The sequence below is a fragment of the Lytechinus pictus genome, chromosome 19 (genome assembly GCF_037042905.1).
Source record: "Lytechinus pictus isolate F3 Inbred chromosome 19, Lp3.0, whole genome shotgun sequence".
NCBI lineage: Eukaryota > Metazoa > Echinodermata > Echinoidea > Temnopleuroida > Toxopneustidae > Lytechinus > Lytechinus pictus.
Window position 1 is genome coordinate 15,167,667 of NC_087263.1, and position 72,089 is coordinate 15,239,755.

Genomic DNA, 72,089 nt, shown 5'->3' on the forward strand with positions numbered 1-72,089 from the left:
ACACAATGTTGTTTTATAGTCCTTCCTTGTACATGTGATTTAAAAACAAAATATCTGTATGATGTTTTCATCCTACAATCTTAATCGTTTTTCCTCAGTCCCTGCTATAATCATTTTTGTTAGTCAACTCCAAAGCCTTGATCCCTTCCATAACAATATCTGTAAGTAAACTTACAGCCGTAGTCCCTGCTATAATGATTGTTGTTAGTGAATTCAACATCCATCCTAAGAATGAATCACTCTCGTAAAAAAGTGCAGCGTCACAGAGACAGATAAATCACAAGTGCGTGCCCTAAAGGTGCGTCTTGCTACTGATTTTTAAATCCGCTGGCTATATCTCAAGATAACGTGCATACCGGATACAAGTTATAAGGGGTAGGTGCTGAATATATTTAGACTCTTGAGTGCATTTTTTATATTGTGTTTACAGTGTAGTTCTAAGCAGGAGTGCTTCTTGCGATTCTGCATTTCATAAAAGAATGAGCGACATAGAGTGGGCTGATTATATACTTCCGAATCTTTTTGACATGTACAAATCTATAGATTTTCTCCATCTAAAAAAAAATGTATTTTGTATTTGTCGACCAATAGGTGGCACAATCTAATCACTCTAAAGGGGGGGGGGGCTCTTCTCGTGAAATAAATTTCGACTTGTTACAAAAGGTATACATTCTGAATTTGAACAATTTTATATCAATCCCAAGTGGCTATAAGCAGTGACCAGTTAAACACTAATGTGTTTTAATCCTAAGGGCTCATTGATAAATCTCAAAGGATTTAAATTCAAACATTTTTAGCTTTGAATTCAAATCCATAAGGTTTACAACTTAATTTTGCTGGTTTCTCATCACAGACGCTCTGAATTTATTCTAAGATCTTTGAAATTCGGATTGCAGTTCCTTTAACGAAAAAAAAATGTTACAGTTGTGGCAAGAAAAGGCATTATGTTCTTTAATGGAAGGCATTTGAGCAAAATTGGTTATGGAAATGGAAACTAGTGAATTGTGAAATATTTCTGTTACATAAAATGTAGACTCATTAAAAGGCCAACTGTCAGTTACAAAAAAAGTAATTTCTTTCATTAATGGAAGACATTTGAGCAAATAGGTTATGTACAATGAAGCTAGTGATTGTGAAGAATGTCTGTTACATAAGTTGCAGTCCCTTTAAAAGACTGATTGTCAGTCGCAAGAGAAGAAATTTCTGTCTTTTAATGGAAGACATTTGAGCAAATGGGTTATGGTAAATGAACGCCTATGGGTTAGGGGAAAACTATGGAACGGAGGGTTCAAGTGAAAAGTGCTAGAGCCGCAGAGAATTTACCGTCAAGAATACTCGAGCCTTGCCCAACAAAATGACACTTTTTATGACAAGGAGGATGCGTTTGGCTCGGGGCGACGAGGGGAAACTGCGCAACACGAGCAGAGGACCGATGGAAATGACATTTCTGTTTTAGCTCAGCTATGAATCATATTTCATCCACACAAACAGATAAAAGGAGTGATATTGGGAATGGTTTTGAGAGGATTGATCTAAATCTGTCATTTTATTTTCCAGCGAAGATTTAAAGGAATAACATACCTCAAAGAAACACACACACGCTAAAAAGGTCTAATCATTATTGGCTTAAGAGAGTTGTGTAAAATAATGTCAAATGCTTTGTAAATTTTACGCAATGTTGTGTTGAAGTGTCAACCCATGAAACACGTTTTTGCAAAATATTTTACCCAACAAATATACCCTAAATTATTCAAATTGTTACACAATCTTTTTGAAGTTCACTTAGATTGTTTATCATGAAATTTAATCTGAAATGAATCATTGATAAATCTCAAATTACTCATTTTCAAATCTCAAAGGAGTTAAATTCATATATTTTGGTAATAAATAGAAGACCCACAAGGTTTAAAAGTAAGTCCAATGCTCATCTTGTCACCACTCAAAGCCAATCTGGATGTTTTTTCATATCCTTGAAATTTAAAAAGTATTAAAGCTAATCTTTACCACTATTCTGCCCGACTGTAACTAGGCTAGCTCATACATTTCTGTACACAGATGACTGTGACCTCAACTATTTGACATATCTTGGCTTGATCAATACAACGTAACACGAGCCCCTTGACGGCAAATTGACAGAAGGGCCCCCTCATTGCCTGATCAATACCGCTATATCAACAAATATTGATAAACACTGGGAGCTTGGAGACAGAGCGAAAAATCATTACGGGTGTGCATGATCTCGGCTCTCTGCGGTACACACAGATACACAAGTATATAGATCCTGTCGGTAGGAACGCAGTGGCACACAGTGTGATCACAGTGTGTTCACATAGTGGGCTATGTGAAAATAGTATCCACACTGTTACAATACTCAAATTCAACAGTGTGAAGATATTTTCACACTGTGGACACCTCGACAGGGTGGCTGTTCACAAAGGTGTGGTCACAGGGTCGACTATGTGAATAATGTGATTTCGCATTGTGTTCCACACTGTGAACATACTGTGGGACACTGTTCTTTCCAATAGGGTTTTTCATTTTGTTCTAAATACAAACATGGTCTGTTTTTCAGTAATTTCTGAGGGTTTTAATAATCATGGAGGTTAACTTTTCTAGGTTCTGAAATTCTCATACTTAGTCACCTTAAAAATCTTTATAACAACTTGTTATGAAGTGATAATAAAAGAGTCAGTAGCAAAATGAGTCAAAATTTAGAGAGGTTCAAATAGTTCATGGAATAAAATTGTGAAAAAGCTTTTTCACTCTTTTCCCTTGCCCTTTTATATTCTACTCCTGTTTTTACTTGGTGTTGAAACATGTGGGAGGGCATGCCCCCCACCCATCATTCTGTACTAGGTTTTAGAGTGCTAAATGGTCATGAAATTCTCAGAAAAGTGCAATAATGATTTTGGTGCTCTAAGAAGCAATCAATAAGTCTCATGTTGATGCAAATTCGAACCAAGGTATTTTTAAAACATCAACAAGTAAGGCTAGACCCTGAAGCTACAAACTAATGTATATAGTAAACCTAAACCTGAGACACAAACAAAAAAAGGGCAAAAATCTTCTGTAAAATGTCAATCCCATCTCCCCTAAATGCGTCTGACATCGATCTTGATCAAATCAAGCTTTTCAATCCAAGATTTCAGGATAAATCAGCGGTGCGAGTAACATCCGACCTTTTAAAACTGATAAGATAAAACCCTATGGGGAAATAAAAAGGAGAGTGTCGGTATTCTCGCCGACTAGAAACTATGCGCTAAAATGGCGACCTACTTAATATGTGGGTCAATCCACCATATATCAGGACCGAATATGGAAACATCTAGTCTGAGCATATCTCTTATGCTTCATTTGGCTCATAAAGACGGAAATACTGGTAGATGTCAATATCCCAGAGATATTTTCCCAATAGTAAAGCTATTCAAGATATTCATGAAGTGAATTATTTTTACATTTCAGATCATGCTTACATGAAAACTACATATTAAAATGAATGTTCGATATTTGAATGAAAATAAAAAATATAAACTTTAAGTTACAGACAAGTAAATCCTTAATGGAAATCTGCAGGGCACATAAATTTATTGTGGAGAACATTGCTTAAAGTGACAAAGAAAACAGTGATTTTTGTCTGTTAGCATGACTCTAGCTATATTCTTTTGTTCAAAATATCCACTTCTCCTCCCACCCCCCCCCCTTTCCTCTTCCTCCTTGCTCTGCATATTCTTTTTTGCCTCTTTGTTTTTCTGTTATTTTTTGTATATACGCCCTTCTCCCTCATCGTGCTGTATCAATCTTTCTCTGTATCTCCTCTTATAGTTTGTTCCATTGCACTTTCAGCAATTTTGCAGCATCCCTATGTTCGTCTTCCCCCTTCCATTTATTTCTTGTCCTCTTTACCCCTTCCCTTTCTTCCTTTCTTCCTTTTCCCCCCTTTTACTCACATCATCTTCTAATTCTTCTCCATCTTCTTTCTCTCTTTATCAGGGGTGTGAGTGGTCACAAATAAAAAGATCTGAAAAAAGCTGAAGAGTGTTGAAAAAGTCTGAAATAGAAAGAGCTCCAATACTTTTTGTACAGAGGAAGGCCAAAAATAAGCTGAAATTAAGCTGAAAATCAAAAAAAAAAATCTGAAATCAGATAAAAATCTGAACTCTCACCCTGCTTTATCTTCCCCTCTCTCCCTCTCCCTTGTTCTTCCTCTTTTCCCTTTCTTCATCTCTATCCTCTTCAGGATCTACTGTTTCTCCCTCTTTCTTTCCCTTTCTCTTATTTTTTTTTCTCTACCAATCTCCGTTTTCTTCATCCCTATCTTCTCTCTTTCTGTGTCTCCCTCCCTCTCTCTATATCACTCCCCTTAATTCCCTTCCTCCCATACGTAACACTTGCCTCCATCCCAGCCACATCTCCAATTCTCTACCCTACTGACAGCTGCTTTTCACGACTCCCTCGACACCTTCGGCCAAAATATTTATTGTCCTATGTAACTCAATTGCATTCTTATTGGAGCTGAATCTTTCATCACATATGTTCAGCTTTACAGAGTGATGAGTATTCATATTTTATAAGTATTCTCTTTTATTATAATGGAAGAATAACAGCTATTAAAGAGAATAAAGAATGCTATTCCAAATAAGATTGGCAAATACATAAGCATCCTTTCTTGTAAATGGAATTTCCTTCATTTAAATTACTAGGTACTCTAAAGTTGCTGAACATTTTTTTTTCTGTTGTTCATCTTAATTCACTCTTCCTTGAACACCCCCTCTCTCTCTCTCCCATTTTCTCTTCTCTTTTTCTCAATTTCCTTACCTCTTCCCCAAATTCCCTCTATACTTTAAGATAATATTGTTCTTTCACCAAACGATCCACCTAGTTTCCCCTTCTACCTTTGCGATGGGCCTATTTTGCTGCACTTTTTTTCATATACAGTTTTCCATTATTATGCATGTCTGAGAATGGCCAATATTCTTCTTTTACCTATTTCTCTCTGCCATTTTCTTTCTTAATAAATGTAAAGTACCAAATTATTCATTATTACCCTCACTTCCAAAAAGTCTACTTCCTTTTAAACCCATCGCAATCCTTCACACCGATATCCGCTCCCAAACTCTTCCGACCAACAGAAATTCATCTTCGATTTTTAATTGGGATAGGTGTGAGAACTAAATTGGAAGTTCCATATGCTCACAAATTTTCACTAAATTAACCAGAAATTCATGGACCGCCAAGCATGCTAATTGAAGCATGACAAATAGAGACACAGATGATAATTTACACTGAATAAATAATTCAAGGCTTTTCGAAATCAATAATTTGAAGTCCTCCAAAGTGCTACTTCGGCTACACAATTTAAGAAATAAATTTGAGTTCATATCATAATTTTAATTCCCCAGCTATTAAAATTGAAAAATAGAACCTTATTATTTTTTTTTTACAAAGTGTCACTCATTAATGGTATGCAATTATTGATAGAAGTCAACTGAAAACACAAGAGACAAAGTAGTTCAGGAATTGAGGAATTAAATGCATAGGGTATATCATTAATTACAAACTAAATACTCACGACGTCTATGAACGGTTCACATGACATTTGCAATAACTCGAATTGCCATCTCATAAAAGCTCTATTACATGATGACTATGAAGTCGCATGATCAGGGAGATTCGATTTGCATTCATTTGATTCTTCTGGCTTATCATAATGAGATGCTCATGATAATAGTCTTAATGGTAGTACTGAGCAGGGCAATCTAGCCTTCACAAATTGCCTTTAATGCAGATGAATGCTTCTATATTACAATAATAGTAGTGGAGAGTTTGCTCTGTACACGTTAAAACGATGTTTAAAATTTACACAACAATATTCATTATATGTACCTTACAATAGTTGTTTAACCGTTTAAACAACCATCCTTAAGTTATAGAGAATTAAATATCAAAACTTTAACTTTGTTGTTGAAGATTTTAAAAACTTGTTTAAACTGTTTAAACAACCACTGTAGGGTTCATATAGTTAACAGCTTGTATAAAAAAAAGTCAAACAGCGTTTTTACTGTGTAGCATACAAAAACAATATACACATTTACTTGATCAATGAAAAGGAACATTTTCTCTTTTCATCATGCAGCCCCCCCCCCCAAGAAAAAAATCAATCAGTTCAGAGATCAAAGAAAATATATGGCGGAATGAGATTGATATAAAGATAAGTATTTGATTAAAACACCACGCAAAACAAAGAAAGAGCATGAGAATAGCTGAATCAAGCAGAGATACAGTCAGCAAAATTGAACTCAATTCTTCTACATTCATCACCAACGATGCATGCCATTGTAGAAATAATACTCTGCGATACTAACTCCTTTTGATGACACTATTTCCTTTCCAATTATTACCCTATTCACCTAAAATAAAAATGCATTTTGTGGTCTGTATTATCTTTTTCTGCAGAGGTGACCACACTTTCCATTTCCCTTTTATTATTTTCGTGCCCCGGCAAACAGACAAGGGGCGAGACAAAAAAAATTGGGGATAACTTTTCTTGACTCATCCCGACCGACACAAAGGCAATCAAACTTTCGTGACTCGATTGATTAAATTATGAATAATTCTTCACGGTGACGTTTTAGCAAGGCATTTGCATTTGTTGAATTTCATTTGAGAAAAATCAATTCTTTTGTGCAGATCTGGGGGAATTTCTTACTTCAATTCTCATTTCCACTGCAACCAAGAGGATATTGCCAAAAGAAATACCAAAGTCTGGGCAAATCACTTGTTCATTTGTTTTTTCTCAATTTTTTTTCTTTCATTTTTGATCATTTTCCTGCATGAGCAAGTTCTGAGTCATTTGTAACAAATCTTAGCATTCTTTGTAGAAATTTTACTTTCAAACTTTTTTAATCAAAATATTTTTTTATCTTGAATCCAGCTTATGCAGTCAAGTTTGATAAAAATGTGCACATAAAATTAAAATATTCAACAAAATCATTGAAGTATGATTATCAAACACATATTTCTTTTTTATGCAGTGTAAAGAGAAAGGAAATTTCAATTTTTCTGAAATAACATTAACTGCACACAAAGAGCTAGATATTAATAATTATATTCTATGCTCTTGTTAAAAATATCATGAATGATCTGATTTTTATGATTCAATAAATACACTACATATATCACAACACAGGCAGTAGTAAAGAGGGTATTATCCGGATTTTCTATAATAATTAATTACAATTCTACCCATGTTTTTATGCCAATATTCTTTCTCAAAATATTCTCACACTATATCCATCCATATGATTTTGATTCAACCTTGATTCAACCTTAGTGTACTTTTCTCTTTCTCATTCTTGGTGATCATTCCTTTAAATGTGACAGATTTCTTGAAGAATGGCATCTAATCTCTCTCGTGATTGCATTTAAAAAGTCTCAAAGAGAAGTGGTCCAAGGATAAAAGGGGTGTCTGTGCAAGACGATTGCAACCAATTATGTAACAATAGAATGTCTGAATTGTGAATTACAATCTTCATAAAAGTAAAAATATCACGATGAACAAACTGAAAGACAGACAGACAGGAGAGAGGGTGAGAGAGAAAGAGAGAGATTGAAAGAGCAGAAATTTAAGATGCCCTGGTCCTCATGGGCAGACAAAAGGCTTTATGCAAACAGGTCTTCGAGCTCACATGGCAGCATTTATTCATTATTCAGCGTTATATTAGCCCATGGGGGGGGGGGAGACAGCGACCCAACAATAGGATGCAGTAATCACGAGGGTCGGCCCAATCCAAATTGGGAGGTGCACTTTTCGCTGACTTTCTCCCGACGCCACGTGCCGTGTCGCGGTCGAGCGATTCCACAAACGGGATTATTCAGTTAAGTCATTCCATCGCTTTGTGGCCTTGTTTGCGCTCTGCATCGCCCTCTATTGTGACTGATATTACTCTATGAGAATGTTATGAGATGACAGGTTTAAACAGAACAAAAGCTTAACCACAGAGGAATTATCCCAGATTTGGGAGAACTAACCACAAATTGATTTTTTCTCTCTCTCTCTCTCCCACAGTCTTAATTATTAAATGGGTGCATTAATGCCTAAAACCACTTACTCTTCACTAATGCTTGCGGTTTAAATAAGAATATAGCTCATATTATTGCATTAGCTTGTCAACATGATTACCAGAAGACTGTGAAATACATAAATCAAGTCGAGGGACAAATACTGACAAATATGCTTTCTATTAGTATCAAAATGGAATTAATTAAACTAGCGATAGAATCATAATAGCCAATTGTAATGAAGCTGCTCTTTAAGCAACAATTGATTAAACGTTACAAAAAGTATGGGCCATTTGGGATATTATAGAAATTTATAACATTCAATTGAAAAGATTTTTACACAAAATGGTATCTAAATAACTTTATCTTAGCTTGGGCCTCCATCAAATCACATGATGATTACATAGTGAAAATCCAATACGAATATCTACTTTTTGTAGGTGAGGTCATCATCAAAATCACATGTGAAAGTGCATACATTGAGGGTAGGCATGCAAGGGTCTGATGACCTGAATAATATTATATCTGTCAAGTGTTTAGTAGTAGTAGTAGTAGTAGTAGAAGTATAGTAGTAGTAGTAGTAGTAGTAGTAGTAGTAGTAGTAGTAGTAGTAGTAGTAGTAGTAGTAGTAGTAGTAGTAGTAGTAGTAGTAGTAGTAGTAGTAGTAGTAGTAGTAGTAGTAGTAGTAGTAGTAGTAGTAGTAGTAGTAGTAGTAGTAGTAGTAGTAGTAGTAGTAGTAGTAGTAGTAGTAGTAGTAGTAGTAGTAGTAGTAGTAGTAGTAGTAGTAGTAGTAGTAGTAGTAGTAGTAGTAGTAGTAGTAGTAGTAGTAGTAGTAGTAGTAGTAGTAGTAGTAGTAGTAGTAGTAGTAGTAGTAGTAGTAGTAGTAGTAGTAGTAGTAGTAGTAGTAGTAGTAGTAGTAGTAGTAGTAGTAGTAGTAGTAGTAGTAGTAGTAGTAGTAGTAGTAGTAGTAGTAGTAGTAGTAGTAGTAGTAGTAGTAGTAGTAGTAGTAGTAGTAGTAGTAGTAGTAGTAGTAGTAGTAGTAGTAGTAGTAGTAGTAGTAGTAGTAGTAGTAGTAGTAGTAGTAGTAGTAGTAGTAGTAGTAGTAGTAGTAGTAGTAGTAGTAGTAGTAGTAGTAGTAGTAGTAGTAGTAGTAGTAGTAGTAGTAGTAGTAGTAGTAGTAGTAGTAGTAGTAGTAGTAGTAGTAGTAGTAGTAGTAGTAGTAGTAGTAGTAGTAGTAGTAGTAGTAGTAGTAGTAGTAGTAGTAGTAGTAGTAGTAGTAGTAGTAGTAGTAGTAGTAGTAGTAGTAGTAGTAGTAGTAGTAGTAGTAGTAGTAGTAGTAGTAGTAGTAGTAGTAGTAGTAGTAGTAGTAGTAGTAGTAGTAGTAGTAGTAGTAGTAGTAGTAGTAGTAGTAGTAGTAGTAGTAGTAGTAGTAGTAGTAGTAGTAGTAGTAGTAGTAGTAGTAGTGGTAGTAGTAGTGTGAATTAACAGTGAAAAACGATAACATGGAATCTGAATAGATGACATTTCAGTTGAGGCTGTCATGAAAATAAAATGATTATTATCATGGCAAAGTACCACTTTATGCAAGCGGAGGCCTTCATCAAAATCACATGTCCATTATGACAATGGCAAAATGGAATCTGCATATATCCCAAGGTCTACATGAAATCAAACGTGCAACACACAACCCTCCTACACAACACACTTTAATTAAAAGCGGGCTGGTTTGTGCAACAGATTTGCATTAATTAACATTGTCAGTTTTCCCACTGCAATACACAAATTAATGAGAAAATGCAGGCACCTGCTATAGTGGAGAAGATTCTACCCAGCACTTGACAATACACTGTATGCTCACTTGCATTTAAATCAATTAATGTTTTCAATAATTCTTGGCAAATAAAAATGCATTAGTGTAAGTGACATCATCAGGTCTGCAAATTTGTTAATTTTAAAGGTGGATTTTGATTCATTTTTATTTTTAGAGGGATTCATGTTCATCAGTTTATGTTCGGACATATGCTTTCAACATTTGCTCTTTAGTCTTTTAAATAAGTGTTTGGTACCGCAAAATCGTAAAATAACCTTAAAAATACATACTGAAGTTTTTGGACATGCACTCATCGGAGTAAAATTGCATGAATGACTAGAATGCTAGAGCAATACAATATATAGTAGAACAGACGAAGGCAATGGACGCTAAACGGTGAGCTGTGATTGACTGTCTTTGGTCTTTACTGTATAAGAATAAACTCATATAATTGTATGCAACAACACATGTATTTCTGTACACATTAAAAATTGTGTGGTTGATTGGTGTCCAGAGATGACTACACCAGTCACTTTATTCCAGTGTTAATATTTGGTGTAGTTAAACACCCTTGGTGTTTAACAACATTTTTTATTACTTTTAAACTCTTTGTATCTTATGTTTTAACTCTAGGGTGTAATTTTAACACCTCAGTGTGTAGTTCTCTAGGGCACCCAACTGGTGTAAGCTTTAACACCCAGGTTTTCACACTGTACATTGAACCTGAAGAGAAAGTAATATTTACATTTTCTATACATGAGTGACTGTTTATCAATCAGTAGAAGTGCCGCGGTCAAGTGGTCTAACACACTTTAGATCGAGGACATGAAAGTCTGGCACCCTGGTTCAATCACCACCACAGTAATGATGTCCTTGAGCAAAATATTTCTATCGAAATTGCTATTTTTATTGTACACGAAACAATAATGCTACACTGGAAAAACAATAGTATTAATACTACACCTTGAGTGCTTACAGAAGATTACACTGAGCATTTTACACCAGTGTTAACTTCATGGTGTCAGTTCAACTCACATTGGGCTTACACCACATTGTGTTGTTCCTTGAACATCATTTGGTGTTATGTTCAAACTCCATGGGGTATGTTTAACACCTTACATGCATGGTGTTCTTAACATTTTTTTTTATAATGTAGGCATTATTTGAACCAATTTGTGATACAAAAAGAGTAAAACTGGGAAGTGTTTTGTTAAAACGATCTGTCAATTGGTCAAACTCTGTTTCATCCAACAGTTACCGTAGTAACAGTGCTTCTCAGCCAATCAAAATCAAAGAAATTTGTCAGATGACAAATATTGATGAATTTTACCATCAAGGACACCTTGAAAAAGATGCAGCTTAAGACTAAACTCAAGTCCAAGGATAAGCGCAGTATAATAATAGTCTCAGTTTTTAGGTAGGAGTATAAGATTTTAGCTTACCTTTTTAATTTTCTGGTTGTTCTTGTCCCATTTCCAAAGCATGACCGCCATTTTGAACTTGAGCTTGCGGGGCAAACGGAAGCGAATTCCACAAGGCATGAAGCTTACTAAATGAACACCGGCAAAATCCTCAGGAAATCACTGGCGTAGCAACAAGGATGTTAGGAAATACGACTGTGCTATTCGACATCGCAAGGATATTTCAGAATTCCAAACAAAAACTGTTCTTCTCACTGATTTGACCTTGTTGTGGTGTCAACGACCTCTTTGAAGAAGACTAGGTTTTGAATGTATAGGCAGTATTTCTGTCAGTGGTGCTAAGTGAAATGACCGGAAACTTCAGTTTCCACACATCCCTCGCAATATAGACTCCTCATATGATAAAATTTGGTTATTGACAATGCGAAGAAAGCTCCCTTGTCACATGTCATATAAGTGTCAGCGTAGATATTTGACTGTTTCCACTTTCTGGAACAACTTCACAATGTATAAATAACGCTCAAAATCATAAGTCAATTAGAAAATTCTTTTCTCACTGTACTTTTCATGGAAATCAGCAAGAAATGACCGGAAACTTAGGTCCACTAGTTCGTAACAAGAATGCTTTTTTACTGAAAGCTCCAATGTAAACTGGTATCACTGGTATCCAAATTCGAAAGATGTATTTCACAGGGAAAATATCCAAGATTAAATGGAATGGATAATTTTATCAAGGTGAATTAGTAATGTATTTGGTCATACTTTTGAAACAAATTCTGGCTTCGCAAATGTCCGAAAAATATCAAGTCCACTGAGGCAGACCCGTCTACTGACACCTTAAGGGTCTAATCACTGCGTATTACAGTAAATGCAAACGTTGATGGGTGATGTTAAGAGTTACATAATAATTAATGCAACCTTATCAAAGCAGTCGGACCATCCACTAGAGCCTCTGTCATTACAGCTCTGATGTGTAATTAACAAGCTTGTAAGTTGTAACTTGTAGATATCACTGGATAGTAGTTATCTTAGAATGTCAAGCAAGCTATCTCAGATGTGTATAATTGACAAGACTGTAATGTATGTAAATATCATTACAGATAAATATCTCAGCAATGACAACTCCAAGTGTTATCCTTGGGTTGCAGTGGACAAACTAACTTCTAGCAAGTAAATATCAGGTCAGATAGCTAACAGCTCATAACTATCAGTTAATATCATTAAAATCATTTAAACTGATCCTCAATTCTTGCTTTTTTTAAGTTAATAAAAAATGGCAAATTCATTCCACTTTATTTAGCTGTTAAGAATAGAATAAAGAATTTGCCAATAATTTTATTATTCTGTAAATGAAATATACTTATCTAATGGTCTATTGTTTGGTTAAATGTCAATTTTGATGTAAGTGCTTGGAAACTTTAGTCGACAGCACTTTATAAATATATATTATCATTATTATCATTAATATTAAGTTTTTATGATTCTACAGATCTATTTCTAAATTGGATGGTAAAAGTGGTGAAAATTTTGAAATCTGTCAGCTGTTCATCGGTGAAGCTGCTCAATACATAATTCATATAGCAGTGCTTTATGAGGTAGATATAAATTATGGATTAATGAATTAACTCTAGGTTATACCCTGCACTACAGGACAATATGTTGGAATTTCAGTTCTTAAGTCTACTGAAATCTATACTTTCTTTCAAAATCTTATAAAGAAATTTTTATGTTATAGTATAAAATGTTTTGACCTTAATATATTTTCCTTTCTTTTAAATAAAACTATAATATATCAATATGTTTCTACCGGTAGTCATGAGTTACATATGATTACTATAGTAATTTACCATCAAGTTTACTCAGATGGAATCTATATATTTTCTATGTTCTGTACAAGACTATAAATGTGATTTGGGCCACAGTTGTCATATTTTAATCAAATTCATCGGCAAGCGTCAACTGGTAGTGGAATTTTTTGGTCCGATCCTTTTACAGCCAGAGGAATGATTGGATGTACCAGTTTCATATTTTCAAGTGAATTCTACTCCACGGTATCAGGTGTCGGCAGTGAACGGGTACAGATGCGGCCGGAGGGCGAAATATTACAACGCTAGCCCCCCCTTTTCAGCTCGTCCGCTTCGCATTTGAATGAATCAAATTGGGTCTGAATATCATACATGTAGAATCATCTATGACATCCTTACTCGGCTTGGGCATAATGCGCTCATGCGAGTAAACGCTGGTGGAATAGCTCTGACAACCTGCATACAATCTTGTTATCTCCTACAGTCTAAGCTCCTGAGTCTCCCCAGGCTATGCAGACATATATATGGTTCTTCGGGATTAACATATATATGTTTCGTGGGAGGAATACATATATGGTTCTTCAGGATAATCATATATATGTTTCAGGCAAGAATATCAGTATGTAGTTCTTGAGCACAATCGAAATGATTACTGTCTTGGGAAGAAATGTATATCCAAAGTCCTTGAGGATAAACATATATGTTTCTTGGGAGGATTATATGTATAGTTTTCAAGGATGATCATATATTTGTTTCTTGTGTGGAATATATATAGTTGTCAAGAATAAAGATATGTTATATGTTTCATGAACAGAAACATATATATTGTTTTACAATATGATGATTACTGCAGCCAAAATATTGTCAGATGGGTCTTCTCAAACAACGTATAGATCAAAGAATATATATATATATATATCACTAATCATGCAGTAGATCAGGAAATATGTATCTCGTCACTCAAGCAAAAAAATATTTCTTGGGATAGTTTGGCTATTATCATAAGTGGATGAATGTTTCTCCAAATATATCCCTATTTGAAACAGTGCAGCAGCGATGAAGGTGACGTTCCGCTAATCATTTCACTACCGAATGCCGCAAATGCTGGAAAAATTATATCCAAAGTGATAACACAGCCTTGCGCTAAACCGCCATCAGGATATAATTTTGTTAGTTTACAGCACAACGGCCAAACACATGACAGTCACAATGCCGTTCCACCGCAGATATTATATTTTGATGCTGATGGAAATCACTCGTGCATTCGCTAATCAATCCATGGCCGTCATCGTGTGAAGCACCTGGAGAGAAAAAACAGAGCGAAGGCCTCCTCTCCAAATCTCATTGGCCTGTTGGCATTGCATCAAATTAATTTCCCCTTAGATATATATGCGAATATTCTCCCCTCAATTAATCCTCATGAAAGCGGCAAAATACAGGAGAATCGCTGACATTTGATGGGAGGACAAAGCGTTTTTAATCTTATGAGTGATGGTTTTGGTTGTAAATTTATGAATATCATTGCTTGCAGTCACTCAAACTGTAGGCTCCTAAATGATAAATACACGAGTTGTCAAAACAATGTATTTGAATGACATACAACTAATTGCATTACAATACATTGGTGTTGTATTTGATGATGCAGATTTCATTTGTAGATTTCTCTGCTGAGAAGTTGGTGGGAGTTATTCACACTTTCAATGAAAATCACAACATCTTGATGTATATCCCTGCATACTCAAATTGATGTCATTGCTCAATGTCACCGCTTGGGAAAGAGCCAATTTCCTGGCGATAAAATAATAAATTCTAGAGTAGATCCAGTCACTTTGTTTAAAACCCAGTAAAAAATGTAAGATAATTCATTTAAAATCAAGACAAATCCAAGGATGAATGGTGCCGGATAAGATGTTCCTTAACTATCGCCCTGGCAACGGAAATATCTGACATTCCGGTCAACGCTGATAACATTTCACTGGTATGGGTATCACGAGAAGCACAGCAGAGATGCAAGATAAATCACATTTTTCCTTGACTCCAAAAAATATTGACTGAACATCATACATCCAAGATAACAGTCTCCAACAACCACTTAATTTTTCCAGCGTCGGTTTCACGGCTTAACCATTCAAATCATCAACATTTCATCCAGTTCGCTTGCTAGAACGTGCTTCCCAGCTACAGTCGATACATGCTAAAAAACACAAACATACGTTCCCTCCCCCTCGAAAGCGGTAGATAGCGTCTGACTGAGGGGAAAATTTAAAAGCAGCGGGGATATATACAATTCAGCCCACACATCACTTGTAGCATATATACCAGTACCCCACTATACACATGAGTGTGTGCTCACTTCTGCAGTAGATAGAGATGTAGTGTTCGGCGTGTGTACATGCACAATACAGAGATGCATGCATCTGTGCTCAAATGCTATGAGTGAGTAAAATGCATTCAGTGAGCGGTAGTTTGGCGAGCTAAAAATTGCTCTCTCCCTCTTTATCTCTCTTGCGCATCTTGAAGAAGATCGTAGTGTCTTAATGAAAGGGATATTTACGACATGGCAAGGTTAAATTAAGGCATATTTGTTTATCTCATTTATAACTAAATGCTAGAGTGAAAGCAGGTCTATGAGGCAGGAGCAGCAGTGTTATTAATGTAGAAGCACTTTTGAATATATCATATGAAATGTTCATTATACCCTTACTTATTGCTTATGGGCATTTCTTTTATTGGTTTATCAAGCAGACTTGAAGAGGATAAGCACAAAAAAATGACAAGACTTCTTGTCTGTTTGCAACTGCATTAGGCCTACACTTTTATAAATTGCTTTTACTATTATAATTTAATATTCATTAGTAGTACTAAATAGTAGTAATAGTAGTAGTAATAGTAATAGTAGTAGTAGTAGTAGTAGTAGTAGTAGTAGTAGTAGTAGTAGTAGTAGTAGTAGTAGTGGTGGTGGTGGTGGTGGTGGTAGTGGTGGTGGTAGTGGTGGTGGTAGTAGTAGCATTAGCAGTAGAAGTAGTAGTACTACTACTACTACTAGTAGTAGTAGTAGTAGTAGTAGTAGTAGTAGCAGCAGCAGTTGTAGTAGTTGTTGTAGTAGGAACAGTGATGTGCACAGTAAAAATGATATGGTTCTTGGGCAAATAAGACATTCCTACGATTTACACACACACAAAATGTAGAGGTAAAAAAAAGTTACACCAGACGTTAAAGCATTGAATAGTTACTTTCAATACAACATTTAACAACAAACAAATTCATAATAGTCAGAAACTAAAATAGTTGAGTACAGATTTTTGTTAAATATCTTTACCCAGTTCCATCTCTATATTAAGAATTAACCTGCACTGTGAAACATACCAAGGCATTGTGAAATACACCAAGGCATTCCATTATAATGAAACCATATAAGCTTGGTTAGAATTACATCCATTTTACTTGTGCGGCTTATCGCATATACAATCAAATATGATAATGATCAAATTATGACAAGCAGGCCGTGTAATTAATCCCTTTTCTTCTTAATGTATTCATCAGGGAGCTAAGTCGGTGCCTCCTGGCAATTTTTTAACAGATACTGTCAGCGGTTTGACAGGATTTTTTGTGAAGCTGCGCAGGGATCATTACAAGGTGAATCCGTCAATTGAATTACTAAGTGTGACACCATTTTTGCAGTATAGAGGTTAGGGGAAATTAAAAAATATATATTTAAAGATGGGAAATATATAGAATATAGACAAAAACAAAAAGATTCCAGTATATTAAAAAGCTGCAGAGCCCTTTGAAATTTACTGCAGGTGATGATGATGAATACCACGGAAACCAGGATTTGAAGTAATCAATTAATAACTAGACTGAATACTCTATAACTAGACTAGACTGGACAAACACTGGTCCTCTATACACCAACACAAAGTCCACTCTCTGCACAATAATAGTCGGTTATTTCAGGGCGAGTAAAGCTCAACTCGAAGGAACAATCGGAAGTGCTATAGAACACCTACTTGTATTTGTTCTGTACAATGATGATGATGATAATCATGATTCATGAATTCATTTACATTATTTCTCAAGCGGAATAGAACTCACTAAATATCATTCTCAAAGGAAATAATAATAGTCAGTTCTTGTATAGCGCATAACACATTATGAATAACGTCTCTATTCGCTTCCAAAGGACTTGGATATATTATTACCCTGGCTGTAGCTCAAGCAGCTTTTACACGCTCGACATTTCAAGGAAAAATTTCCTGCCAATTTCCAGCACAATTTGGATTAATTTCTTGCTGAAGGAAACTACACCATGGCTGGGATTTGAACCCACGACCCTCTGTTTCAAAGTCAGGAGACTACTCCACTGGGCCACAACGCTCCACATTTGTATAAAGCACTATATAATCTTGCAAGGTTCTATGACATTTGCTCCGGCGACAATTGCTCCGATGAAAAATCTGCACATTAAGTCTAACATGAAACCTAACCTCAGAAACTAAATAAACCCTAATCCTTATCTACACATTATTCTGAGATAAAAACTATATTATAATCCTAATTCTAACCCTATATGCCTTCTGAGATATTAAGGCCGTAGCAAAAATTGATCATGTCACCATATTTACCATCATAATTAATATCATATTGTTGTCAATTCAGCTTTTCATTCAATATATAAATATATATGAATATGTTAGAACTCATTTCATCACCTTAATTGAACTTCAGAAATATCTATTCCTACAACATCTAATACATAAGCATTTGTTTTCACAAAATCATAGGTTGTATTTTATGGCTCAGGATTTCTGTGTACTGTGATTTAATTAATATTTAGCTGAGGCTAGGCTGACACAGCTTTAGTTTTAGAGGTCAAGTTTCTGATATCACTTTCAGCAGAAAGGGAATATGTGAGATAAAGACAGAGACAGAGCGAGAGGAGAAAGAGATAGAGAGAGACAGACAGAGATGGAGAGAGAGAGAGAGGCAGGCAGACAGGGGTGGATCGTGGATTTTTTCCAAAGGGTGGGGCACATTTTCCCTGAGGAAAATTTGACAAGCAAAAAAAAGAAGGGTTTCTCCCAAATTTTAAGGTAATTTCGTCCACACAAAAATTTGACAACCAAAAAATAAAAATAAAATGAAAGTCATTTTTTTAATCCATGCTTGCAAAAGGGGGGGGGTGCACACTTGTCTGTTATAGGCATATTTACATTACAAATTTGAATTGTGCCAGTGAGGACAGAGACAGATAGAATCATCAACAGAGAGAGAAAGACCAAGAAACATAGAAAAATAAAGAAAAGATGAAGAGAAATCAAACATGACAAAGAGAGAGCAAGAAAAAGAAATATAGCGGAAGGGGAGAGGGATACGATACTAGAGAGAGAGATAGGAAGACAAGTGGAGAGGAGAGAGAACGAAAAAGACGGAGAGAGAGAGAGACGGACAGAGACAGATAAAGAATCATCAAGAGAGAAAGAGGGAGAAACCAAGAAACATAGAAAAAGAGAAAAAAAAACACGAGAAAGAGAGAGCAAGAAAAAGAAATATTGTGGACAAGGTAGGAATAAGATAAAAGAGATGGGAAGAAAGGAGAGGGGAGAAAAAGAGAGGCGAATGCGGAAGAGAGAGAGAGGAGGGAGCAGAAGAAAGAGAAAAATTTGCATTAATGTATATATCCAAGGGTCTCTCTTCTACATCTGATTCCCCTAAGCGCACAGGGCACAGAGTAGTGTAAAATCAATATTCCAAACAGACGATTGACTTGCAGAGAGGAGGTGGGAGAGAGAGTGTTTCAGTGGGTTAGTGGGTGTACATGAGGGAGATAGGGAGAGAGAAATGATATGGTAAACATGAGAATGTGCAGAGGAGCTGGGTACAGGGGATGCAAGGGGAGAGGAGCGAAGACCGAAACAGAAGCGGAGAGCGAGAGAAAACGGTTAATAATAATAACAATACAGTAACTACTCTTATTTGCCCAGGTTAGCCACTCTCAGCTGTAAGCTGTTCTTCCAGCGGGCCTTGCATAACATAACATCTTATTACTACCCTTCTCCATTCTCAAACATCAAGCAGCTGACAAGAAGAGAGAAGGTCCCATTTTCAAAGTCTTTGGAATGACTCAGCCAGGGATCGAACCCACGACCTACCGTTCATGAGGCGGGCGCTCTACCACTGAGCCACCATGTCCGCATGGGGAGGGAGAATGGGGAGAGGAAATACAGATAGAAATAAAGATGGATGGACAGATATAGAAATATATAGATAGATCTAGATAGAGATATATTGATAGGTAGATGGATGGAAGGATGGGTGGATAGATAGGTAGATAGATAGGTAGGTAGATAGATGGACGGACAGACGGACGGACGGACAGACAGACAGACAGACAGACAGACAGACAGACAGACAGACAGACAGACAGACAGACAGACAGACAGACAGACAGACAGACAGACAGACAGACAGACAGACAGACAGACAGACAGACAGACAGACAGATAGATAGATAGATAGATAGATAGATAGATAGATAGTCAGAGAGTAAGATGAGTAATATTGATATAAAAATAGAGAGATGAATACACAGAGAAAGAAATAGAGAGTGCAAGAGAGCAAAGAAAGAACTGTGTTGACAAAGAGCAGCTCTCATTCAAAGCTAAATTATGGGCCCCGTCCTTAGTTGTGATTGATCCGATCAATCACAACTATGGACGGCCAGCCACATCAACATCTAAAATACATGTTTATTCAAAATCTTTTCTAGATATGTTTATGATGCATACATTCATCATTCTCTTGAAATTTCAGTGTACTTCTCTTTGTTTACAAAGTACATTGTGCAAAATTCCTGTAGAAAATATCATGACATTGATGGATTTCCATATAGTTGAGGTTGATCTGATCAATCGTAACTCTCTGTAAGATGGGACCCTGGGATCTCATTATCATGACAACCATGTTCACCAACTGGCAAAAAAATGTAAAGTGGGGTGTTCATCAAAATGCAGTTGAATTGTTAGAATGGGGGAGAATGCATGAAACTAGCAAGTTGCCATGGCAACTTACACAAGAGGAGGGGTTACTGACCGTCAAGATACAGGGAATGGAAATTGAAAACAAATAATCGGTGTCCAATGATTTTAAACGCTTCCCTTTTTCCATCTCACTCTCTCTCTCTTTTTCTCTCGCTCTAATTCTTTGTCACATCATCTTCTTCATCTCAATTTTCCATCTCACAAATATAATTTTTCACTCAATTCCTCTTTCTACCACTTATATCAACCTCAATCTATTCATAAATTATTCATTTTTCCACTGGTTTCTTTTTTCATCTATTTTTTTTACTTTTACGATCTCCATTTCCCCTCTATAATACAATTCAATATTTTGGGCTCACTCTCACTCCGCTAATCCAATCACTGCATCATTTAATCTATTCATTCATTTATATTTCAATGAATTCATCCAAAAAATCTGTTCGACTACCTCTCAGTCAAATATCGAGTAATAAATTTATCTGACTTATGTCTATCAAATATTTTATCTATTTATCTTATTGTGCACATACATTTGTAATAAAACATTCCCTCACTTTCTCTTTCACTCTATCTCCCCCCCCCCCTTGAGCACTCTATCTCTCTCTCTTCTCTGATTCTCATATCTTCAAAATTTATTGTCATGCTCAAAGTAAAAATCATAATCTGTCTCCTCTTTTTCTCCCCTCTCTCTCTCCCCCTCCCTCTCATCTTCCTTCCGTCTCCTTTTTTTTCTCTCTCTCTCTCTGAACACCTAAATATCTCACTCAATGTCCAATTTTACATTTCTACATTCATCTCCATCTTTCCATCTCTCTTTCTCCATCCCTCCATCTCTTATTCATCCGCTTGTCAGACTATCTCCACCCACCGGCGTCCAACTGACAGCTCGTATAGCTTGCGGTAACCCGACAAGATGAATTGTTCCCGGACACCGAAAGAGACGCAACGCCTCGCGCTCTTAACGGTAACGGACACCAGCGATAGCGACAAACAACCCTGAGAAATTGGAATACCGAAGTGCCCTTCATTCACAAGCGAGGGTTTCCTTGTAACACTGTCCTTCCAACACGGCACCTGTAAAAGACCATGGCCACAGTCCCACTAGCAAAATCGACTCCAGATCGCCCAAATTATTAATAATGATCATAATGAAGAGGTGTTGTGGCTCAGTGGATAAGTCTCCAGACATTGAACCAAAAGGTCTGGGGTTCAAATCCCATTGCAGCACTCGCATCCCTCTCCACCCAGGTGTAGTAAATTGGTACCAAGCAGGAAGGAATTCCTTGAATACTTGAGTGGTCAATCAGGATAGCCGTGTTAAAGCTGGGGTAATAGTACGCAGCACCGAGAAACATTCGTATTAAGCGCTATAAAACGTTATTATTATTACTTATACTACATAAAATTTATAAAGCACCCTATACAAAAGTTTCAAAGTGGCAAGAATTAAAAAGGAACAAAATAAGAATTTACAAGATATCTAGGGAAATGAACAACAAAGAATCCAAAAGTGAAAACATCATGACGAATATTAATTAGACTGACCGAGGCATTGTGCTGCAGCAACACTAGGGAAACAGAGTCCAGTCCGATAATAATAATAATAGGCATTTATATAGCGCCATCTATCTAGAAATATTCTATTCTGAGGTGCGTTGTTATTATTATCATTACCCCGGCTTTAGCTCAAGCTGCCTTTCAGCGCTCATGCATTCAAGGAATTAATCCTGCCAGGTACCCATTCACCTTACCTGAGTTAAGTGCAGCAAAATGTGGATAAATTTCTTGCTGAAGGAAATTACGCCATGGCTGGGATTCGAACCCACAACCCTCTGTTTCAAAGTCAGAAGACTAATCCACTGGGCCAAAACGCTCCACAATCAAAGCTATTACGTTATTACCAATGACATACCATCGATCAGATAGGAGTTTGTTTTGCCAGTGATGGCAGTAGCATAATTGATGAATGCAGTGGGGAAGAAATGAGTGAGCCAAAAAGTTTGAGGGGGCCAGACATGGAATATGGGTCAAAAGTTCCAAAAGGCTGTGACCGAGCCAAGCGAGCTAGCAAACACTTTTGACCTTTCTTATACAAAAGAGCATTTTTGTCATTATGTTTACATAATATTCAAAAAGTCATATCATATTTCATTTTTTCCTTTCCCTTTCTTTTTCTCTTTTTTCTTGGTCATGAAAATTTGGAGGTCTGTAGCCCTCCAAGCCCCTCTCCCAATCTGTAGTATGCCAGAAGACCATGCAATGTGAAAGGGACTAGCCGGGTCAAATACTTTTACTTATTGACAAGCAGTGAATTCAATGATGAAACCAATTAGAGACTAGCTTCGGAGACTGTAAATCAATTTTCACCAAATGAGAAAATAATCTTGTAGACAAAATTCTATGCATCTCTTTCAAAGAAGCATAGCATCAACTCAGAATGTTCGAAGATATGATGAATAGGATTGCTTCGCCTTGGTTGCTGGTAGAAAGGCTCATTTCCATGTGAAATAAAATGAATTAATCTAATAACCTTTGAGTCTAACAGAAACAGAGATAAATCAATACGCAAGATGAAGAGAAATGACTAACTTATTGGAATTTTTGCATCCACTAAATTTGTCGTCAGTTGTTAAGTAGATTATGAGGAGCCAGCAATGACACTACAGATATTAATAAGGGAACAATTCAATACATTTATAAGGGAACAATTCAATACATTTCACAATGACTTATTTACTGTAGTAATGTTTGACTTTATATATATATATAATTTTTAGTCGTACTTGTACATTGCCTTAGTTATAATATATAAAAAATAATATAAAGAGGCTAGCAGAATTTCCAGGAATAGAGTAATAAATAAAAAGTTGACTGTTGATATTATCTATAAGCGTATCTTCACAAATACTCATCATATCTTTGGTAACTTAAATGCATACTAGAATCAATTCTGATATTGCTCTATTAATATCCTTGTCTTTGTAAGACCGATTTTCAAATGAGTGCTCACAAAACTAGTTTCTTCCATTTAAATATTATTTTCCTTAATATGTCAAGGTTCATATTTCTAAAAGAGTTTTCTTTATAATCCTTTCTTCCTTATTTCACATTTTGCAGACATTACTGCTTTATTGATGTGCAAGAAAAATAAAATGTAGATTATCATAAAACTAAAGGTAGACAAACAGAATGCAAATGTTATCTATGTATATATTTCTTTGTAATACTTTTACCCATTTAACAACTTTTAAAACACTGATTAGTTCACTTATCTATCATTAATTTGTAATCTACATTACCAATTCATTCATTAATAACATGTATCTGCTAATAACATGTATCTTTTTCACATACAGTTCCATTTGATCACAATCTCTGTCTGCTATTAACACAATTTGTAGTTTAAATGCAAAACAGATACCAAAGTCTCCTCAATAACTTTTAAAACACACTGATTTGTTCACCTATCTATCATTAATTTGTTATCTATTCAATTTTACAAATTCATTCATTACTTTATTTTGGGATGAAAAGGCTTTGTTAGCTTATGTCATGCATTTTTTACACATACAGTTCCATCAGGGGCCCGTTGCAGAAAGAGTTGCAATCAATCGCAACTCTAAAAATCATGCGCAACTTGATTTTCAACCAATCAACAGCGCGCATTTGGGACTTACGATTGATTTTCTGACTTGCGTTTAAAAGCAACTCTTTCTGCAACGGACCCCTGATCATGATCTCTGTCTCCCATTAACCCAATTTCTAGTTTAAATGCACAACAGATATCAATGTAGTATTCATAAGTCTCTTCACTCTCAATCTAAACATCAAATTCAGTGACTTTTGGGGTTATGCAGTACTTATATGCTTTGTACATGTAATGCCTGGTTCTAGTGGGCAATGGGTTGCATATAAATGAATTCTCATTTTCTTTCCCACTAAACCTGATTGCGTTCAGAGCAATTAGTCAAATGGACAAAAGAGTAATTTGCTATTAACCATGAATGATTAATAGTGCCAGGAAGCCAATGAACTCGGTACAAATATGATGTATCACATTTGCTGCAGAATATTATTCTTTATTTAAGTTGTTTATCTAAAATTTTATTTGTCCTTACTTTGTAAATAAAAGTTCTATTTCTCAGTGCAATTACACCTGTAAACCTGCTGCCTTTCTTGATTTTGCAGTTTCCCTTTATTTCTTTCTCTGTCTCTGTTTCTCTCTCTCTCTCTCTCTCTTTCTCACTGTGTCTATCCTTCTGTCTCTCCCTCTCTCAAACACACTATATCTCTCTTTATATATCTGTATTAATTATTCAGGAAATTAAATCTACACCCACAGTTCAGCTAGGCACTATTCAAATCAACAACTGTAATTTAGAGTCTCCGCTCTTCAATATCTCACTGCACACCACAAAAACATTCCAACTTTAACCATTTTAAAGTAAGTTTCAAAATAATACAGTATCATCACTTTTCTTTTCTGACACAGCCGCTAAAGTTCAAGAGTATTAGTCAGACTTGGGAAGCTGTTTCCAAGCTGTTCCCGACATGTGTTAGGGCAATAAGCAAATGTTATGGCAATGGAGGTAAACTCCCTCCATCATTCAAACATGTGGTTTTTCTTTCGACAAAGGATAAAGATGACTTTGCAACTTGCCTTACCCCCCCCCCCCCTCCCCTTCCACAAACAAAAAAATACAAAAAAGACCTCTAAATAAAAGAATGATGGAAAACAAAAGCGGTCGAGCCCGATCACATGAATGCTCTAACAGATTGCCAAATACGAGGCACATGGATAGGCGATCCAATCGATGCGAAGGTCTCAAAAAGGTAAAGTGGCGTCGTTAATTGAATTGAGCGCGAGGTCATGTGATCCCGCTCACCCCGACTGTTGACGAGCCTCAAATTGGCAACACGCAAGTCATGTGAGCAATGTCCCGAAGTCGCGTTGTGTATCAGTGACTGATTAGAGAAAACAGAGTTAGGTTGGAGCGACATCATCGCTAACCTAATTGCCTACAGTAAACGGTAGAGTCAGTATCATCAACGATGAATTCAGTTGGGAGGTAGAAGGGTTAATTGATATCAATCGCACAAGGGCACAATTAGTCATCGAATTTGTCTCGATGTCTGTGATGTAACTAATATTACTTCTTTCAATGAACATTAATGCGCTGTTTTGCAATCATGATTGTCATTATACCTCCCTTCTGTTTTATCTTTATTCTCATCTGCTATACCAGAAAAATTATGTTCATCCATTCCCAACAAAGTTAGGCCATTCCATGATCAGAGCTGAAGTAAGGCGTGTTTATGCTTCTAAATTTTCAGGCCAGAACGAGGCGTTTTATATATTTAGTTTAAAAACAGGTGCTTCTTTTCTTGTTTTCATTCAAACGCTGCTCCTGAAAGCCGATCATGAACCGTAAACTGACAGTAAGGTGCATTAAGATCTCTGTTTCTCTAAAAAGACGGTTTTTCAAGGAAGATAAGTGGAACATTACTTCTAAAGATAGTTGCATCATAACATCTTGTGATAAGACCTTTGTGAATAGTGCAGTCAGGCAATAAAATATCTTCTGCATGAAGGAAAAAAGATATGCATAACCAATGGTTTGGCAGACAAGAGTGCTTTCACATCAATTTCTGGCTTGATGGGAGAAGCTTAGGGTATTACTGACAACATAGATTTATATTTCTTACCTTAAAAGTTTCAGATCAACCATATCATATTCAATTTGACAGACATATTGGTACATACCTGCATAAGAAAGAGAGCGAGAGAAGAGAGGGAGAGAAAAAAATAAAATTATCAAATTCAATGAATCAAAGAAAATCATAATAACATGTTCTACACTTGACAACTCATGTTCTAAGTATATGTGAACCTAAATACCTTGTATGAACTGTGTACATATACATCTATGCTGATGTTATTGTCCAAATGTTTGTGGACGGAAGCAATTACAATGTGAAGTAGCAATGTGCGGTGTGGAAGAGATAAAGATGTTCCTTTCCTTGATGTGGTAAAAAAAACTGTATTGCATCATCGAAGAAATCACAATCCTTCAAATCAATTCCAGTTACTTAAATTCGTCAGAAGGGGTCCTGTTAATGAATTAATTTCATTAATCATAACTTAATGAGGCTCATGAAAGGATAAGAAAAAAGGGAAAATATTTCAAACCAATATTGTAACAGAAATGTAATTATACAAAAGTAGCATTTATCAAAAGATAGATATACGTTAGTTCTATTGCATGAAACTCGTGTAAAAACTGCAAACGAATGTCAGCTCTGCAGTGAAACAAAACTGAATTTTGTTTAAAAATTATGTTGTTCGCGGTGACCCCAGGCACTGTAGTCATGCTTGGTTACCGAGCGTATCCCATTACAATCAAGCGGGAGATATACTGTTGAATTATTAATGTACCCCTCCCCTATTACCCATCCAATTTTAAAAGACGATGCGAAAAACACAAAGGATGACTAAATTCTGAAAAGACCATTTCTTGTTGAAAAATAATCATATCTCTAATGACATTTTGTTGTATTTAAGTACAATGTACCCTAACCACTGTCTGTCTTTGTTTAATTGTGAAAGTAAAATATCAAGGATGATATGATTCTGGAAAGTTTGTTCATTGTGGGGAAAATAAAGCCCCAATGTTAAATTTCTTTTCTCACTCTCTGTTAATTTCTCTCTCATTTTCTGTATCTCTTTTTATCTGTCTCTATATCTATATCTCTCTTCCTCTCTATTTATCTCTCTTTCTTCTCTCTAACAATGTCACACTTTTTTTAATTTACATCGCTTTATTCTCATATTTTATCTTCTTCTCCCTTTCATCGTGCTTCCACCCCCCCCTCCCCTACTTCTCTCTCTATCTGTCTCTTCAACTAATCTACTCATTCTGCAACCATATTCTTCATATAATATCTTACTCTATTCTTTTATTTGTTGCCATTCTCCTCCTCAATATTTCCGTCCAGTCTCTTTTAATACGATGTACTTTTCAAAGAAACAAACTATGAATTATCCCAGTGTCTCTACAGCAATTCTTACACCTGTAAGTTCTATCATCAAAGATCTTATGAGTAATGTTGATGGATAAAGGGAACAAAAACAGTCTCTTTTAATACGATGTACGTTTCAAAGAAACAAACTATAAATTCTCCCAGTGTCTCTACAGCAATTCTTACACCTGTAAGTTCTATCATCAAAGATCTTATGAGTAATGTTGATGGATAAAGGGAACAAAAACATAAGGGGTTGGCTACCAGCTCAGGAATTGGTCCTGAATTATAGATGAAGATGGAAGACGGTGGCGAAAGAAACGGGATGAATTAAGCATCTTAGCAACGCATCATTAAACCCAAACAAAGAGAGCGGTCCCGACTTGTTAGAACGACTACCCGACTCTAACTGGTATGTGAGACGAATTGACTAGGAGCTATGGAACTTTTGATACGTCATACCAACCAAGATGGATGTCATCTGAATGGGAAGGCGATTTATGATCAGAATCTTTAACTTGTGAAGCTCGAAGAAAGATTAAAGAAAATGCTTCAACAGCAAAGCTGTGAGACAACAGCAATGTTCATGTAGTATTCATGTCTGAAATATAAATCTTAAATGATTGGAAATGAAACCCCCCCAAAAAACACTTTGAATTTCAACAAAATCAGATTACATCCAAATCTTCCTTTGCATTTAATTATGTTAAATCTTCTTATAATTCTTTTTTTTATTATTCATTTTTTTAATGTAAGTAGATGAAAAAGGTCTCTTTTTGTAAGAAAATAGGTTACACATCTTCCATATATGGTCCCACATTCATAGAGCACAAATGGTAGAATGTTCACTTACTGTGACAAAACTATTTCCTAGTATTTACAACAAACATATACATGCTCTCCCTTCCCTGGGGAACCTTAATGAAATAACTGTGGTGCTAGCATTGATGAGGCATAAATCCTTCTGCACTATTAATTATCAGTAATAGATGCCCTGCCCACAACATATGCACATTCTCACTCCCTGGGGAGTTCCTACCATGTCACTATAGTGCTTGTAGTGCTAAGTTAACTACAATGAGGATCTGTCAACACATTTCCATTCCCTGGGGAACATTTCATTGTGTTACTGAAATGCTTATTGTGCTAACGGTACGTATCCTACTGTCTCTATATAGGATTACAGCTTTTTCTGCACAAGATGTATGCACTATCCCCATTCCCTGGGGAGTATACTGTTAATTTACTATGGTCTTCACAATTGCTAGGTACATTCCAATGATATCTGCACCCTACCTAACAGTTGTTAGTTTGTAAGTGACAGGTAGCAGTCATTATATAGAAGGTTTTAATCTATCTGACCTAGATGTGAAACAACTTTACACTGTAAAAACACCAGTGTTGATTTAACACCAGCCCAGTACCTATATCAGAAAACACCAGGAAAGGGTTGAAACAACACCAGTTAAGAATCAAACTGATATTGGATTAACACTGATTAGTGTTGTTTAAATGCCTATCTGGTGTTAACTCTAAAACCAAACTGGTGTTGTTTCAACACCTCTCTGGTGTTTTCTGATAGAGATACCGGGCTGGTGTTAAATCAACACCAGTGTTTTACCGATGTAATAATTAGGGGTCTGCTTCATAGTGACATGGTTATGAAGTGCTAGTGGTCTAGAAGACTGCATGCTAAAGGTCGTAAGGTTAGGGGTTCAAATCCCAGTATGGCACTTTTCAGATTTATTTTGCAATTTCGAGGAAAAAGATTCTTCAACGCCATTCTGTACAGTCCATAGCTTTAAAAATCGATTAATAAAAATAAATGACCCCTCCCCCCAAAAAAAAGAAAAAAGAAAATGCTATGCAACTCCATCTTGTGTGTAACAGTTATACTAAAGTAGCAAATTTCAAGGTAATATAGAACAATTATTCCACATGAACTGGCATGCAATATTAATGATACCCTGAATCATTTATGATAAATGAAACAACAGAATTACAGACTGCATTTGTCACAATACGATATTCAATTTGTTGAAGACGTATAAAGTGAACATACTTGGCTGATCCCCCAAGCTCAACTAAGCTACATGTAGATTACATTAGCGACAAAAACCCAGAGGTAATTAGCACTTATTTTCAATGACTCATTTAATTGGGCATTTTACAGATCCCCTAGGCATGATACACTCGTATGTTACCCAAGCAGGGTAAGAAAGGAAGTAAGTCACGATAAAATAATAATGACTTGTGTATAGCATTGAGGGAGAGGGGTTGTGGTCCAGTGGATTAGTCTCTGGACTTTGGAACAGAATGACACGGGTTCAAATCCCAGCCATGGCGTAAGTTACTTCAGCAAGAGATTAATTCATAATGTGTTGGTCTCAACCCAGGCGATGAAAACGAGTGCCTGGCATGATTAATTGCATTTAATTAATAAGTGTTATCCACATTAATTATATTATACTTCATTGATACTTTAATAATTCGTAATTATCCATTCTGCTCATAATATGATTATATGGTTAATATATGTTTCGGTTTGTCATATTTTTCAAGCATTTTTTGCTTACAATGGCAATCCATCTTCTGCTACTATATGCCTGCTTTATTGTCAATATATATATTTGTTATATCTATGTTATATTATATTGTTATGTAGAAGAAAAATCAAATCAAATCAAAAATCAAATCAGTCCAAAAATAGCTACATTTATCACAATTGTTCGTAAATAATAAAAAAAGAATGGCCACGAAAGGAATAAACACTAACGCTCATAATTTCAAGTATAGTAACAGAAAAAAACATATTCAAGAATTATTCTCAATATTACATGGTGAAAGTGAGCAGAAGATGGAATTCTGGGTCAACCTTTTTTCTGTCTTTCCTGAAAAAATGAAATCAAACACAATTTTTTTGTAAATCAATAATTTCTGCATCATCGTGATATCAGAGTGGTTTTTAACGAAGTTCCGATCAATAAAGTCCATCAGAAAATTTGGTAATCCTCCTAAGAATGATAATAGCGGTCAAATATGACTCACACAGAACGCAGTTGGTCATTAAATGAAGAGCGTCCAACAACAATAATGAAGATGATGCAAACGAGTAGACTAGCCGGCAGAGAGAGGGTAATTTAAAGAGAATATAAAAACCTCTGATATATTTTATATAAGCTTTTTAATAGTCGTTGACATAAGAAAGAAGAAACTTATGGTATTTTGCAAAAGCTGAGACCATCCTAAAAAGACTAAATGAAACAATTCCTGCCCTTCCTGCCAAATGTTAAACAAATAAAACATTAATTTTGCTAATAGGACTACTGCAAATATTTAAAAGACAAAAGAACATATTTCCAAATCATTCATACAGACAGAATCCTATAAGCTTAAACTTTTGCAAATGCTAGTAGCGAATTGACAACATATTAGCTATTAATTGTCATAAAGTGAAGAGGTTGTTGCAATATTACCAAGCCATAATTATAACCTCCTTCAAGCCTCGCATCCAGATATATTATCTCTTTAAATAATTTTTTTTCTCAAATATTCCCTTTTTTTTAAAGTGATAATTTTAAGGGGAAACTAGAAATCGAAAGGGGAAAAAATTAAGTTTTCTACTTTGCCCAAGGATAACTGTCTCTTTAAACGAAGCAAGCGTTGGAATGAGCATGTCTGGCGACTGGTGGTAGCTTCAAAAGCAAACCGGGAAAGGAAATAAAAATCAATATATTAACAATGGGATTATGATTAAGACTAGGAGAGGAGAATTACTACAAACCCACTTCACACCTGAAAATACGGGGGCTACAGAAGCTTAATAGTGCAATTTACTTGACGGGATAGAAGGATATTTTCATCTTGCCGAGTCAACCTAATATAGCATCATTACGCATGCCAATATGTTACCTTCCCAAGTCGATTTAATAGTCTTATTTTGTTAACATGGGAAGTTTTTTTTTTCCTGCCATGTTATCTTAATACAATAGCACTAGAAAGTCAACAAAAGTGAGATACATCATCTTGCCTAATTTACTTACAAAACGTTATGTTAACACTGTCATGGCAAGTTAGCAGAAAACAATAATGTAACCTGCCAATACAATACATAACTTTTTTATAAGTCGTCTTACTTGGCAAGATAACACATCTGCTATCTCACCAAGTATATGACACTTTAAAGCTTTGCCCCTCCATGTTGTGCTTCCTGAAACTTTTTGGTCGAATTACACTAAACTGTGGTAAGTGTAACTGAATCTAGATTTGGTTAAGACCTTAAGCTGAGGACCGATCCAGATTGCGCTCGATTCTGAACAGGGCGAACCAAACACATAGTGGAATTTCCCTTTACCAGGCGTTGCCGAAATTAAGCAGCGTGACGCAATTCTCGTCCATCTTGCGCTCGTCTCTTCCTACACCTTACACATCTCTCACAGCTACGACTAATCGACCATTCGCTAGCTGGATGACATTTTTTCACCCTGCGTTTTAGTCATGGCCAACCTTAAGTGGCTAAGCAGTAGGATAATGTAGTCGATATCGGGGTCCCGTGACACAAAGGTTAGCGATTATTCGTACGCTTGATTTTCACGATTGATTGTACATTGCAGTCAGTGCAATCAATCGTAACAAAATGTCCTAGGTTGACTGCTAAGGTTTGTGTTACGGGCCTCAGAAATGCAATTATCCCAATGTCCCGACCTTGGGAGGTGTAGGCGACCCATGCTGAAGCGACTGACAACGGGATTAACTCATCGGGACTAGGCGGATAATACCAAGGATTTGGAATTATGATGTTACAGGAAGCATGACATGTATGCATCAGCCTGGTGGATTTCTGCAGAAATGGTGGACTGCATAATGTCAGACTTGTGGTTGATGAAAGTCATGGCAAAAGAGTCTCACCCTTTAAATTTTGTCATTTTATAGGTGGTCTAGATGAGGAATGAAATTGGAATTCAAGTTTGCACAAAGTTTTGGTAAATGGTCAATAATGTGAATAATATACTTAAGTATCATCAAACATCCCGATCTTACCAAGTGGTAGTGTCCACCGAATGTTTTTTTTTCAACCAATGATTCTTTATAAGACTTTGAAATTTGATTTTTAAAATATCTAGTATCCTCTTCCCTTTTTTTTTTTTACTTTTTATTTTGCTTTTAAAAAATGCCCCCTGAGCATGAATCATTTTTCAAAAAATCTTCAAAAAGTATATCCTGAAATTTTCAACAACTCACAGTCACATTACATGTATACACATGTGTGTGAGGGTGTGTTTGTACATGTGTATCATTTTATTACTGTCAACTGATTTCTGATTTTCCAATATCAGTTATTTTGAATAATAATGTTTCAAATGACGACCCAATTAATTGGCACCCTTCATAATGTGATCAGTGCCTCTACCGGAATAAGAGCTATCTGAAATAATCTGAAGAATTTGGGATAAAATGGTCTTAAATCTAGGTCCAGCAGTAAATTCCATCTAAGTAAACTGAGATCATCCCTTGACATTGACATGAACAGCTGGAGGTCAACGTAAGGACTACATGTACCTTTAAAGCCACAGGGGGGGCAACTGTTATTTGGTTAATATCAAGAATTTTTTTTTTCTTTTTTAGTTAGAAGCCAATGATACAATATTAAATAAATGAAAAGTAACATTTATATAGATCCATTTATGCTCAATATCATACTGTTTTTTTGTTTTACGAAGTATGAATGCTCGTCTGTAAAATTGTACTTGATTTATATTACTTTATATTACTTTGTATTATGTTTTGAATTGAAATGGAATAAAGAATTCAATCGAATTGAATTATATTGGATGGCTCAGAATGGAATACAAGAAATATTCCAAGAGTTTGGACAAATATTCCACAAATCGCAGATGAGTAAAATAACTTAATCAAATTGAAGCAGAATAATATTCAAAGCTCAAATTCAATGTCAGACAAATGAAATATACCATTCAACAAAAACATGATGCATAAAATATGATACTGAAATCAATTAAATTGGGTGAATTTTGATAGTTTTGGTAACGATATCAAAATGAGTTAGTACAGAATCCAATGAAATGACCACCAAAGTATCTGTTTGTATAAATAAAACGCATGTGCCAAAGGATTCTGGAAGAAATTGTGTAATTGCTGAGAAATCAGCAAATAAGCACAGGATTCGGGTAGAGCGTCGGGCCCGACGCTCAAAGCAATAATTATACACTGTCCCACGTGCGCTTATCTGTGTTGGGGAAGTTCAGTCTGAACATTTTTCAGCGTAGATTTCAAGATTTCACAAAGTTCAGTTTATGTAACTGTACCAGATCTAGATCCTCGATGATATACTGACAATTAAGCCTGGTTTTACAGACTTTCTCATGAAATCAGTGTTTACTGCAACTACTGGAATTTCTCTTTAAATAAAAATATTTTCAATAAGAATGTAGAACTTGTGTTGATGAACCAAGTTCTTATCATCTGGGCAAAGTTACCATGCAACCAAAATACTTAGTAGAAGAAATAGCATGGAATGTTTGAAAAATGGTATTTCATGCATGACATCCCAATATCACACCAAACAACCAAAAAAAAAACAAAAAAAAATGGAGGATAAAAATTCCCAGACAAAAAGAAACTTTGAACAATTTTTAATGGGGGGGGGGGGGGCATTGAGGAGCGAAATGAAAAATATGAAAATGGCATATTATGACGTCCAAATATCAAACCAAACCACCAAATAATCAAAGAGGGGGAAAAATGGAAGATAAAAATTCCCAGACAGAATGAAAATTTGAACAATTTGTGACCGATGGGCTGGGGACGTCCAGTGGGGGGGGGGGGGCAGGTGGGATGGTGAGAAAACGAAAAAAGAGAAATTGGCACCTGCCACACATATGAAACCGCAGTCACGCAATACACAAATGGATCGGAAAATCCACGGGACCAGGGATGATGAGAAAAGAAGATGTTTGGAAAAAGGAGAGTTGAGTTATGATAGCTTACAGGAATTATTTTACTGCAAACAAAATATTTGAAACCCTTGTAAGCTAAATGGCCAGCAAACTATAGAATGATTTTTTTTTTGCTCGAAATGGGACCTGCATATAAGGTTCTGAGAGATACAAAAAAAAAATTAACAAAATAAATTTAAACTAATTGAATAGAAGATGCTCCGAAATTGCCATAATAGGTGAATATATTTTACTTGACATTATTCTTTTCTGTGTGATTCAGAAGAAATATATACCTCACAAACCACCATTTTAAAAAAGGTCAGGATCATATTATTGCTGTATATGGCCTGAAAGAGTACTTTCTCCCAAGGAATTTGATACCATACTTATTTATCATTATTTTCTCTTTTATGCTATTAAATCATTGAAAGAAAGAAATGTATTTACATCTGGTTGTGCTCCGTCAATATTTTTTGACAAAGTATGTCAATGATATTAACAATAAAATTTTGATGAAAGGAGTCTGGACGCATACTGTTGTTGCCTTGGAAATCATCCACTGCACATACATATCAAAAGAGCAAAGTCTAAGAAAATTTACATCTGCGCCCCTCTTTTTAAAAACTTTGAACATTTGACGTTTGCGCCCCTTTTTTTTAAATCCTGGACCGCCACTGCTGTTTTTGCCCTGAAACTGTATCAGAACCACGCTCTTCATTAAAGACATTGACAAGAGAATCTCTAAAAAAGTCTAAACCATGTATCGGAATGGCCCGCAGTAGCGCAGGGACTAGTCGCTCGTGAAACAAATTGAGATAAATTGGATTGGAGGTAAATGAAGTGGAAGTCATGGAAAGGTGGAAGAAAAAAGAACAGAGAGTGACCTAAATATGAATTAAGGTATGTGTATGGAATTTGTTATGAAGAGAAAGAGAGAAGAGGAAGCAGAGAGGGAGGAAGAGAGAGGGAGAGATAGAAACAGAGAGGGGGAGAGAGAGCAAAAACAGCAAGGGAGTGTAAACAAGTAATATGTAGCTGAATAAAAACATAAGAAATAAAGAATGGGGAGAAAACAAGTACATGTTAAATATGTAAAAACATGGTTACGATAGAAAAATAATGAAATAATATAACAACGTTCATAGAATGCTGAAAAAAGAGAGTTTTATAAGAGAAGTACAGAAAAAGAGAGAGGGACAGAGAGGTAAAAAGGGGGGGGGTTGAGAAAGGGTCTAATTTTGTGCATGCAAGAGAAGAAAGAGTTAAGATAGAGAGAGAAAAAAAACAGAATGATGGAGGGAGAGAGACAAAGAAAGACAGAGAGAGACAGACAGACAGCAGGAGAATGAACTGTATCATATCTGGCAATCTACAAAAGGGGGAAGCAGTGAGAGAGATCAAATCAAAGATCTAGCTGAGAGAAAAGGGAAAAAGTCAAAATATGAAAATAATAAAAAATCATCAAAGATGCACATGTGGGACTACAAGGAAGGGGAGCGGGGGGAAAAAGGCCCGATGCTAAATTAGATTTATGATGAATTAGTTCGACTATGGGGAAATTTACCCTCCGTTATGACTCATCCCGAATGATTGGTCGGAAATATTACGGCATGTCCCCCACTTCAGTTTTCCTCATATCTTTTTATCTTCCCTGACTCCATAGACGGGGGAAATTAAAAGCCGGGATGGGCTGATTGGGACGGTGGTGTAGTAACGTTGTTCGGTTCTTGACCTATGGTGTCCTCAAAGCATCAATGCTCATACATGTTGAGTATGTGTACTTGAACTTGATCTATATATAAGTATCTTATTTACCTTTTCACCCGTTTCTTTCTCACTACTCTTTGCTAGAGTATATATGTAATGCGCTTTTTCCCACAAGATACAAAGTGCTTTGAGAAACCATCTTCAACTTTTTCTCATTCTGTAAGTTTTACAATAATCTCCTTATAAGATGTAATGCTTTCAAGAAAACAGAAAACTAGGGAATTCAGATCAAGTCCATTGCCTTCAATCACAAATGAAAACAGTAATAAATGATTCAGACCTCATCCTTTCCCAAAAGGCAACCCCCTTCCAGATAATACCCCCTTTCCCCTTCCCCATGCAAATATTGCTAGGATATGATGAGCTCCTAAGAAGGAGGGTTTTATAATGCCCCCTTTCCCCTCCTACCTCTCCCAATAGCTCCTTGCTCTCCCTCAAGCCCCCATGCAAATATTGCTAGGATTTACACTCTGCTAAAAAGCAGGAGGGATTTATCCATTTGAGTGCTTGTGTCTGATTTTCTTGTTCTATTTCTATTAATATGAAAGACCTCAGAGCTTTGAGTTATTAAATTTGTATTTGGGATTAGCTCTTCCTCTCATGAAATATTTAAAATAAAACCAAAAAATGTCCCTAATGACGTAGCGTTAGGGCGGCCTAGATCTAGTATTTACACTGCTTATCTCATGGTATTTCGTGGAGCGTCGTGGCTCAGTGGATAAGTCTCCGGACTTTGAAACAGAGGGTCGTGGGTTCAAATCCCAGCCATGGTGTAGTTTCCTTCAGCAAGGAATTTATCCACAGTGTGCTGCACTCAACCCAGGTGAGGTAAATGGGTACCAGCAGGAAGTTATTCCTCAAAAAGCTGTGTGCACCTGAATAGGTAGCCTAGCTTAGCCAGGTAATAATAATAGCAGGGCCCGCTGGGAGAACAGTTTTCAGAACTAAAGCAGCTACCCTGGGTAAATATACCGTTATTATAATTATGATTATTGTTGTATTTATCATGTGCATTGCAGGGACTGAGGTATCAATTAATAATAATACTCTGGAAAATACCATTTACTAATTTATTTGTTAAATAAGTAAAGGAGAAGACTTAAATCTGTAGTCTCTTTTCTAACATTGTATTGTGCACTTGAGAAATGTTATCTATTTTGTATTGATGTTTCTTTGTGTAAGAGTATTGCTTTAATTGTAAAGAAAAGACCAATATTGTAAATTTACCCACATAAAAGTAAGGGGCAACCCTGTGTATAATTTGGTATTAATAAATGATACAGAAAGAAATTAATGTAGTAATGTTTTAAACATTGATAAATAAAAGAAATCCCTATTACAAAATAAACAAATCAACAAAAATGAATTAATAGGACTAAAGGAATTAAACATTAGATAATACCACTTGATAAACTCAGCAAGCTTTAAGAGATCATTTGACAGATATAGAAAAGCTATAATTGCTCACGCTTAAAGCAAAAAGTTTTGCTGAGAAAAGAACCATAGGACAGATGGTTTTCTATCATTTCCAAGGGACTGTGTATAAAGCATAATAGGCAGACAATCATCAAATTGCAAAAACACAAGACAAACCAAACAGATCTATAAAATCAGCTTTCAGATCTTGAAAATATTCCTGACGGGGGCACAAAGTATATAGCTGAAATAAATCTAAATGAGAACTGGACTCCAGATTGTTCATTTTCTACAATGTAATGTATTTGCAGAAAAGAAAGATTTTATATCATTTTTTTTAAGTTGTGTAAATGTTCTGCCCAAACATTCTTATCACATGTAGATATGAATGTATTTTGGTAAAACAGCAAAAAATTGTTAAATTTCAACTACAGAGGGAGCTATTCATATTTCCTGAGAGAGAAAATTTGCATACGGCGAGATGTACGAGGCACCACCTTAACAAACAAAACAAAAAGAACCAAAACAGTCTGAACATAAACCATCGGGAAGCCAAAGAGGGAGACATTTCAATTGACTTATGTTCCAAATTAATTCATATCCTTAACGGGGTACTCCGGGCTGAAAATATTTATATCTAAATAAGTAGAGTTAAACTCACAGAGCAAAATCTGATAACAAATAGCAAAGTTATTGAATTTTGAAGTTAACCCTTTGCGTGCGACGGGGCCCAGCGAGTCGTTCACTTAGCTACGACGGGCTTCTACAGAAGCCGAGATATGTTTGGTTTAATTCAATGAAGTTTTTCAGCTTTTTCGTAATTGTTATGTACTAAAACCTCTGCCACTTTTTCCTTTATAAACCTATTTCGATAACAGATTGAAAAAAATATACAGCTACGTGGGGAAAAATCCCGAAAATACGAAATCATTTCAACTTTACCCGATTTTTTCGTTGGAGTCTGACGGGGAAGATAAATTTTGTGACGAGCACGTACGCGCGCGCACAAGGCCTGATCACGTGATTTGTTCTGATCACGTGATTTGATCCATATCGTTGTTCTGATAGATATATACGCTAACATCTTTTCTGCAAGATCGTCACGTAATAAGCTACGCGTTTATTCACCATTTTCGTCTTATTTGTGTCATCAAGAAGATATCACTCTAGATAGAATGATATCTCCTTGGTTTCATCGATCGATTGTATTTTCAGAAAAACAAAAAGCTTGTAATGTCTTAGTACTTTGAGCTGATCTCGGTGCACTTTTGAAATTTTTCCCTCCCCATCATCCCCCTTCTTATTATTTTTGTCTACTATTCTGAAAAAACGAGAAAAGAAAGCAGTTAAGCACACCATTCATCTTCTGCTCTTTTCAAAAGGGAAACGTCCATGTAGTTCATGATATCGGCACTACCCGAACAAAAGAATGTCTGGGCGGCCACTCAAACAAATTCCTTCCGAAAAGAGCAGGATACAGATGGTCAACGCCCCGAACAAAAGGAAGATTAGTGTTTATCGGCAGGATGACCCATTGGATGCTTTTCGTACTTAGCAATACAAAAAGCATTTATTTCGACCAACATACCGTATCTAAAAAAAAATTGTCTCATTTACCGACAACACAGGTGCTTATGACATCCGTCAGTGATTCATTTTGCATAAAAGCGCTACCCCTGGGTGATGATGCATATAAGGATGAACGAATAATCATTTAGGGAAATTATAGAAAAAATATGATCAGATGTCACGGAGAACGAGAGTGAATGAGAGACAGAGACAAAAGGGGGAATAGACAAGTGCGCTTTTGCTAAAATTCCATGAATATCAACTTAAACGAATAACAACATGACTTTATTTTTTGGTTAGATTACTTTAAAAAAATCCTACAACGTTTGTTTGTCGCAACTCAGTCCCCAGACCCTTGCCAAAGTGATGACTTTTTATCATTATTCTTGCTTGACCCTGCCCCCCCCCCCCCAGATGGAAATGTTCTGACCTACACTCTAATATTGCTTGTTTGTCTCCTCTCTCCGATTTTCTGTTTTTAATTGCGAGTAACGCGGTAGAAAAGATAAGAATAAAGACCGTCCTGGCCAGTTTTTTCCCCCTTACGACCAAAAAAAAAATCGCATTTGGGGCGCTTACCATGGTTAGCATCTAAACCAAAATATTTGGAAAAAGATGTTATACAGGGACAGCAAGGTTTTTTTTATGGTGCAGGGGTTGAGCTGTGGGACGGGGGTGAAGCGGCTAAAAAAAAATCACAATTTGTTAATTCATGTCATTTTACAGAATGAATTTATAATAGGTTAGGTTTTAGAAGCTCTTCATCTTATTTCCTTTTCTCTCCCATTGAAAACTTTTGCATTGAAAAGTTGCCGGAAACATAATCACTACAAATGATAATACCAATAATGAACTAAACGTTTCCTCACGCGAAATGGAGGAAATAGAATGATACAGGATGATAAATTGTTTGTCTGGCGTGTCACCCGATAGAACCCTCTCAATCCTACAAACTTTTATTCACGTGTGACCTACATCCCCCCCCCAAAAAAAAAAAATAATGTTGATACCGACCCAAATTTTATTGATTTTCCTACTTTTTCGCCAATTTCTTTCTTCTTCTTTTTTTACCAGCGAATAGCGTGGTAGAAAAGATTCATAGAGGAAAACAAATTGTTTCCGTTACTGCAAACAAACATTTGGGGCGCTTACCCTGGTTGGCATCAAAACCAAAATATCTGATTTTTTAAAATAAAAAACAAGGGCCACTGAGCGTTTTTGATAATGGAGGGGTTGAGCTGAATGTGGGAGGGAGTGGACCGGCCAAAAAAAATCATAAATTTATATAGACTTCGGATTTTTTGTGTACATGCTTGCTGAAAGGGGTGAGGACTGAAACTTCCTACCAACTCCGCTGCCTCTGTACTATGAGATTGAACGATTAAAACGATAGAGACAAAAATGAATTATAACTATTGTGAATGTTTTTTAATGATTTATTTATTAATTTGTTTTCGGCTGTGAAATCAAGGAGACAATATAACAAAACGAAGGAGATAATCGAACAAAACGAAAGAACAAATAAAAAAAAAACTTATGATTACGGATGCTATAATTTATTCAAGAAAAATTACTTTCTCTTACTTTCAGTAATTGCTATCATGGCTCTTTTTGAGGGAATAGTAAGATAAAGAAAGAAACGTAGAAAGTGACAAGAAGAGAGTTGGAAGGTATGATTTCAGACTAACAATTTTAGTCACTTTTATTCCTTTTAACACTTTGAAATAATTTCAGGATATTACAAATCGAATACAGGTGCGCAAACTTCAGGTACAAAATTGTTTTATCATTATAATAGCTGCGTGGAAAATCGAATTAAATGAGACTGAGACATATAATTTATGAAAAAATCTAAAAAAGAAAATTACTTTTAGTGAAAGATTGAGGCCTCTGTCTTGCTATAACCCTAAGCCCCAAGTTCACAAAAAAATAGTTTAGTTGTGCATTTTTATACGATGATGATGTTATCAATATAGAAAATGGAAGATGATATAGAATTTATTGTGAAATGACAGTTACAAAAGTAATTTTAAAAGGTTTTTCGAGACATTATTTGAGAAACTGGGGGAAAAAACCCCAAAATTTCGACTTGATGACCACGATGCAATAGTACGAGAGGCCCAAAAATCCAACCATCTCCGATACAAGTTGGCAAAAACGAGGCATTCTCTCGGAACCGTTTCCGATGAAGAGAGAGAGGGGGGAGACGTTAGATGTAATCTAAAACGACAGGTACTGAGAAGAAAAAATCAGAAAGGATTGAGGGGGATGGGGGCGGGTATATACCTCGTAATCCAAATCGGGAAGAAGGAAGACGATACAGATACAATTTAAATGAGAAGAACTCAGAGAAAAAAAGGTGTAGAAGGGCATGAAGGGAGGGGATATAGAAAGACGATAGATATAAGGGAATGAAAGGGGTAGATAATACATTCGGTTACAGGTTAGAAATCAAAGAAAGGGAAAACGAGGAAAACCCTTATTGGTACCGTTTTATAAATACATTATACATGTACATTTTATATTGACAAATGCGCAATAATTTAAACAAATTTACCATCCGCCAGTCAAATAGAAGGATTTCAGTAGCTTTCAAGTGTTATTGAAAATTTGTAAACAAATATTATATAAAACGGGCCCCTGGTAAATTTTTGAACCCCCCCCCCCCCCCCCCCCGCTTTCTCTCGTTCTCTCATCCGATATTGCTCTTATTTTTTTCTTCTATTTCAAAGGAAACAAACAGAAAATAAAGGAATTTAGAACACCGTTTATCCTCTGCTCTTTTGAAAATGAAAACGTCCATGCAGTTCTTGGTCTCGGCACTCCCCAAACAAAAAGAAAGTCATGGCGGACGCTCAAACAAATTCCTTATGAAAAGAGCATGGGGACAAATAGCCAACGCCCTGAATAAAAGGAAGATTAGTATATCCACCTAAAAAAACATGTTTGTTTGACGTGTCCCGACAAACCCCTCTCAATCTTACACCTACCCCTCCCCCTAAAAATGTTATTAATTTTTTCGCCAGTTTCTTTCTCCTTTTTTTTTTGGTCTTTTGTTTTTCTGGCGAATAGCGTAGCAGAAAAGGATCCATATAAAAAAAAAATAAAGACAGGTTGACCTTATATTTTTTTGGGGGGCGCTTACCCTGGTGAGAATCAACACCCAAATATTTGAAAAAGATGTATAAATAAATTTAATTTAGATGCTACAATTTCAATAGATAAAAATAATTTACTTTCTCTCATTGTGACGAACAGTAATCGGTAACATGGTTATTTTGGAGGGAAAAGGGAGATAGAAAAATGAAACGTAGAACGAGACGAGGAGAGCGTTGGTGGGAGGTATGATTCCAGATCCACTATTTGAGTCACATTTACCCCCTTCGCTCTTTGAAATTGCAACAGGAAAACAAATCGAAGACTGGTATGCAATCTTCAGGAACAAAATTATTTTTTTTACAAACTATAATTCATGAAAAGAAGAAACCAAAGACGATTTTTAGTGAAACATTGAGGCCACCGTCTTAAAGCCCAGAAGCCAAAAATCACAAAATAGTTTCGGACTTTCGTTGCGCAGCATCATCATCGTACTTGCAAGGGAATATTCACCCTTTTTTATTCATTCTGGAAAATAAAGGTATTTGGTATGCTGTGATTTCACCCAAAACGGATTATCGTCGTAATTATACACTTTGCAAATGATCTGTATACAAGGGGGTAAAGAGACCATTCATGAGTAGCGTGACAATAGGCAATGAAAAAAAGCACCAGAGCAGACAACAAATCGGTATCGATCGAACCCGACTTGTCCATGCGTGCTGATTGCCCTTACGCATTTTTGTACACAGTGCCTATTGACTTGGGAAAAAGCGAAGATTTTACAAAATAACACGACTTTTTCCTCGTAAATTTCTTAACTATTCTGTTGATTTGAGACGCGAGACCTTTAGTTCTAAAAAGAAAAATGTCTGATCTTTCATCTTTACATTTACTAAAAGTCCTGAAAATACTTCAGTTTGGCGCAATTAGCAATAGATTAGGAAAATACCGCCACAGATCCAAATACCAGCAATGTACAAAAACGGCTCCGCCGCAGGGAGAGGTATCCGGTTTCGCGGGCCCGCACGCAAAGGGTTAAGCATTATTTGGTGAAAATAGGTATATGCATGTTATCACAAATATTCATTAGGTGGGCTGATGATGTCACATCTCCACTTTCCTTTTTCTTATGTTATTACATGAAATCATAATTGTTTAATTTTTCATACATGTGTGAATAATGTGTCTCCTTTATAATGAAATAAGTTGTAGCAATGAATATCTAAATATGCACTATAACAGTTGTCAATCCAATTTTTTCAGTTCTTGGTAGAAAAAACTTGAACAAACCTAATTTCATATAATAAAATACAAAAGAACAAGTGGGGATATGACATCATCAATTTGCTCATTGAATATTCATAAACACATGCCTGGCACTGTTTCATAAGAATAATGCAAATCTTTTAAATGCCATAACTTTGTTATTCCGTGTTCCAATTTTGATCAAATTTTCAGTGTTTCGTTTGTCTGATTTTTCTTTATCTGTTTAAATCATATTATTTTCAGTCCAGAGCATCCCTATAACAAGAGAGTCTGAGAAATCTCTTTTTAAAACGTAAGAGAAAAGCAAGATACTGACAGAAAAGAAGATTCTGTTTCATTTCTTGCTGTGTAAATGTTCAGCCATTGTTTTTCTTATCACATGTAGATATGAAGGTATTTTGATCAAACTGCAAAAATGGTTCAATACAAATACAGAGGGAGCTATTCATATTTCCTGAGAGAGAGAAAATCTGCAAAGATATGGTGAGATATATGAGGAACCACCTTTAAAAAAAAGGCACAACAGTATGAACATAAACCATCGAGAAGCCAAAGAGGGAGACATTTCAACTGACTGAGTCTCCACATTAATTAATATCTGAGATATTTGTAAGATTTATTCCCTGAGCAGGTTTTCCAAACACCAGAGGGCACTCTCCAGAACCATATTTTTTGTATATTGATTCCTAGAGGAAAATTATTTGTTGGTATGTTGGTTGCACGGGTTGTAGTGTTTTTATGTCAAATTCATCAATGTCTACTGTTCTTCTTTATTGAAAAAAATGTTTGTCAATGTCCCTTTAATTACATTTCCTGTTAAACATTAGAAAGTTACAGAAAATAATAATCCTTTTTCATTCTCTAATGCTTGTTATCATTGTGCTTTGCTTGAAAGAGTTGGGGAAAATACGAAAACAAAAGTAATCAAATAAAGAAATAAACATAATGTACAATTTGTTCTTGATTGAATTTGTCAATTTTATTTAGATTACATATAAACCAACAATGAAAAGATTAACCATACTTTTTTCAAGTTAAGAAAAAAAATACTTAAACTGGTTTCTCTCTCTTCTCTACGCATTTCTCTGTGTGTTTACGAATTTAACATTTTCAATTGGCTGCTACTTGTTAATTATATTCCAAAAAAATTTGTCCTTTTAACTTGCAATGTAAAAGAAATAAATTTTAATGTATTGTTACCTTGATCATATTCATGCAGAGATTTTCTTCTAACTTCTGAAAATTTGACAAGGAATTTACAGACAACCAGATACAGAAACAATAACTTGCCATTTTTTATATTATTGACTTAACACAGAAGGCACACTTTCACATATGAAGATACTCATATTGACGAGCCAATCTGCTTATCATGTGTACAGCTCCAGGATTTTCTATTCCAATGCATTTCAAATTTGTCCTGTGCCCCGCCACTAGCCTTTGCTTTCAGGGGTCTTACGCCTTCTTCTGTCAACATAACAGGTACTTATTTATGTTCTTCATGACAAACTGATTTTTGTATGAACTTTACGAAATGGAAGAAAATAAATGTTTAATTGAATTGAAGAAAAAGAGGGTAAGCTCTCACCTCTGAAAATGCTCACTGACGAACACATGTGCTCATGAATCGTACAGCTCCAGGATCTTCTATTTTAAAGGAGAATGAAACTCTTGGAGCAAGTTAGCTTTTGTGAAAGCAGAAAAATCAAAGAATAAGATCAACAAAAGTTTGAGTAAAATAGGACTAGCAATAGAAGAGTTATGAGCATTTGAATGTCGAGATCACTAATGCTATGGAGATCCTCCCATTGGCAACGCAACCAAGATCTATGATATCACAGATGAACAACTCTCCCGTTTTAGACACTGAAAATATACCCCAAAACATCTCTTTTTGCTCATTCTAATCATATGACAAACGATTCATCAATGATATAATGTTGTGAAACCTCTGTACTTGTCCTCTCATAAAGAGAACACCTCACCTTGTGATAGATTCTATATAAGTGAGAATATAAGTGAAATAAGTACTAAAGCAATGAGGGAGTTGTACGTGTGTGACATCACAGATCTTGGTCGCATTGCCAATGGGAGGATCTACATGGCATTAGTGATTTCAATATTCAAATGCTCATAACTTTCTTATTATTCATTCAATCTTCCTCAAACTTTCAACAATATGTTTCTTTGATTTTTCTCTTTGATATGGATTCAGCTGGTTTCAAGGGTTTCATTCTCCTTTAATGTATTTCCATTTTCTTGTGAATTGGCAAGTGTGTCACCTCAACTAACAACAGAGGGCTCACTTTCACTTTGAAAGACACTGACATTGACAAAGCAATTGGCTTCTGAGTTGGATGACCATGTTTTTATCCTTTTGTAAAGCTCTTTCGTGTTCATTCAGGAACAAATATTCAAACATTCTCTGAATGAGTAGTGTTGGTGATACTTTACCTGATTGCTAAAAAAGCATTAATTCTTGTAAGCAAGCAACCAGAGGACCAAAGGATTAAGGTCCTCTCCAAGGGACCTGCATAGGGACTAACGCAAAAAGTTGGAAATTAACCAGTGCAACCGGAATCCGAACCCCCCACTGGCGTAAATCCGTGTTGATGGGTGGGGGGGATGACTGAAATATTTTGGCTTTTTTTTTGCAATCATGTTTTTAGATATGCAAGGAATTGTCATTGATATGTCCACAGTGGCGTACCGTGGGTCACGGCATTGGGGGGGGGGGGCACCAGCAAAATGTTTGAATCACTGAGTGAGTGCGCTAGTGAACGCGCTCAGTTGCCAGTTATACTGACCTAATAGAGACATTTTAAGGACAATGTCATTAAACGGATATGTATCTCACTGATCAAATAATGCGAGCGCGAAGCGCGAGCTGAATTTTTTTTTAAATTCACAACTAAAAAGGGACATTATAATCAAATTTGTGTAGTCATGATAGGTACCTGTCTCGCTAAACATTGCGAGCGCGAAGCGCGAGCTGAAAATTTAGATAATTCAGACCTGAAGTGGGGCATTCTAAGTTTTCTTTGTAGGAATTAACTAGGACCATACGTATTTCATTAACCAAATGATGCGAGCGCGAAGCGCGAGCTGAAAATTTTTGATATTTAGATCAGAAGAAGGGACATTTTAAGGACTGATTTTAGGAATTCATGAAGAGCAGACATATCTCACCAATCCACTAATGCGAACGTAATCACGGACAGGAAATGTTTCATATATACGAAGACCTTTACATAGGGCAATCACTTTTTGAGTCATGAAAAAGAAGCATATGTCACTACATAAAACAATGATAACTATTCAATTTCAATTCAATTTAATATGTCTGCTCTTCATGAATTCCTAAAATTAGTCCTTTAAATTTCCCTTCTTCTGATCTGAATATCAAAAATTCAATTTTCGATTTCAATTCAATTTATTCAAATAACTCAAGTGCTAGGAAATATATTTGGTTATTATTGACTTGAAAACGGGATGTTTTAGTACAACTGGATTATATATCTCGTTAAACAGACAATGCGAGCACCAGGAACAATGAAGACATAGGCCCTGGGCAAATTATGTTTCATAAAGTTATGATAAAAATGTTTCTTATGTAATGTAACATAACATAATTATAATATAATATAACATTATAATGAATAATATTTTCTTCTTTCCCACTACGTTTTTCTTCCTTTCTCCCTCTTTTCTCCTTTTTCCCCCTTTCCCCGTTTTTTTTTGGTCAGCCGATGGGGGGGGGGGGGATGTGCCCCCCATGCCCCCCGTAGTTACGTCACTGTATGTCCATATGGCAAATACCTCTCCAATGTTATCTTTTTTACCCCATGATGGTTTAATGGTTTTATCGATTACATTCAAAAAATTTTGACATTCCATCTTAATCCCTTCCCAAAGACCCCAACGTTGATGAAATGGAAGAAACGGGGGTTTCTCTTCAATGTAATAATAAGGACATAAGTATTTCGTTTGGAAATTGTGAACTGGCTCTTTATTTGCATTTTATGATTCAATAATATTGTTTTATTTGTTAAGCGGTATTTTAGGAAGAATTTTAACCAATAAAACAATTATCTCTTGTGATTTTTTTTTTCATTTCTTTCGTAAAAAGTGGGGGGGGGGATGTTTGTACAGGCCATCCCCCCCTCCTCGAAAAGTGGGGGGGATATATCCCCCCCATCCCCCCCGGGATTTACGCCAGTGCCCCACAATATTGACTGAGCTCACGCCTCCTTCAATGCTTAAATGATAAAATAATAAAGTAAAAAAAATTATTAAAATACTAGTGAATCATTCAGCTCAGTCATGAAAAGGGGTTATCCCTCCCATTTTTAAGTGAATGTTCGCCAGAACAACAAGTTGGCCTAAAATGCAACATATTAGAGATGAAAGAACAACTGTTATGTTTATTTCTACAAGTTTGGTTTGGGGCTTATCTCTAATGGCTACCCTCAGTGTGCTTGCTCTATTGCAGAGATTTCATCATATTATAAGTTTTGTTTGCAAAAACTTACGTAGATCTGCAATGATATGGCATAATGCATAACTGATTTTTTTCATAAAGTTTTTGCATGCCCCAGGTACATGGGTTTAGCTTAAGTCCCCTTTACAATCTGCAACAGAAAATAATTTCATGTTGACATTTGAGATTATAGCGATTCCATTGAAAGCACTTACCCCCTACAGCCAAACCAGTTGACTCCACAGGTTTAATTGTGATAGTACATATTTCTTTCATGATCCATTCAATAATCCCTGGCCCCTTTCAGACTAGAACCAACTAACTATACAGCATATAATCGAGGTTGGTTGATGGTGAAGCGATAAACTTACGCTAAGCGTAAGTGATGCGGCTGATGCGTTATGCAGCTAGACTACAGTGGGTACAAAGCCGCCACACCTACATGTATAGTCTGCAGGCACAGACCCTGATTGAAACTTTGATTAGCAAGTATGACTATTGAAGCAAGACAGAAGTTGCAACAGCATAACACAGGTCGAGTTGAAAGTTAAGAAAAAAAACTCAGACCAATAATTTAAAAGACAGAAAGAGGAAGGAGTATTTATCTAGTAGTGGAGTGGTTTCGTTTTTAGTATTCAGAAATAATTTAGAAATATTATTCAGAGGTCAGGTATGTTTCAGCCTGTTATAATATGGCATGCATGCTGGATGCTTGCCTGACTTCGCAGTAAGCATTATTCATTCTACTTTACCAAACTTGACCTCAGTTGATCAAACCCTATGCAATGTCTCTCCCAAAACTATATAGCGCCATCTAGTGGGTGATACTGAGAGTTGGTTTTTCAAGATGATCATCGATCATAGAAGAATTATCAGATTTGGCATTGTAACATGTCTAAAGCGATAAAAGAATTGTATTTGAATTTAAATACTTATGCAAGGCAAATCTTCTCCTATGATTCAACACAAAAAACAGTCAAATTGACCAAAACGGTGAACTTTTAGGTCGTTTCAATCATTGTGACCAGAGAAGTGGAAATCTTGCCTTCTGTACAACAAACAATGACATCAGCATGATTAATCAATGAATTAAATAAGATTGGGGGTAGGCACTATCACATTGACCAAAATGTTATGTTTAGCCTTGGGTCATTGCAATAATGTTGACCAATCAAATGACCATTGGGGTGTAAATCTTGATTTTTGTGAGATAAAAAGAATTGTAATTCACAACTTCCGGGTAAGGGGTTGCAGTCAAATTAACCTAAGCTGATGTTCAGGTCATTCCAATCATGTTGACCACTTCAGTGATCAATGACATGGAAATCTGGCCTTCTTGTGATAAACTGTGATGGCACAAATAGTGAAAATAGGAAGAGGCACTTAAAAATCAAAGGTGACAGTTAAATGTGGTTTGGCTTCTTTGCTTAGATTTTGATACTTTCTATCCTACAGCTTTTATTAAGCATTTTTCAAACAATATCTTTCTTCATCAAACTGCAAGTTATCATCTTTCCCTATACATGCATTGATTCTCCCCTGTGTGAATACATTATACATATATTTTCCCAAGTGTGAACGGGCAGATAATCCATTTCATTATCACAGAATCAGTGCCTCTAGAGTATTATCCTCCAACGTTTCCAAGGCAAAAAGGTTAATAGCATTGTAACAAGCTTCTATTGTTAAAGGAGAAACACAGCATGAAAATATGATTGTTGCACAAGTAGAAAATTTTAATTTTAGCAAAAATACATATATACATGTTAGGGTAGCTGAAGCACAATACATAATTAGCAATCTGATGAGTAATGTGACCCCCCCCCCCCCCCCCAGTCTGGGATAGCTTTCATTTTTACATATAAATAACTGGGTTCATTTAAAAAATATGGCTCAAGTATCCACTTTCTTGATTTGACGCAAAATAATTCTTTAAAAAGCACTTTAAAGGTCAAAGTAAATCATACAAAATATACCTAAATTAGATTTAATATCATTCAATATAGATATATCCACCATCACCATCGGTAGGGCTGGTGTATCCAAAAACAATACATTTTTTAAGAGTACAAAAGTATAAATATAAATTATTCTTGTTTTCTGTAAGTCATGATAAATCAATATCTTTTCTTTTCCATGATTAAGACAAGCATGTTGCGTAAATTGTCATTGTTTTCTGATCAATAAAAGCTACCATTTTTTTTCTTTTAAACAATCTAATTTTTAAATCTGCCATAACAGCTTTTGTATTGAAGTGTGGACCTGCCCTCTAATGTTCACATTCTTTTCCCCCATAAGTTTCAATTTTATTGAGTTCATAGAAATTATCCCTGATAATGAAAGTAAAAGTTGAAAGAATGTTTAAACGGCTCTGACCCTTAAAGCCTCCACTAGGCGATTAGCTAACTATGATCAATCAAAATATGACATAATGGCTTCGGTTGGGTCCCCATATTTATATCTGTCTTATTTTTCATTTGAATGTGTGGTTTTTTTTAAAGAAATTGGAAATAAGCGAAATGAATGAATGAATTAAGTGGTGATGAATGAAGCTTTTGTAAACTACAAAGAACTAATGTGAATTAATATTAATTCTAATTTGGGAAAGAATTCATGAAACTAGATGAAGTATACAATGTTGGTTGCATCCCCACTCCTTATATTCTTTCTCCCCCCCCCCCCATCTCTCTCTCTCTCTCTGTTTCTTTGCAATAAATAATACTCATCCCTTTAATAGTTGAAGCAATCATACCTATGTTTTATCAATAGGTTTATGTTTAACTTCCTTGTTTAGAATGACATGTAATAAACAGCTACCTTGATCATTGACAAATATTTATCATTCCTCTAACATAACCAAATACTCAGGTACATTCCTACACGGAAAGAAAATGCTGGTTAAATTGTTTACACAACATTGTTTGTTATATGAACCATACAGTAGTTATTTAAACAGTTTTGTAAACATGTGTTTAAAATCTTTAACAACAAAGTTTGATTTCAATATCTATTTCTCCATAAACCATTATATCAATGGCTCTGAATAGAGTGATCCTTCTGTATCTTTTAAGTGTTTATATGTTTAGTTGTAATATTTTGTACAATGTATTTCGTTGTGACTTTTAAAGGGTAATTAAAGCCAAACCAATGTAGTAAACATCATTGTATACAATTATAAACAGCGTTTTTACTGAGTAATAGCATATTGCCACTTTTAGAAAAGAAGTATATAGGGCCTATTAGATGAAGTGGGTGAAAGTTTTCTTGAAATTGGACAAAAAGGTGAATAGGCTAAATGGCAATTAGACCAAAGGGTTGGTAGACCAACTGGTTGTAGACACAGTAGGATCAGACTAAGTAAGATGAGACCAAATGGAAAGTAGACAAAGTGGGTGTAGCCCAAGTGGCAATTAATTCAATTGAATTTACCAAATGGCTAGCAGACGAACTAGGATTAGACAATGAGGGATGAGACCAAAATAATGGAAAATAGACAAAGCCGGTGTAGACTAGTCTGCAGGCACAGACCCTGACTGAAACTTTGATCAATAAGTGTGTCTCCACGCAAAGACTAGCACATACAAAACTTGCTGAGCGCGAGGGCCTTCAGTACACAATGCATGAGTAGGCTGCAATTCAGACCCTTAACTCGAGTGAAGGGTTTGCACAGCAGACTAGGTGTTTACCAGTAGACAATTTATCAATTTGTTTACTTCCTTTTAATAAATCATCCATTTAATTACTCCTTCAATGGTATGCTATGCTCATTAATTAACCAGAGAAAAAACCATCACTTTCAGATCCTCTTCAAGTGGTCAAAACATTCCATGAAATCAGACAAAATCATTATCAGGATATTGGCCCAGAAAAAGATGCATTTAAAGGAAGTTGTGACTATTTTGTTTTCATACAATTTTTACCACTGGTTATTCCTATTTCTGATGCATTGCTGGAATGCAGTCCTGAATAAAACATTTGCCTACCCTGGCTGGGGACGAGGCAAGTAAATATGACAATGGTTGAAGTGAAATTGATTACTTCTTGATGAAGACATTTTTACAGACTTAAAGGGATGGTCCAGGCTGGAGATATTTATAACTCAATAAATAGAGTAAAATTCACAAAGCAAATGCTGAAAGTTTGATCAAAATCGGATAACAAATAACAAAGTTATTGAATTTTAAAGATTTGCAATATTCTGGTGAAACAGTTCTAGGCATGTCTTTATGAATATTCAGTAGGTGGGCTGATGTCATATCCCCACTTGTTCTTTTGTAATTTATTATATGAAATCAGGTTTATTCAAAATCTTTCTACCAAGCACTAAAACAATTGGATTTACAACTGATTAAGTGCATTAATTATTCATTGCTTGGAGACACATCATTTACACATGTAGGAAAAAATGAAACATTTATGATTTCATGTAATAACATAAGAGTAAGGAAAGTGGGGATCTGACATCATCAGTCCACCTAACGAATATTCATGACAATGTGCATATAACTGTTTCACAAAATATTGATAAACTTTAAAATTCAATCACTTTGTTATTTGTCATCCGATATTGATGAAATTTTCAGCATTTTGCTCTGTGAATTTTACTTTATTTATTTAGATATAAATAATTTCGGCAAGGACCATCCTTTTAACGGTTTTAGTGATTTTTTATACTTATTTCATGATTGATTGTAAGCAAGCAACCAGAGGACTGAAGGCACAATGTCCTCTCCAAGGGACATGGTAATGAGGATAAATAAATGCCTTACTACCAAATAGGCACTAGTGCACCAAGTGGGAATCGAACCCGAATCACTGGAATCCGAAACCCCCTGGCTCTACCAAACAAGCTATCAGGCTTCCTCATTTTGCTGGATTTAAGTTTATCTTTTGACTACAAGTGACATTACAACCTGAAAATCTTCAGTACAGAAGAAAAAAATAACTGTTTCAATTTCACTCGTCTTTGTTAAAACATTAAATCCAGTCAGTATTAATATAAATGATAATGGGTGCTCAATACAAACAAAGACGGTACTCACTCTTTTTCAGCTGCGCCAATACCACTGCTGAGATTTAAGACTATTCTTTTGAATATGTCCTGTCATTTACACTACGGCCCTATAGAATGATGCTAAAAATGCTCGTCTGAATAAAAGCTCAGCTTGTCAAGTTCGGGGCTTCCAGAATGTTTTCAGAGTAAACATATAAATGTTGAATAGGGTGAGGATAATGTGACATTCCCATCAGGTCTGTAATAACCCCAGGTTCACACTATTTCCTGAGGGGAGGGGGATTCCCTCACCTTGGAGAATCACATGGTATTTTGTTTTTGTTTTTTTGTTTTTTTATTTTTGCATTAAAATAATACAATATCAATGTGACATAATTATATGCAACATACAGAATAATCCATAAAATAAACAATATAGTCGTTTTAAATACATAATGAATATATTATAGATATATGGACTGCTTTGAGAGGCATGGTTGTTTCTAGAGGCTCAAGGGGACCGCAACGCGACTATGCACGAGGGCTTTGCCCGAGGGCATGGTCTGGCCGATGCGGTACCCGCGAGCCGAATAGAAACAACCATGTCTCGAATATAAAAGCAGTCCATATATATTTTATGAACCGAATTATTAAACATTAGATCTAACGTTAGGGGCTAGTCTAAGTCTAGATCTAAAAGCCCTGGCCCCAAGCTAACGTTAGGACTTAGGTCTAGGCCCTTACTTGGCCCTGACCCTGAAGTTAGGTCTCAAAGTCGAATATCATAAGCAGTTCCCGAGCAGTTCATACCGATAGGCCCTACTAGGCCTAGATCTAGATATTTTTAGGAACCAAATTACTAATTAGGTTCTGATTCTGAATAGGGTCTAGGCTAGATCTAACGTTCAGAAATAAATCCCTATTACTTATTAGGCCTAGAGTGTAATCTAACGTTAGATCTAGTCGACTAAACCTACGTCTTAACGTTATGTCGTTAGATCTAACGTTAGATCTAATAAAATTCTAAGCTAACTAACGACAATTAACATTAGATCTACCCGTTATAACGTTGTCGTTTGTCATACTGTACCTAAGAGTAAGGCTAAGTAACGAGTAACGTTATGTTAACCTTAGAAAGTGCAGTGACCGTCTAACTTTAATCTTTTTACCCGACTCACCTTTTGCGACTGCGAGCATGCATTTGAGCGGTCTGCAACAAGACTTGATGATTGATACATCCGTTATGTCCTTAATAAGTTAGTTTTCTTTTCAATAAATGCCATATATTTTAACAGGAATTAACAAGCAAAAGTCAAAGATCGGCATCGTTCCATCGATATGTCATATCCGTTGCGCGCACTTGCACAATAAGCGCGTAAATGTGCGAATTGTCTAAAACTTTCGCTCAAATCGCGCGGATATTTATGGTATCCGCAATCACCGCAGAAAGCAACATTTTGCATGCAATCAAATGGGGATCTCAGCCAAATTTTGCTATGCCCGTCGTTAAGGGGCGGGTCAGGGGGCAACGGGCAGAAATCTTGTTAACTATGCCCGTTGCCCTTGGTTACCACCTTAGTTTGTTGTTTTGAAGGCATGGTCGTTTACATGACCTCAGTTTTGACCAATCAGAGGAACGGATTATTCGACATTCTTAAAGAGAGGTTTATAAAAAATAATGATGTGAGCATAATCTTAACTTATTAATTACATGTATAATACTGATGATAATATTATGAACGCAGGAGACCGCCATCTGCATATTTTCTATCTAATAATAATCATAATTAAATATGCATTATTTATTAATGTTTCTAAGTGCTGCATATTACTACCCTGGCTCGAGCAGGGCTATCCTGATCGGACATTCGAACATTCAAGGGACTCCTTCCTACCGGGTACTCATTTACTACACCTGGGTGGAAAGTGGCAAATGTAGATAAATGCCTTGCCAAATGATGGGAGTGCTACGGTGGGATCTGAACCTAAGACCTTGTGGTTCAAAGTCCGGAGACTTATCCACTGAGCCACAACAACTTTCTATGTAGATATCATCCATTCTACGCACTATTATTATTACTCCAGCTTTAGTTCGAGCTGCCTCTTACAGTGCTGAATGTACTTATTTCAGGAAATAATCCTACTTCACCTCACCTGGGTCGAGTGCAGCACAATGCGGATAAATTTCTCGCTAAAGAAAAACACACCATTGCTGGGGTTTGAACCCACAACACTCCATGCAAAGTCCAGAGACTAATCCACTTGGCAACAGTGTTCCACAACTTCAACTTTGATTTCAGATTCATCCAGACTTAATTCAGGATTTAAAAGTGGGGCATTCTTTTACCATGTGGTATCGTATATGTCAGCATCCATTTTTATTTGATATATCTTTATTTCATTTTCATAATTTCAATTAAAAAAAAACACATACAAAAGCATTTTATTCACAGTTTTTGACCAGAAAGAATACCTATACTATATGCCCCCCAGACCAATCAGAAAATTAACATTACTGGCTGTTCAATGGCTAAGGCGGTCCACAAGTGCAAAAGTAATTCAAATGCCAAGAAATTTAAACCAATAATGTATGATGTCACCGATGCCTTTTTAGGAAGCAATGGTTGCAACAGCGCTGATCAAAATCAGCGGTCGAGCATTAAGCAAAACAGCCTCTCTGCATTTCAAAACTAAGGACAGAGATCTCTTTGGCAAAGAGGCTGTTCTCACTACGTTCCTAAAACTAGTTTACTGGAAACTAGTTTAGTGGAAACTAGTTTAACGCGTAGTGAGAACGGTCGAAGCGATCTTGGAAGCGATCTTGCAAACCAGTTTGGAAAACCACCTCGCGATGTAGTTTTCAAGATCGCTTTGCCTCGTTAAACTGGTTTTAGCGTGAGGACACAACCGTTCTTCGGGAAGCGATCTTCGCACATTTTGAGCGCGCTATACTCCACACGACAGGTGTAGAATGCCTATGCTGCGGTTTCGAATTTCGCGCCAAACATGTCAGCGCTATGAGAGCGTTTCCATAGCAACAAGAGCGCTTTACGTGAAGTGATTTTGAAAACCACTTTCGTGTGATCAAGTGGGAACGCTAGCAAAGCGATCTTCCAAACTGGTTCCCTGAATCGGTTTCCAGTAAACTAGTTTTAGAAAGCGTAATGAGAACGGCCTCATAGATTAGTACTAGTGTAGGGTTGAAGAAAATTATATGTTTGGAGTTGAAAATAAATGAAGTTCTAAATCATCAAACTGAAGGGGAATGAAGCAGACGCAAAATGAAGAGAACTTAAACCGAAGGAGTCTGGTTGTACACTGTTTAATATCTTGGCTATTTTGCCTCAGCTTAACTTTGGATCACAGTATAATTTACATATTTAAATTAGAAATAACAACCAATCAAACTAAAGAAAATGGAAGGATCGAACTAAAATGTAAGAACCCAATCCATAAGATAAACCAATAAGGAATGAGATGAGATGACAAAGATGTCTGGTGATTATGTAATAATGGAAGTAGAAACTAAGGAGTCAGGTGAGGGATGGAATGAGTGGAACACCTGAAGAGAGAATAGAGAAGGAATGAAGATGACAAGAGAAACACAGGAAAGGCATTCAGAGTAGAATGAATGAATTACAACTGAATATCATTATACTCAAATAACCTAAGTCCAGACTGCAAGGGCAGTACTGAAAAGAAATGCAAATGAACTAAAGTCTAGACAGAACAGAAATGTAGAACACCTGAAGAAAACACAAGTCAAAGGAAATAAACAAAATAGGTAAATGACAAATTAACAATCCTACACTCGCAGGACGTGCCCCATCCATTCTTGATTTTAAGAAAATGGTTCAACTGGTTCTTGGTATCAGTGGAGCGTTGTGGCCCAGTGGATTCGTCTTCGGACTTTGAAACAGAGGGTCGTGGGTTCGAATCCCAGCCATGGCGTAATTTCCTTCAGCAAGAAACTGATCCACAGTGTGCTGCACTCAACCCAGGTGAGGTAAATGGGTACCGGTAGGAAGTAATTCCTTAAAAAGCTGTGTGCGCTATGAACGCCTAGCTTAGCCGGGTAATATAGGAGCGCCTTGAGCACCTAACAAGGTGGATATGTGCGCAATATAAATACCCTATATTATTATTATTATATCAAATCCAATGTCTGAAGTAAGATATTCATTATTTTCTGAAATATATAAGAAAACCTGTCTATAAAATGCATTAACCACGTTAACTAGACACAAAAAGTGACATCTTCGACCTGCTGATGTGTAATGTTATACAGTACAGCACATCACACAAAAATGAAGAGGTTTCTAAAAATCATTCATGCTATATATGTAGTCCCATACAGCCATGCCTAAGTAGGTACATGCTGTGATTTCAAATATTATAAAATTAAATTTGTATCATGCTGAATCGAAAAATCTATAACATAAAAACAAAAGTATTCAAGAATGTCATGAATGCTGTTGTTACAGAGGCTCTTCATGTATCAGCTACAAGAGACAGATGCTATAGCATTATCAATTAAAGTATGATATTAGAACGGACAGTCATGTATTTATAGCCAGTCGACCATCATAACAGAAATGCAGGAGTAGCTCAGATAGAATAGATTCAATACTTATATAATAGTTTGATATATAAGTTGAAAGTAGTTCTAAACATAAATTTTGTAAGTCTCAGAACACCAATGTGAATGTCTGAAATTGTAATATCTTAGGGGAAAATGGAAAACAAAATAGGCCTACTCATTTTCTTTCTTTCTTTCACTGTCTGTTCTTTCTATTTTTCTTTCCATCTTCAATCCTTCTATCAATCCACCACCTAACTTCTTTCCAAGTTCCTTAAAACTTCTATTGAGCCCAGTAGAGAACCTTCTCCTTCCCTCTCTATCCCTCTATTTTTCTTTCTTTCCTTCATTCCACTTTATTTCTTCTTTCTTCACCATTTCCCTCGCTTCATCTTCCATCCTTCCATCCATCCATCTATCCATCCATCAATCAATCCATCATGACCCTTGTTTCCAAGCTCCTCACAGCTTCTTTTTTAACTCAGTAGGGACCAGTTTATAAACACATTTTGGTTCTTTCTCTTGCTTTCTCTCTCCCCTATCACTTCCTTTCTTGTCTTTCCTTCTCTCTTCCATCTATCTTTCTATCTTCCATCCATCATCACCCTTGTTTCCAAGCTCCTCACAACTTCTTTTGAGCTTAGTTGGGACCAGTTTGTAAACACATCTTGGTTATTTCTCTTGCTTTCTCTCTCCCTAGCTCGCTCTTTCTTGCCTTTCCTTCTTTCTTCCTATCTTTCTTTCTATCTTTCATCCATCTATCCATCCATCAACACCCTTGTTTCCAAGGCTCCTCACAACTTCTTTTGAGCTCAGTAAGGACCAGTTTGTAAACACATCTTGGTACTTTCTCTTGCTCTCTCTCTCTCTCTCCCCTATAACTTCCTTTCTTGCCTTTCTTTCTTCCTAACTTTCTTTCTATCTTCTTTCCATTCAACCATCCATCATCACCCTTGTTTTCAAGCTCCTTACGACTTCTTTTGAGCTTAGTTGGGACCAGTTTGGAACTATTTCAAGTTTATTTCTCTCTCTCTCCTTCCTTCGTTCCTTCTATCCTTCATTTATATCTTCCATCCTTCCATCCATCTATTCATCCATCATCATTCTTGTTTCCAAGCTCCTTACAACTTCTTTTGAACTCAGTAGAGACCAGTTTGGAACTATTTCAAGGTTTTTTTTTCTCTCTCTCTTTCTCTCTCCCTCCCTCCTTCCTTCCTTCCTTCGTTTGTTCGTTCCTTCCTTCCTTCCTTCTATCCTTCATTTCTATCTTCCATCCATCATCACCCTTGTTTCCAAGCTCCTTACAACTTCTTTTGAACTCAGTAGGGACCAGTTTGTAACCAGGATGAATGACATTCCATGCATTCCACACATCTACCTCTGATGTAGATATCATGTGATATCTACATTCAAAAGTTGGTGGGTGTCAAAATGACAGCTACACCAAAGAATGCCAACTGATAGATATAGCTGGGGTGCTTTCTATCCAGAAATTTTTTATCATAAAAAATAATGATAGTGATATCTTATCGAGCACACACACTGTCCAGAGATGCTCATGGCGCTAGCGCAGAAACAGTTTCTTTGGATATAAATATTTCATACTGTTAACATGTAAACAACTACAAAATATTGATATAAATATAGTCAACAAAGAAATCTTAAATCACTACAAGTACAGTCTTACATCATCACCACTGAAATTCCCGACTACATCCCAGTAAGGCCTGGCGACGTGCTCCGTTCACCAACAATAAGTAGGCTACACCATTTCCAAAACCACCCCCTTCGGTAAACTTGTACAAAACAGTAAAAATGACCATTGAATTGTTATTGTATGCATGTTCACCCCCTCCCCTAGAAATCTGTGGCCCCTGTGCTGAAGAATGGTCCATGTGCTAAATAAATTAGACTTCAAGAAAATTCATATTCGCTGGATTAATTAAATATATTGCTGCCTTGTAAAAAAATATCATTCTAATTATGAAATGAGGTCGGAAGACCTCAATCACATTCACTCTAGTAAAAAACAGCCGTTTTATTCATTTTTTTTCAAACCGCCAATATAATAATGTAGCTATTACAAAAATGTTAAAATGGCTGTTTCCGACTCGCCGTACGGCTGCCTTAGAGCAAATGTGACTGGATAGCAGATTCATCAATATTTTAAATCATAGCAGGATTAGCAGCATTGGCTGATCCAGCTCCAAAATGTTTCAAATTGCCCTCCCCTTTGACTGTGGTTAACTCTTGCTGCGCTGATGCTGCAAATTAGCATCTTCGTACAATTGAATTCAACAATCGTAATAATTTTCTCCCTTACCTTAATACCGGGGAATGCGACAAACAGCTATAGTTCTTGGACAACATCTATTCAATAATTATCAAAATCGATGGTGAAATTTCGAACTCTGAATCTAAAGAAAGCATCATCAGTACAATTGTCATTATTATTCACCAAAAAATTAATTCAGCGTTCAAAGAATTACAAAGCTTTTCTTGTACACAGATGTACATCTGTTACATCTACACCTAACCCTCTCCTTAGCATGCACAAGGCCCTGAAGAAATGGTTTCAAAGGTTATATATTCTTTTAAAAGTGACTATTTCTAGTTGACGAGCAGTAAACCTTGAAATGATGGTGAAGATTATGAAAAGGAAACATTCAATGCTGGCATTGTACCAAATTCATGAAAATGGCAATCAGAGTCCCATATTGCAATACATTTCTGCATGTTCAATTGAAGGCTAAAGCTAGCCAGGTCATTTCTCATCAATCTTTTTTAATGGTCCTTGTTTCAAAAAGGAAATAATCCATTATCTTAATCACACACTCATTCATATTTATTGCCATGCCAGACTTATAAATTACTGCAAAGTTTGCCACAGACCTTGTACTCTGTTTAAACCACTTCTTTTCTTTCTTTTTTATTTATTCTCATGAAAATTGGAGTATCTCATGGCAAAATCTAGGCATGTACAGTAGCTATTGAGTTCACCAAACAAATATTTCCATCTCATCATTACTTGATCAATGAAACAAGAATATCATGGCATGTTTAATTTTTTGGTTAACATTTGGTTAAGAGAATTGTATTGGACTTTTGCTTACACATAATTATACACAAAGTTTAGTGTTATATATCAGAGAGCTATCATGAATATCTTTCCCATTAAGGTTTATGCATACATAACAAAACAGTACTACTTCATATATATAAAAGTTATAATTACAAGGAAAATATTTAAGAAAGCAAAATTTTTCCTTATGATTTTGTAATTTGTTACCTGTGTACATAAGATTTGATATAGCTTATCTTTCACACAATATGTGTTTACTTTTTACTTTGTATTGTATATGGACCCCATGGAAGAACAGTATAGTCATGTCGACTAAATTGATAATGGGCTATCCATCCGTTTTGCTTTTTTGTGTTTTTATACGGAAAATAAATACTATACTATACTATACTATACACAATACATGATTTAAGATATAATGTTTCTATTTAATCTGAAAATGTATAAAACTTTTGAAAAAAGGAATAATCTTCAAATTTATCAAACGTAATTCTAGCTTTAAAGCTTAGTGTGAGTTCTGGTACTGAAATATAATTTTGATAGGAAATGATTGGAAGCAATCTGAAAGTTTTTATCATACATCAGAATGCTTATTTAGAACATTTTCAATAAAAATAATTCTGAGTCATCTATGAATTATTTTGATTATAATTAATAGTCATCTTAAAGATCAAATGTCAGGGCTTTATTCTATCAAACTCTGTGGGCCCATTATAAATGGGCGTTATCCCAGCACGGGTACATATAACCAACTATTCAATAGGTTATTGCACACTGCACCCTGCTGGCAAAGTCAATAGCATCAATAGCGCATGGCTCACTGAGAAGCTAAGAAAAACATCGTGATTTTCAGATGATTTAACAAGTTGTATCCTCAAATTGGGAAAAGACAGGAAAAAAGACAAATATATAAAAATGTGTACAGTTCTCAAACATAAAGTGTGTGAGAAATAGAGAAAATATCTTATCCCAAGAAAACGATATAAAAAATGGGCAATTTGAGTCTGGCAGAGGTGATATTCAAGTAGTATCAAAGCTTCACAATTTCAAATATATAGTTTTAAGATAATCCTTGGTTAGTTTATCACACACATTGAATATTCATTTAAATGATTTTTACAATATTTTAGTTCTAGAGAATGCACATGTTTTAAACAATATAACAGAAATAATGACATTCAGCATGACATGGAAAATGCAATGTCTTATGTGTGTTCAGCTCAAAATAAGTGCATTTATTTGTATCAGGGGAGCGGGGGGGGGGTGAATTTGAAAGTGGGGGGGGGGATGGTTTCAAAAGTGGGGGAGGGGATTGACAATCAAAGAAAACATGATCAGATGGTCCTTTCTTTCATGGATTTTCCCCAAACCTTCACCAATATTCATTATGATTTTTTTTCTGCTATTTTTAAAACAAACTTTTCTTCAGGGTGAACTTTCCCTTTAAGGCATTGGTTTCAACTGTGGTGAGGTGCATGAAAGTAGGACCCTAGCATTATCTATTACCCCTTTCATAAACCCATCCTCCAATTAGCCGCCTAAGAGTAATGCGGATAATTCAATAAAAATTGCGTTCACAAACTCCGATAATAATCCGCACTATTTTTACGAGCGCCCGTCCTGAATAAGGCAGATAATCGTCATGGCAACCGCACACACCCCCTCCGATGCAGTTGTGTTGGATAAGGGTGACCTTGTGACCGCACCATGGTAATTATCCGCATTATTTGAAAATGCGTTCATAAAGTCAAAATCTGGTCCCGATGCCGCTATTATGCGGATAATTGCAGCATCAAAATAATGCGGATAACTCTGGTCCTCCTACGATTTTACGACCAAATTATGCTGCTATTAGCCGCATAACTGGGTTTATGAAAGGGGTATAAAAGGAACTTTGCTGTCAACAGCAGAATATGAAAATACTTACTACAGATGCTTCAAGAATTCAATGAGCCTGCATACAGTCAAACACTTACCTACAAAACAAAAAAAAGAGGAGAAAAAGAAATAATTAAAATCAAAAGGATTTATACTCTTTAATTATAATCTATAATTTCTTTATAGAGTATATATAGTCTACATATGTTTGTCATTGCATATTTGCTTTTGTGTGAATAAGGTGAACTGCAAGAGTGAGCATTTTCTGCCATCGGGGGAAAATGTGTTATACATAACGGGTATATTCATGTATTATTACATACGCTATTTATAATCTATATACAATTTTTTTTTAAAGAGGGAAAAAAATCTCTGCCGGCCATGTTCATTCTTGTCTTCCTCTTCCCCTTCTCTCATTGTAAATGCTGCTTTGAGTATTGAAGAAACTGAATATGTGTGGTTAGGTTAATGCGGAGATGTTCACATATATCTTGTTAATCCATAGTATCATACTTCACTTCTTGATATATATATATCTTGCTGTTGTAGACCGTTAACTCATGAAGATCAGCTTTCTCTCTCTTCCTTCTCATTTCCATCACATCCCTTCTCCAACAACAACTACAAAAGCCCCTCACGAAGACAGACCCTTTCAAACTCGCATCAAATCCAATACCCGGGACCAAGCCTTTCGCTCCTCTTCCACCCAATCTCTCTCTGTCATCACCCCCTTGGAGTAAGTAGGCCGTAAATAACATTAACACATGTGCGAAATTGGCTTCCCTACATGGCTTTACCCATCATGCATCATGATAAGCTGCGTTAACAAGATGGTGACAATGATGGGGCCTTTATCCCTCAATCAAACGGTATGAATTCCCAGTTTATTCCCGATCATGTTTTGACCTTTTTATCATGCTTCTCCATCCCCTGGCGGCTGGTGCCCTCCTCTTTCTCATTCTTTCTTATTTTTCACTTTCTTTCTACTTCCCATTTTTCTTAATTTTTCTTGCTCCATTTTCTTTTTTTGTTGTTGCTCTCCGTTTATTTTTTTTTTCTATTTCTTCCTTTCTATCTCTTTTCTTCTTTTATCCAGCTCAGTCTCTATTTATTCATCATCATTCTTGTTTTTCCTCTCTCCCATTCTCATTCCTTCCTTCTTCATCTCTCTCTCCCTCTCACTTTCTTTTTCTCCACTTTCTATCTATCTACATGTATCTAGCATCTCTCCCTCACCCCTTACTTTCTCTCTCTCACTTCGTCATTTCTTTATTTTTCTTTATCCTCTTTATTTCTTTCTTTCTTTCTATCTCTCCCTATCCATCTCCCCATCTATCAACACCCTATCACCCACAATCCACTATAATTTGCTGCCCATACCCTGGCCAGCACTCCAGTACCAACCCTCCCCCCCCCCCCCATAACTCACAACCCACCACAATATGCCTTGAAATTCCTGGCTATGATCCCAAACACCCCCCCCCCCCTCCCCGTTTCTTCCATTCACACTCCACCACAATATGCCTACCCATCCCCCCTATTTCTATCACTCACATTCCACTACAATATGGCTTGAAACCAGGATCCCGTTACCCCCCCCCCATTCGCATCACTCACACTCCACCACAATAGGGCCTATGCCTTGAAACCAGGATCCAGTTACTACCCCCCCCCCCCATTGCTATCACTCACACTTCACCACAGCATGCTTTGAAACCCCTAGCCATGACCCAGTTACCCCCCCCCCACACTGATGCATATATGACGGTCCGATGAATCATTCTTCTATTATGAATAGTTTAACATCTCCAGTAGACGAAAGCAGATCGCCTTTTCATTGAGAGTCATATTACACTTACTCAACTGGCCCGGCAGGGGTCTATACAGAGGAATGATACATACTTATGCATGCATTTCTGACTACAACATATTATATATATATATTTCTGTATATTTTGTTTCTTTATGATATGTATTTTGCCATCTCCATTTTGGGAAGAGTAGCTGTCATTACTGCTAGGCTTCAAGCAAAATTTTGCTTATATAGTTTGCCACTGCATGACCCCCCTTTAAGTCGGTTGCCACTCTGCATTTATGTCTACCTCTATGATTACAATATTGCAACTTTGTTATAATTATGTACCTTATGCCATATTATTATGTTCATGCATTGTAAATTTATTTTGTATAATATGATACCAAATTACCAAGTATCAAAGCACAGTTGAGTATATGCACATAGTAACTGTGCTATATAAATGGACATATTATTATTATTATTATATCAAATCCAATAAATGCAGAAAATCCCGCAAAAAAAATTACAAAGTGAACAAAAGCTTGAACTCTTATTATCCAAGACAAGGAATTATTCTAAATATTCAAAGTCTATGTTACAAAGTTGTATTGATAGATTTACTGTAATAGAATTGGAAATCAATCTTACTAATTAAAGAATATTAATCTTAATCTCAATTAAAAGCTCAATTTTGAATTTCACTACAAGCATTTGAATAGTATTTTGAATAAAAATAAAATTCAGAATTTATTTGATATGTTCATTCCATTGCTCAGGGGGGCATTTCATAGAGCAAATAGTCAATGATTTCCACTGACAACTGTTATAAGCTACTGAAATCCTTGCTTCTGATTGGCTCAGACCAAATTAGTCAATGAAAACATCACTATTTTGTTTAACACTCCCAGGGCCCCGTATTACAAAGAGTTACGATTGATCAACCACAACTATGGAAAGCCAGCAACATCAACATCTATAATACATGTTCGTTCAAAATATTTTCATGTATATTCACACATTCATATAGTTTTCTTGAAAATTCAGTGTGCTTCTCTTTGTTTTCAAAGGACATTGTGCAAATTTCCTAAAGAAAGAAATATGACACTGATGGAATTTCCATATACTTGAGGTTGATCGCATCAATCGCAACTCTTTGTAAGACCGGGCCCTGGTATGTTTGTAGTTGTTTTTGTCTCCTGTCCAATAATGTAAATTCCAAAGAAAACTGTAGTCATTGGCAATTATTGCTTTATAATGAAACAAAACAATTATTCATATCTCATCTTAATCAGGTAAACCACATCACAGATGAAAAAATATTTGTGAGGCGTCTATTCTTTGTTTCTGCATTTCATTTTAAATATAAAAAAAAGCTTTTTATAAGTATGTTAAATATTAATCAATAAATCAATCGAATCATTTCCATCTTATGAAATAAAAGACAATTTGTGTGATACTGATGATATCATGATAGATCTACGTATATTGCCAAGCTGAATATGAGGTGTAAAAATGATGAAAATAATAAGGTCCTTAAGATATGTCTGTCCTCATAATTAATTCTATACTCTTAGTGGGTTAAACAAAATTCAAGAAAAAAACGTCTAGATTTAATGAAATTATCAAGGTAATTTAAGATACAAATTGGTCAAGAATGTCCCAAAACAATTTTCAAGAATGCAGAAATACTAAATTAATCCCCTGAAGGACGATACATAGGAGAAAAAGAAATCTTAAGTCAACTATTTCAATAAAAAACATGCCCTGCTAAGTACTCCAACTTGAATTACAACATGTTAACATCCGAGCCAAACCGCTGCTATATATCTCAATTAAAGGCACAGCATCATGTCACATAAATCTCAATTAAAGGACCATTATCACCCACGTGTGCCCTTTAAATGTCAAAAGTGCAAGAATGCCAGTTCACGATCTCAGTGTCGTTAGCTGTTTGCCAAGCGATGGGATGGTTGTGAGAGGCGAAAATCGGTGCGTGGAGTTGTGTGCCTTTCATTTGACGCATGGTCAATTGGCATATCTCCCTCGTTCCTCCCTGAAAAGGTAGAACTGGGAAAGGTTTTTCAGGGCAATTGGTAAATAATGAGTGATTTTGAGTAGTGTGCCTTTCATTTGACGCATGGTCAATTGGCATATTTTTCCACCCCTCCCTTCATTCTCTCCCCCAAAAAAGGTGCATCTGGAAGAGGTTTTATAGGGAAATTTGGTAAATAATAAGCGATTTTGTATTTTAAAAAAAATGGATTGGACGACAGTTAAAGATTGAAGGAGACAGTGGGAAGAATAAGGATTGAGGAAGAGTTTAAACTACACTACAAAATAAACTACACCAGTCAGTGTTCTGAGAGTACAACACCCAGAAATTTACACCATACTTATATTTATAATTGTGGTGTTGGTTCAACACCACATGATAACACACATTGGTGTTATCATAACACCTTCTGTTTGCTACCTTGACATTTGGTCATGGTGTTACATTCAAATCCCATGGTATCTTTTAACACCAAAGGATGTGGTGTTCTTTGAACACTACTGGTGTTGTTTATAACACCACATTGTTTACAACTATAGTTAAGAAGATGCAAGATACAGAAAGACAGAGAGAGAGAGAGAAATGGAAAGAGCATCAAACAGAGACGAAACAGGGAATCATAAAAAATTGTAAAATATATTTGCCAATACGAAAAGAAAGGGAGACAAGAAGAAAAGCAGATGCAGGGAGTAGGAGAGTAAGGGAGAGATATAAAAACGTGTCATGAGTCATCTTATCAGTGAAAAAGAGGGAGAACAGGAATAAAATAAAGAGAAAGAGGGGTTGAAGGATATAGAAGAAAGAGAAGAGGGAGAAAAGTGAATGAAAAGAGAAAAAAGGTCCAAAAAAGGGAATGATAAGAAAATGGGTGGAAGCAAGGGAATGAAATGAAGTGAGGGAGAGGTAAAAACTGAACGAAAGAGACAGGTAGATAGGAAACAAATTGAAGACAAGAAGAGGGAGAAGAGGAGCGAAAGGAAGGAGAAAATGTGAACAAAAGGAAGAGAAAGGGAACATAAATTTGACTGAATGGAATAAGCTAAGAGGAATGATATGGAGGGGAAAAAAGGGCATGGTTATAATTGCTTTGCCATTAGGCTCCCTGGTTATTGTGAAACAAAATAGCAGTAGCGGAGCTGAATGACAAATTGATTTGAAGACGAACACCCGGAGGAGAGAACGATACCCGGTACAAATGGAAGAATCTGGGAGAACCCCTGTTCACACTGTAAATTAAAGATTAAGTTTGTAAGTTCATGCACTGAGTGTGAACACTCAGATACCTTGATGATACTTAGAATGATACCCAATACAAACAGAAAAATCTAGGAAACCCCCTGTTCACACTGTTCACTAAAGATGAAGTTTAGTTCAGGCTTTGAGTCTTAACACCCAGATACCTCGATGATACTTAGGATCATGATACCCAATACAAATGGAAAAATCTTGGAAAAACCCTGTTCACACTGTAAATTAAATATGGAGTTTAATTACTTGACAATGAGTAAGAACACACATATACTTGTAAGATAGAATTCAATTGTAACCAGTAAAAATGGGAGAACCCATTCACACACTGTATACTAAACTGGAGAAGTCATGATGTAGCAGTTCTGTCTCCCATCTTTAAATGAGAAGGTCACTGGTTCAAATCCCACTCCGGGCATTAACTTCTTTCGGCAAGAAATTCATCCATATTTTGCTTCACTCAACCCAGGTGTGGTAAATGAAGACTAGGGTCCAGTAACACAAAGGTTAGCGATAAATCGTACGCTTGATTTTCACGATTGATTGTACATTGTAGTCAATGGAATCCATCGTAGAAAACTGTTCTACGATCATTGCTAAGCATTGTATTACGGGCCCTGGTAGGAATATATTCCTTGAAATTCCTGAGCACATAACAGCAGCTCTGCTAAAGCAAAGATAATAATTATGCTAAGATAATAATTAAGAGTGTAGTAATAATGCTCTAAAGACAATTCTGATAAAAAAAGGTGTAAAGCACTGAACACTGCGCCCGCACATATGCAGACTGGAATCTATGAAAAAACATGTACAGCACAATCATCCAGTTTCCAACAAGTTAAGAAAAAGAGAAGAGGAACCTTTCCTGGATGTTCGGCTTCCCTGAAATGCTTCAAGCAACAGAGAATTACTGCATTGATTAAATTGTACCCACACCCTACTTCAACAGTGTCAGTAATAGAGCCTTATACCTCGGTCACATTTGCTCTACGGCGGCCGTACTGCGAGTCAAAAACAGTCATTTTATTCATTTTTATTCAAACCACCTATACGTATATAGCCGGTACAAAAATGTTAAAACGACTGTTTTCAACTTGCCGTACGGCCACCATAGAGCAAATGTGTCCAAGGTATTACTTTCTTAGAGAAAACAAAAAACAAAACTGGTGCCAAATTGATGAGGTAAATCAACTGTTTGGGGAGGGGGTGATCTATGGTGCCTCTTCTTGAATAAAGTATTATCATGAGTCTCTGCTAGAGCTAGCTTGAAAAAAAAAATACTAAGAAAATACATACAACCTAAAATGCTAGCATAGCACCACTGGTGTCTATAAATCAGGGGCCGCGGAACGGTTTTCAAAGTGGGGGGGCTGAGCCAAAAGTGGGTGGGCTGACAATGCAAAAAATCACAATCATATGGTCATTTTTACGTTTTTGTACATGGTTTTGGAAAAAAGTGGGGGGGCTGAAGCCCCCCCAGCCCCCCCCCCCTCCCCCCCCCCCCCGCTTCCGCGGCCCCTGTAAATATCTAGAAAACATAGAACAGAAAAGATTTGAGGATCCTGTATACATTCTATATTGTTAGCATTTCGAAGTTGAATAATAGTTGATGCCACAATAATCGTACAAAAAGCCCAATTCAAAAAAAAAAAAAATTCTCGGTCACAAATATGATCAAATTTGAATTTGAAACAAAGAATTATAGATTCTTCAAAGTCAAACATACAAAGACTGATATGAATAAATTAATGACAATTTAGAGCTTGTGAATGAACACTAAGGGGAGACTACGGATAATATAAAAAATAAATCACACCAAATTATGGGATAAAAATGTCTTTAATTTTCCTTACAGCCACAGGCAAAAAAATTTTAGCAGCTGCCTTGTAGGTTGAATGATTTGAAGGCGCAGTAGCACTGGCAGCAGGTGATTCGGGCTGCTAACTTGAGTGAATTTATTACTCAATTAGTCATCATGTGAATTATGATATGATAATTTATCAGATAGAAGGGGAGAATTCTAATGAGTGAAGGAAAGAGAATATGACTGTGTAAATATAATGTGTATGAATGATATAATGCATAATCTCAAACCAGATCGCAGTTCGGGTTTTCATGTTTGGGGTATTTTTTCAATTCAATGTTTATTTCTCAAGGTGGGTTCTAGACTGCAAAAGAAATGCTGAAAGGTCTTTAATACAATGTGAGTAGGCATTATATGTTTACCAAATAACCATTACGAGTATATCATGCTCATCTCAGAAATCTCTGAATTCATTGAAATGCCCCAGAAATTGTGAGTGGGATATACCCATTGGTCTCACACAAGTCATGTATATGGATAGTTGGGACAAGAAAGTAACTGTGGAATTGCATGCTTGTAAACCCTGCAGATAAATCTGCATAAGTAATAAATATATATAAATACATAGAATAATAACAATTGTGCCAATTTCAAAGCTATTTCTCAGAAATCATGAGTGAAACATCAATTGATCTCCCTTAAATATATAAGTCACTATAGAATTGCATGCTGGGGTAAATCTGCCCTGGCACAAGAAACATGTATATAAGATTGCACCTATTTCAGAAATATTAAATTACAAAGAAATCATGAGGAAAATATCACCTGATCTTGCACACGCACATGTTCTTTAATATTCAAAGCAAGCAATTTCACAAGTATCAATTTGAGATCAATATTCACTTTGTCGCTAAAACTATAGGCATTAACTGTAATTTGTTTTTTTCATCTTCTTTCTCTGACTCATCTTTCTACCCCCCCCCCCCCTCTCTCTCTCTCTCTATCCCTCCCTCTCATCTACTTTTGTCCATATTAAGACATCTTTCAGATGACAACCAAATGAACTGGTCAATGCTCTCAACTTAATTGGTCATCCCCTACACGTTTTTGCTATTCCATCCCACCCCCTCCTGCTAATATCCGGCTGGCTACTACCCCCATTAACAATTCAGGCCAAGAGAGAGAAAAGGAGGTTAAAGGGAAGGGAGGGGAAAGGGGAGGGGAGGAGAGGTAGAGAGAAGAGAATAGGGGTATAGGAGAAAGAGAGAGGGGGGATAACTGTATGTGAGGGGACAACACCAAACCCTTAAACCAGTGTCAAATTTATGGTGCAAATGCAACAACCATTTGCATATATGTGTTATACTCACACCATTTGGCGTTGGATTAAACACTCAACACCTGAGAAAGTGGTGCACTCAAAACATCAACCAGCAATGCTTTAACACTAAAGGTTTTAAAATGCACAATTTATCAATTCTTTTAACGAGTAAAGGAGTGTGCAAGGAAAATGGGAGAAAAATGGGCTAGAGAACTGGCTACTGCTTCCATTAAATATTCATTTTTATGATGACTGTGAGATTGCCCATACAACCATTTACATCCCCCATGTCAACATCTCCTTTAGATTGGTCAAACAAAATATTGATGGAATAGGGGCCTACACAGGGGTGAGTGGGGAGGCAAAAGTTTTTAAAATTTGAAGATAGCAATCTTGGAGTGAACCTTATTCATTTCAAATTGTATCCACCAGTTAAACTTATCAGAATAATGGTAAATCATACAACCAAAATAGCTTGTGGGGAAACGAAAGTATGCTTTACATGTAGGTTGTATGATTGTAAGCTTTCAGAGAAATCATTCATTTCAGACTGTATCCACCAGTTGAAATTATTAGAATAATGGTAATTCATTCATCCAAAATTGCCTGTTGGGGTACTAAAGTATGATTTAGATTGTATGATTGTAATCTTTGAGGGAAAATCATTCATTTCAAACAGTATCGACCATTTAAACTTATCAGGATAATGGTAATTCATTCATCCAAAATGGCCTGTGGAGAGACTTAAGTATGATTTAGATTGTATGATTGTAATCTTTCAGAGAAATCATTCATTTTAGACTGTATCCACCAGTTAAACTTATCAGAAAAATGGTAGTTTATTCATCCAAAATGGCCAGTGGAGAGACATAAGTATGATTTAGGATGTATGATTGTAAGCTTTCAGAGAAATCATTCATTTCAGACTGTAACGACGAGTTAAACTTATCAGAAAAATGGTAGTTCATTCATCCAAAATGGCCTGTGGAGAGACTTAATTATCTTTTTTCTTAAATCCTATAACAGAAAATGAGTTAATTCAAATATGTAATTCATTAAGTAGTAGCAATTCCATGGGATTTGATAATCTTAGTACTAATTTATTGAAAAAAGTTATTTTCTATATTGTACAGCCATTGGTATTCATATTTAATCTCTCTCTCTCTCTACAGGATCGGTCCCTGATAAGTTGAAAATAGCTAAGATAACTACAGTATTTAAAAAAGACGAACCTTCGGAACATCGAACCTTATTTCGTTTTCGGATTAACGAACCTTCGGAATAGCGCCACAAATGTTCGGATTAACGAACCCTTATACGTTTTCGGATTAACGAACATCGAGGTATAGGCAAATTACGTGTTTCGGAATTACAAACCTTCGGAATAAAGATCCTTCGGAATAAAGAACCTTCGGAATTACGAAGTGTAACCATCAGAATAATGGTTATTCATTCCTTGGAGCGCGCCACAGACTAGGTGGAGATAGAATAGTGGAAAATGACATTCTACTTCCATTAATAATCTCTCATTTTCGGCAAATGTGTTTTTGCTTTGAACAGTCAATGAAAGCTAATTACAAATCCTAATGAATGCTAAACAAGCTAAGTAAAAATTGGAGA